At 33.9% G+C, this 51,536-nt stretch overlaps 2 protein-coding genes across 5 annotated transcripts; one reads left to right on the forward strand and one right to left on the reverse strand.

Moving 5' to 3' along the window:
* Positions 1-22,482: 22,482 nt before the first annotated feature.
* LOC107843541 (glutathione S-transferase L3) lies at positions 22,483-26,529 on the forward strand. Of its 4 annotated transcripts, none has more exons than XM_016687852.2 (10): positions 22,483-22,651; positions 23,583-23,657; positions 24,261-24,321; positions 24,413-24,499; positions 24,997-25,095; positions 25,226-25,328; positions 25,620-25,696; positions 25,846-25,953; positions 26,094-26,174; positions 26,258-26,529. In XM_016687852.2, the coding sequence occupies exons 1-10, from the start codon at positions 22,641-22,643 to the stop codon at positions 26,261-26,263; spliced, it is 708 nt and encodes a 235-aa protein (XP_016543338.1). In that variant the 5' UTR covers positions 22,483-22,640; the 3' UTR covers positions 26,264-26,529. The 4 variants fall into 4 exon arrangements, with proteins under 4 accessions (XP_016543338.1, XP_047253150.1, XP_047253151.1 ...); XM_047397196.1 differs by having other exon boundaries at positions 22,507-22,651; positions 23,586-23,657; XM_047397194.1 differs by lacking the exon at positions 26,258-26,529 and having other exon boundaries at positions 26,094-26,251.
* A 3,046-nt stretch (positions 26,530-29,575) lies between these two features.
* On the reverse strand, positions 29,576-38,857 carry LOC124887864. The gene is made up of 2 exons (XM_047397784.1): positions 38,490-38,857; positions 29,576-30,119 (listed from the first exon to the last, which is right to left on the reverse strand). The coding sequence occupies exons 1-2, from the start codon at positions 38,855-38,857 to the stop codon at positions 29,576-29,578; spliced, it is 912 nt and encodes a 303-aa protein (XP_047253740.1).
* Positions 38,858-51,536: the final 12,679 nt, after the last annotated feature.

A 51,536-nucleotide genomic window follows, 5' to 3' on the forward strand; every position in this document is an offset into this window, starting at 1 on the left:
GTTGGGTTCTATATTTGACAGCGACCGCTTGCACTTTCTAACGAGAGTTGTAATTTGGGCGTATCAGGGTCCCCTTTGTGATGCCGACCTATTTTCTATGCCAAAAAATCACCCCCAACTCATTCCATAACACCTAGACATGGTTTACCATCGATATAGGGGTCCTATGGATTATTTTTAAGGAATTACTAGAGCGTTAAAAGAACGGGGTGTTACATTATCTCCCCCATGGAATTATTCATCATCGAATGATGGGTAGGAACATGTTGAAGCTCTAAAGGTATGGAATAAAGAATGTAACCTCGGATTGGACATTTTTTTCTCAACAAAATATGCAAAGGCATAAAAAGATCTTCATGACAACCATTAGTAATTCGTTTATGAATGAGCGCGAGATAATGAGAATTGACATAGAGATGAACTTGCACATGAGTTCTAGGGATCATAATCATCACCACATAAGGCATGAGTTTATTTTACGATCATAGGTATTGATTTGCGTTGATACTCAACTTAAAATAAGGTTTGGCTAAAGATAGGACTAGAGGCATTCTCCACCTTACGTGATATAATGCATAGACCTTAAACTTAGATACACTACTCGACTATGCCGCAAATAATACATAATATACTTCATCATTTTCAACTTGTAATTCTCCCATAACACACCTAACCACAAGAGTTTGAGTCCCACCGTATAGTTCTTCCATGTTGAAGCCTAACCCAGAGTTAAAATATGCTAACTTAAGCTACGGGACCCAGTACTCTACATCCCATTAAGAGTATCACCTCATCACTATAATCTAACAATATGAAGTCTTAATTCAAGGAGTACCCATTACATAGAACATTGGTTTGTGTTTTCATCAAATACAACGTTCAAGTCTATCTTTACTATACACATTTTAAGGATCTCCAACAAAAAAAAACAGCAACTTCAATCACTCTCGCAAAGATTTTCATCACATACCTCTTTCCTAACTATTTCACATAATGAAAGTTTATTCATTTCTTCCCTCTTCAAATATAACCTTAGCTCGAGTAGTCACACAAAATTTAACATCATAAGAAACATCCACTTTCTTATCTAAAACGTTACTACGCTTTCATAACCACTATCATACTAATATTCAGAGTGTCACTGAGAGACCTGATCATAAGCATCATGAATGAAAGTAACATTATTCTTTTATAACTTATACTTATTGCACTACTCAAGGTGGGACACGAGATGTAGATACGATACAATAGGCACAAAGTGCTTCATATGTCAAATGTGTAGATCATGAGTGAAGAGTCATTCGGGTATAAACATAATACAACATGAGTTCTTAGGACTGGGTACAGTGAGAAATATGAGTGCATATATCAAGAGTTATACAACATAAAGTCGGAACTCATATAGTCAACAACTGAGACAGGGATTTCCACTTGGAGTTGTTGCTTCCCATTTTCAGAGTGAGATAGTCAAGAGTTTGCACAACCTTATCACTTTGGCTAATCCCGATGTAAAATGAATTGGTAACGTATAGAAACATAGTTCCTTAAAACTAGGCATGGCATGAAACATGGAGTTATGGATCATGAAAAATCATAACATAGATCTTCAATACTTGAAAGCTTGGATTGATAAGGCACATTTTTGCTTTTATCTTGGAGGATGGAACATGGACATAAGTTGCATAGATAATTCAAACCTTAGGCATAGGCATAACTTTAATACATAAGGCATTGGTATAATGACCTCTTAAACTAAAGTTGGAGGAGCTTGCTTAAATAGGAATATATTTATCATGACTATTCCCTGAAACTTGACACCACGAGAAAATTTAGGAACTGCCTCAATTCACCATCTTCCTCTTAGATCAAAGTCATAATCCTAGACTTGAGGACATAGACTAGGTGTACATGGCACTCATAACTCAAAACCGAGTACACAGTATTCTTATAACTCAAGGCTCTTATCCATCTAACGATTTATCCCCTATTTCTATTTTAACACTAGATCTAATATATATATATATATATATATATATATATATCATAATTACATACTCTAACATCTTATAAGTCATCCACCTAAGATGTTTCACACATCATATCAAGCCTACTAATTCATTGCCACAAATCATGCATCATTAATCTTAAGTTACTATTATTACCACCACAATCCACATCTATAGTTAAAACCTATAGTCTAGAATCAAACATGTACCACCAACGAAACTTGCCACATACTAAACTAGTTGATCACATTAAGAAATCAATATAAATTACTCATTTCACTTAACTATGACCTGAAAACACAACCCCTCCATGACTTTATTACTACACCTCAGGATCTACTACATACCTCCTCACAATATATCTACCTACACATGCGTACATCTCAACTACCTACAAGATTCTATAACCACTAGTGAGGATCTATTTATAACTTATTAGGTAATCTATCCCCTTTGTAATCACAACATATAAATGATTTCTACAACCATCATAACAATCCATTCTTAGCTCCTTCCCTATTTTAAGTAAATGATGATCATAGTCAATTACTTCCTCCACAGACTATCATACCATCTACAAGTCTTGCTACAACATTAGTTAATCACTATAAAAGGGAAACCACCCCTCAGTTAAGGGTTATACAACTAAAACTAACTGCCACATTAGAGGTCACATAAGATAAAGTAAACCCCGGATCAAGTAACATAGACCCATCATGGGAGAAAATCTTTAACATACCCGTAACAATATCAGATGAAGCTTCTGAGTCCTGATAAGTGGACAAAGAATACAATCGGTTATAATTCCCACCTTTCCTAGGATCATTTCCTTTAACAACTGGGATAGAATATGTAGAAATTGGTCCCTCACTACCCCCAAATGGATCCTTCCCTGAGGTGCAATCCCTATAAAAGTGACCCGGCTGACCACAAGTGTAGCACAATTGACTACCCGATTGACACCTTCCCAGGTACTCCTCCTGTATTTACTGCAACATGGGTACAACCTAAAGTTCTGGGCCGCACTTCCCTGAGGCTGGGTATCCTGCATTGTCTACCCCCTGTTAGAATGGGTGTTGTGAAATCGTTGATTTTCTATGGGTCTGGGTGCCGAGGTGCTAGCTGAAGACTAAGCATTGCTCTAAAATTTTATATTATACCACTAATTATCCCATTTTCCACATTATTGCTAACTGACATTCTGGTCTGCGGGCTTAGCCCTCGTAGCATGCCTTTCTTTTTCTTGTAGTTCTGCCTACGTCTTTTTCTCTTCTTCTACCTTCTAAATAAACACTATTATCCTGGAGAGATCCATGTTTTTGTTTAACATTGCCCCTTATATTCCAACACTAGATCATCTGAGAGGCTGGATGTGAACTTTCTTATATAATCCCTCATATTACCCACTAACTCTAGAGCATAACGGGACAACTGGGTAAATTTCATCGGATAAAATTTGATGCTCATCTTCTCCCACTTTAAATTAATAAATTCCTCAACCTTGGCCTCCCTCAATTCCTAGGGGAGGACATGATCTGGAAAAGTCTTTTACTCCTCCCATACAACAGGTGTAGCACCCTTACCCCTCAACCATTCCCATTCCTCGTACCACTAGTTGGCTACATCCTTCAATTGATAGGCCTACATCATTCAAGTAACACTAGCATGCATGACTCTAAATATTTTCTCTATTTCATCAATGAATCCTTGATGGTCCTTCTCAACCTTGGTACCCATAAAAGTGGGTGGGTTCAGCCTTATGAACTGGCCATCCCGAGTGATTTCAGAGAAACCAGGCACTAAACTCATATCTCCAGATCATCGGGATTAAGAATCCATAAGTTGAGCAATCATATAGATGGACTGGCAGAACTCGGTATTTGAGATCTCTCTCTGAGGAGACTGGGTATGATTAACAATAGATCGAGGGATAGAGGTGGGATAGTCTGGACTAGAGGAACTCTTGAAGGAGCAGTAAATTCTAGGGTATGGCCTTTGTAACGGTTTTGTATCCTATAGTAGGGTGGACATCAAAAACATTGGTCCCAACAGGGGCGGAGACCCTGGCAGAGGCGTTCTTCTTATTGGATCTACGGGGAGGTATGATCAACTCTAAAACATAAAAATCTAGAATTTAGGAAAACATTCAAACTCTATAGCAAGAACTAAAACATGAAGAAAAGAGAACCATTCCTAAATGCCTCGTAGCTTCCTCCTTATAAGTGTGCGCTCTACACATCCATAAAAAAGAGTCTACTTGACACGCCTTCGTAGGTACCCTGGGACCATGAATCGAGCTCTGGTATCAATTTTGTCATGACCCAAACCAAGACCCTGGCCACGATGGGCATCCCAAACTATGAAGGCTTGAGAGACCCCTTAGCATGTAATCATAAGATTAACTCATATGTTATGAAAGTGCGAAAGATAAACTGAAAACATGGAAGTCCCATAATCAAACTTAAAACTTATATACTTGTATCAAAGTGAAAACCAATCCAATCCAAAACAATTTATGAAGCCTCTACTGAACTTAAAATAATAGTCTTTCTAAACTGGGACAAGGCCCCTGGTCGGACCATAAAACTTAAAAGAAACTAACACATGGGAAAGATGTCTTCCAAAGTAAGGGAGACTTACCAACTCTGAATGTCTGGAAATAATCTACTAGTTTGAAGGACCACAAGATTGGGCCTCAAAACTTGAATATAAAGGGCAAATACTCAAAAGTACTGGTATGTAGAACAATCCAAAAATATAACATATATTTTTATAACAATGAGAGCCTTTCCAAAGAAATTTAGCATAAGGTGAATGAAAACACATGGGCATAATTTGATGAGCATCAACCATTTTTTTAAAACACTAAGTCAACTCTTTGTATTACTTTTTGAGATAGATGGTACAGCCTATAATTCTACAATCCCACGGGCTATATAAAATCCGCCTTCAACTCGATGGCTAAGCCCCTAACCTAAGTTTACCGAAAGGGATGGGGTTTCTGATTATGATATGAAAAGGGAACAAGGCCAGTGTAAAATCCCCCTCTTTTAGGGCATATCCTCTCTTTCAGGGCACATCCCCTCTTTCAGGGCACATTAATCTCGTATCGGCAAAATATGATTTTGGGCAGTGAGTTATCTGAACTCGTGCCTACTTGGAGTAACCATTAAACTCTCTTCAAGCCCAATTTTAACCTTTTAAAACCATGCTTCATGCTTATAACATTATTTACTTCCATGCTAAGGGCATTTCCTGATAGGTATCGTCATACTAAGACTTGCAAGTCATATCATATTCATAGCCCTTTTCATTCAAAAGCATATAAATGACCACCCAAAAGATTTAAACATCACAAGAGATTTCTTATTTCGAAAGCACATGAAACTTATGCAAACACACTCTCCTTTCAAGACTTAAACATACGGTGGCCAATTCAATCATTTAATGTATGCATTATCTCCATTAGGACATAAGAGCCTTTAGAATAAGAATCGCCTCCTTAAAAACAAATGAAATAACAAAGTATAATTAACCAAGAGGCATTTATGACTCGAGAAAAATCATCATTCATAAAGCAGTCCCGACATAAATTATATATAAGTTCCATGATCAAAAAAAGAGACTTATAATTCATGCTCTCCAACCCATTAAACTATTCATAACATGGTAATATCATAAAATTCATCATGGAAGAGGGATTTTCCTCCAAATCATGCTCATAAAATGCTTTTTGAAAACTCATACCATGAATGCACATGATTATAACACTAGTTTTTGAAAAAACACAATAATAAACACCTATTTAATTCAAAAATGGGTTCATGATGCATGATCTTCAAACGATTTCTAAAATTCTCTTCATATGCATACATATATATCTTTAAAATTTTTAAAAACATAAATTTATGCCCATAAGATTTAGCATAGTCCCACAAACCTTGATAACGACGAAAATGTTGAGAAAATTGACCCTTGAAGCTTAAATCCTCAAACCCTAGTTAGTCTCTCCTCTCTTGCTTATGGAAAGATGATTTGAGGATTTTGAGAATTGAAATAACGTATTTTAAGACCCTAATTTCATCTATATATAATTGGAAATAGTTATAGGGTATGAAAAGACCTTCATGCCCTTAAATTAGAACAAAATGGAGCAACTTATGATGCTTGGCTTTTGCCATGCGGTGCACAGCCAAAGCCAACCTTAGGGTTGGCGGCACACAACCAAACCCAACCTTAGGGTTGGCATCACACAACCAAAGACAACCTTAGGGTTGGCAGCGCACGCCAAAATCCAACCCCATCTAGTGTGTGTTGGCAACCCCTTCGAGGCACGAAGCCTTTTCGGAGGGTCCTCTTTGTGACGTTGACCTATTTTCTATGCCAAAAAGCACCCCCAAATCATCCCATAACACCTATACATGGTTTACCATCGATATAAGGATCCTATAGATTAATTTTAAAGTATTACTAGAGCGTTAAAAACACGGGGTGTTACACTGGAGGAATTTGAGAATTTTTTGTCATCACAAGAGTTACTAGCCAAACAATTAGCTAGTGAATTTGTCAATGGAAGGGAATAAAATTCTCCTTTATCTGACAAGATGAACATTAAAGAAAAAGCAAGAGATATGCCTCACTCTCGATTCGCATGTGGTTCAAGCTCGCCTAAAAAGAAGTAAAAGTCTTAACAATAATAAAAAGCCTCTCAGATATTATCGGTGTGGTAAAGTAGGGAATATAAGAAGATATTGTCGAGCCACATAGAGCAACATGGCTCATACTGAAAAAGTTTTTAAAGAAGAATAAGGCTAGGAAAGATGCTTAGAAGCTGAGAGTCTAGCAATAAATGCCTTGGCTTCTATAAATTTGGAAAGAGATTTGATTGGATATAACATAACCAATCATGTGGAGTAGGAAGACACCGATATGAAGCATAATGATATTGAAGATGTTCAGATTTATAACGTGGTAGCAGCTATCAAGGAAATCATAGAAGCGAATCTTAAAAATGACAATAAAATTCTGTATGTGGAGGATATTAAAGTAGATTATGAGCAAACAGTGTCTGAAACTCAATATTCCAATGATGAATTTATTGGAGAAACTATTAAGAAAGATGTAGCAGAAGTTGAACTCTCTGATCAATCATCTATGTATTAAGTTCAATCATTGGATCAGAGCAAATATTAGAAGTTGATAAAGAAGCTAACGATTCAACGAATGACGAAGTTGAAAGAGAAGTCTCAATTTTAGATGAAAAGAGATATAGATTGAGGAACTAGATAGAGAATCTAGTAGTGGATCTTATTATGGTGTTGAGACTTCATGGGAAATTGATGGTCAGATCATCACCAACTCAAATGAAGTAGCTAATATTGATGAAACTTCCTCATATCATCATAGAGTTATGGTGAAAGGAGATAACACAAAAATTAAATCTTAGAGTTCCTAACTTTCCTATCATAGGTGTTTCTCCGAATAATATAGTTGTCGAGGAGATTTTTTTTATTTAACAATTAAATATTTTATTAAGTTTGGTAGTGACAATTTACGAATTTTCATAATAAACAATATTTTCTTACTTGTGGTGTTGAAGGGATGGTACACACCAACATAGGTTGTGGTGCAGTGGATGGGGCTGCTCCACTCTTAATCAGAGGTCATAGTTCAATCCTGGGTATGGAGAAAACTCTGTTGGGAGTGCTGCCACCTTAATGGGCCCTGCAACGCGCGATCCGGATTAGTCGGGGCTCCAATGCAGGACCGAATACCGGATAGGAAACCAAAAAAAGAAGGGAAGGTAAACATTGATTAGATTTTTTAAAAAAAATTTATAGAACTCACCATAAGTTATAATTTTCTAATTACATTTTGTTTGAATTAAAAAAGCCGAGTTGCATACTCAAATTTTTTGTTTTTTTGTTATAGATTTCTCCTTTTTGGTCAACAGTATTTGACCAAGACTTTGAATAACATAAAATTTATTTTTATTCGATAATTGATTATTATTTATGAACAAAAAACTTTGTAAATCCAAATGAATTAGTTCAAAATAGATTCAACTAACTGAATGTGCATCTTAAGTCGATGTTCATCACTAATAATAAATTTAAGATATAATATATCAAAATCCTCCTGAACTTGTCCCGACAACTTAGTTTAGCACTTAAACTTTACTAATAATTATTTACCCCCCTTAACATCTTTATAGTGAATTAATTTCCCCCCTTATGCTAACGTGGCATTTATTTTAAAAAAAAAAAAGAAAAAAAATGTGTGAACAGTATTTTTTTTAAATACTAATATATATATATATATATATATATATATATATATATAAAGAAAAAAAATTCCTCCTCTTCTTCACCCATCCCCCCATGCCCGCCAACTTTCCCCCCTCACACACACATCACCACTCCTCTTTAGCCAAATCCACCACCAAATCTGCCAGCAGCCCCACCCCACTTCTCCTCTAATCATGAATGTTGTCACCCCCCACCTTTAATTTATCCTCCTTCAACCTCTTAGATTAATAAAAAAAATGAAATTAAATTTAAAAATTAAAAAATCTATGTAATTTGAATGTTTGGTTGTTGATTTTAGAGAATTTGGTGTTGATTTGATTGAAGTTTTCATGTGGGTTAAGTTTTTTATCACTATTTTATGATATTTTTCGATGGTGGTAATTGAATTTTTAAAGTGGGTTGAGTTTTCCGGCAAAAATTCCCTGGAATTTTCATCGAAAAACCTGGTAGGTGTGGTTATGTAGGGGTGGACGATGGTGGATGGGGGAATGTTTAGGTGTGGTAGTGTAAGGGTGGGTGGGGCATGTGTGCAGGTGTGGGGGTAGACGGTAGGGGCGGGAGAGGGGAAGGAGGGGTGGGTGGTTGTGAAGAAGATGGAAAATGAGGGGTGGGGTATTTTTTAAATTTAAATTATTTTATATATTTTAAAATATATATATATATATATATAAATAATAATTATATATATTTTTTATAGATATTTTATATATTTATATATAAAAATATTTAAAAAATACTTTATTTACGTGGTTATGATGTGGCTGTGATGTGGCGCTGATGTGGCAGCGAGTGTGATGCACTCTCTCTTATGAGAGTGGTGTTATATATTAAAGGTGGAATTAATTCAGTTGAAAGATATTAAGGGAGGTAAATAATTATTTGTAAAGGTTAAGTGCTAAACTAAGTTGTCGGAACAAGTTCGGGGAGGGGGGGGGGGGGGTTTTGATGTATTATCTCTAAATTTAAATAAAAAACAATAACATCTGTAATCTTTAAATTCCGGATTCACCTCTAACTACGCGAGGTTACTCTTTCTATTACTCTTTATGTTGTGTTATTTTTCCTTTTGTTACTCTATCTGTCTCAATTTATCTGAAGGAGTTTGTTCGAATGTGAAGTCGGATACAAAATTTTCATCTTTTTTTGAATTCTCTTTAGACTGCGTACACTCTATTCTTTTCAGACCTCACTTATGGGACTACATTGAATATGTTGTATCTTCGCCTGAACTTTTCCAATAACCTACCATATATATGTGAAATGGGCATAATCATGATGTTATTATGCAAGGAAAAAAGGATATGTTTTCTTGTTTATTGATTACTCTTAGGAGTCTTTGGTAAAGTGTATAATAACAATGCAGAATGTGTATTAGTAATGCTTGCATTAGTAATACTTACATAACTTAGTAATACTTGTATTAGTTATACTTGTATTAGTTATGTATGTATAATTTCCTATGCATTGTTTGGTTTGATGTATAAGAAATAATACATCTTACATAATTTCTATAAAAGAAATGTTTGTATACAAAAATACCCTTCTTTGATTTTGTACACTTTTTTGCAACAAAATTATTTTGCCATCTCAAACATAATTAGTATTGTTGAACTAGTATATAAAGGTTTAGGATTAATTGCAAGACCTTTTTTTTCACACAAAAATGTTACGCCGACAGATTAATATAGTCGAAACAAAAATAAAATACATGACATAAAATTAAGAAATAGTCTCAATTTTTTTTTAACCTTTTTAAAAACCCTTGAAGCAAAGAAAAAATATGTTATAGTTATTTAAATCAACTATTCATAGTTGCAAATTAAAATGGTAGGAAAAGAAATTGTGAAATGTTTTGAAAATTTCACTATTGCAAATTAAAATGGCGGGAAAAGGAATGGTGAAATATTTTGTGAGGAAAATTGAGGGATATTAAGGTCATTTAATAAGTTAATGCATGTGTTTGAAGTCTTTATATTACTAATACATAGGAAATAGAGTGTATTACTAATACACACTTTAATACACAATAGAGTATATAACTAATATTTGCATTAGTTATACATAGTTAAAAAGACGTACCAAACAAGGTACTAGTAATACCCATTAAGTAATGCATGCATTATATTTTACAATACACTCTACCAAACAAACCCCTTAGTTTTCTTTAAGTAAACCCAAAAAGGACTGGCATGGTGACTAGTACTACGAGAAAGTAAAATGTCATAAGACGGGTTTTGAGCTTACCAACTACTCCCAACGTTTCAAAATAATTAAATTGTTGAGTATGATACATCTCTTAAGACAAATCTTTTAAAATATAAATTGTAGGTTACTTTCAACAATTACCCTTTTAATTATTTTTAAAATACTCTCCTAAAAAATGTGAAGTACTTAAGAATTTCATTAAATGAAAATGTAAAATTGAAAGAAATATTCACTATATCTCTAGAAAAATGAACAATTCATTTTATTTGAATATTAAAAAATAGTTCAACAATTCATTTATTTTAAAATATAGAGAGTAACTCACAACTCAATAGTTATAAAAAGACAAAAATATATTAGCAGCTCCCTGGACGTGCTAGTTTTTTTTTCTTATTGACATCTTAATAAGTTTATGTTACTATTGAACCGCTGAACCTCAATAAAGTGTCTATTAAACATATATACCCGTCTGACCTGAAACATATCTTTGAGCCTCAATGTCCTTATTGTCTTGTTTCATTTCTTTGTAGTTTTAGGGTTAAAATGTGTTGTTCCATCACTGTTTTGGATTGATGGTTACTTCCTGAGTAGCGAAAATAACCTAGATACAAACATTTGATAAGACATTTTGTTGCACTGTGCAGAACGCAGAGTGCTCATTCAAAGGGCAGAAACTGTGACAGAAATTGTGAATTTTTTGGGGTTCCCAAAAAACATTAGGTACAAATTGGTGCAATCTTATGAAAAAAAATAAAGTCAAAGAAGCACCAGTAGTAAAAGTTCAAAAAAATAAAATACTACAAATATGTATTAACTAGTTTTATTTAAATTCATAAAATTTAAATTCTGAACTCCCCTCGATTTGACATAGAGCAAACTACATGAGAAAATTGAAGGAAAGGTGTCTTTTAAGTCTTGAATGAAGGATTGGTGACATTGACTAATTTAATGGGTCAAACATAATTAAAAAACTTGATTAGGTTAATTGTGGACTTGATTAATATTTTCTAAACTTTTTAATCTTTTGACAAATACAAATTAACCCACACCCACAAAACCTACCTCCCTCTGCAAATCAATCTCTCTCTCTTCTCTCTTTCTCTCGATAGTTTCTCTCTCTAACTTCTCCCAACCAACAACTTTTCAAATTTCTCCCTTTAATCTTATGCAACTTCAACCTCTGGCAATAAATAGTTTTGAGTTCTAGCCCGTTCCTTTTTGACTTCAACTGTCAGTCGATGTGACAACATTCTCCGGCGACAACAACTTTGAGTTCTTCATCGTTTCTTTTCGATTTTCACAATTTAAAAATTAGTGCTTTTAAGTTATGACGAAAATGAGGAACTTGATTTGTTGGTGTTTGTTATTTTTTTAGTTTTTTGTTATTTTTGTTAATGCTTGTTGTTTTTAGTTTAATTTCTCATCTGGATGTATCTGCTACTGCTATTTTTTAATAATGGATAAAACATATAACGTGAATCCAATAGATGAGTATTTGTTGCAACATAAATGACTAATATGTTGCGCAGATTAGTAATCTGTTGCAACATATATGACTAATTTATTGCATAGATTAGTAATATGTTGCAACATATATGACTAATCTGTTGCAACATATATGACCAATCTATTGCAATATATATGACTAATTTGTTGCAACAAATGAGTAGTCTATTGCAACATATATGACTAATCTGTTGCAACATATATGACTAATTTGTTGCAACAAATGAGTAATCTGTTGCAACAGATATGACTAATCTGTTGCAATAGATTACTCATCTGTTGGATTCGTTTTATAGTGTTGTAATATGAATCCAACATACGAGTCATCTGTTGCAACAGATTAGTCATATATTGCAACTGATTACTCACTTATTGCAATAGATGACTCATATGTTGGATTCATGTTGCAAGTTCTATCCATTGTAGCAGTAGTAGGTACACCAAATAAGAAATTCAACAAAAATTATAATTTTACTTACAAAATAAGCTATAAAGTAATGTCCAAGTGATATACGAACAAAATTTAACCTAAAAAATTTTTTAAAAATTTCAACAAGGGCACAACGAATAAGTAAAACACATGAAAAAATTCATGAAACAGGTAAAGAAGACAAAATAATATATCATACATCAAATGCAAAAGAATCAAGGGAACAAACATTTGAGTTCTCCTAAAAATGTTTAAGTTCCCTAATATTTTAATTTCTTTCCAATAGTTGACCCATATGTTACAACAAATTTTCTATCTGTTGAATCATCTGATGCAACATGCTAGTCATCTATTGATTCAAATTAAGTAATTATTAGTAATAACTAAATCGATTTAGCTAAAATTAAAGACGTCTCTACGATAATGGGACAAACATTTGTGTTCTCCTAAAAATATTTGAGTTCCCTAGTATTTTAATTATTTTTCAACAGATTATCTATTTGTTGCAACTAGTCATCTATTGCAACAGATGTTTATAATAGGTTAGTCATTTGTTTATTCAAATTAAGCAATTATTAATAATAACTAAATTAATTTAATTAAAATTTAAGACAAGTCTTTAATACAAGACCTTAGACAAACGGATAAATGTTTGAGTTCTCCTAAAAACATTTGACCTTTAGTATTTTAAATTTCTTTTCAACATATATCGAACTCGAAACCAAAATGAGCCACGGAATTAAAAAAGTGACCAAAATAAGCCACCGATTTAAAAAGTTACCAAAATAGGTTAAACGTAATAATTTATTACGTTTTCTACTTTTTTTCTTAACGGTCAACTAACGGAGTTGACTTTTACTAAAACGTAAGAATTTCTTACGTTTTACATTTTTTTTGTAAAACATAAAAAATTCTTATGTTTTATTAAAAAAAATATAAAATTTAAGAATTTCTTACGTTTTACACGATAACCGAGGAAAAGATACAATGAATTGTCAAATCAATTAAAAGGGTACTAACAAAAAAGAGTTGTTCAACATAATAAAAAGTTATTTATTAATTTTTTTACAGCAGCGGTCCCCCACCCTCAATTCCTTTTTCCACAAATGTTCCATCACTTCTACTTTTTTCTCTTTTTACATATGATAATTATGAATTTTTTTATTAGTTAAATTTATTTATATTTTACATGTAGTTCAAATAATTTATTTTTTCTAGTAAATTTTTACGTTTTACATAAAAAAAATTAAAAAGAAAGTATGAGTTACCTCATTAACTTAACAATTTTCTTATATTTATTCTATATAAAAAAATAATCACTTCTATCCTAATTATCCGATTTCTCTTTAAAAAAATTATAATTTTGAGTTTTCCTCTACTCCCAAATAGTGAAATGTTGAATTATCGTCGATTCAATATGCTACTATATACAAAAATTATATTTTTTTAGGAGCGTTCTTAAAAAAATATATTTTCTTATATTAATTTAGAAGTGTTCCTAAATTAAATTGTGATTTTTTACTCCATTAATTATAATATGAAATGTATTTGTGCATGTGAGTCTCCTCAATATCCTAATCGAAACATTAATTGAAAGCTACGGTGAATCACTATCCAGAAAAATTAATTTCATATTTTTAACACATCAAAAAATATAATTCTTGTAAATAGTAGCATATTTGATCAACGATAATTCAACATTTCACTATTTTGGAGTAGAGGAAAACTCAAAACTATAATTTTTTTAGAGAGAAATCGGATAATTAAGGATAGAAATAGTTATTTTTTGATATAGAATAAATATAAGAAAACTGTTAAGTTAATGAGGTAATTGATACTTCTATTTTAAAAAAATTTTATGTAAAGCGTAAAAATTCATTACATAGAGGAAAAATTAAATTATTTGAACTACATGTAAAATATAAATAAATTTAACTAATCAAAAAATTTATAATTATCATATGTTAAAAGAGGAAAAAGTAAAAGTTATGGGACATTTGTGGAAAAAGAAATTATGGTGGGGCACCACTGCTATAAAAAAGTTAAGAACGTAACTTTTTGTTATGTTGAACAACTCATTTTTTGGTATATTTTTAATTAATTTGATAATTCACTGCATTTTTTTCCTCGGTCATCGTGAAAAACGTAAGAAATTCTTACGTTTTATATTTCTTTTTATAAAACGTAAAAATTTCTTACGTTTTATAAAAAAATTGTAAAACGTAAGAAATTCTCACGTTCTTGTAAAAGTCAACTCTGTTAGTTTCCCTTTAAGAAAAAAAATAGAAAATGTAATAAATTATTATATTTATCCTATTTTGGTAACTTTTTAAATAGGTGACCTCTTTTGGTCACTTTTTAAATTTTGTGGCTCATTTTGTTTCTGAGGTCACATATATCTTGTTTATTTAATAATTTCCAATAGATGAGTCATATGTTGTAATAATTTAGTCATCTATTGCAACAGATGTCTATATTTGTTGGATAATTTTCAATAGATGAGTTAGCTATTGCAATAGGTTAGTCATCTGTTGCAACAGTTGTCTATATATGTTTGGTTATTTTCAACAAATGTCTTTAACTGTTTGGTCTTTTCCAACAGATTACTCATCTATTGCAACATGTTAATTGAAATCATAATTGAACTTATCAATTCATATTTAATTTTAGTTAAATCAATGTTGTTATTACTAATAATGTCTTAATTTGAATCATTTCAAATAAAATTGGTCAATTAACATTTTACTCAAGACGAATACTCTTAGATGATCATGTAATTACTATAGGTTTAATTGAAATCGTAATTAAATTATCAATTCATCTTTAATTTTAGTTAAATCAATTTAGTTATTGCTAATAATTACTTAATTTTAATTATTTCAAATCAAATTGCTCAATTGATCATTCTACTTAAGTTGAAACACTTAGTTGATCATGTAATTACTATAAAATTAATTAAAATTGTAAGTGAACTTACTAATTCTTCTTTAATTTTAGTTAAATCAATATAGTTATTTCTAATTATGGCTTGGTTTGAATCATTTCAAATAAAATTGGTCAATTTATCACTCTACTCAGGACGAACACACTTAGTTGATTATGTAATTACCTTGAGATTAATTGAAACAGTAATTGAACTTATTAATACTAGTTAAATCAATTTAGTTATTACTAATATAATGGCTTAATATAAATCAATAAATAACTAAGATATTGCAAAAGATGAGTAATCTGTTGAAAATGACCAAACAGATAAAGACATCTGTTGCAACAGATTAGTCACTTATTACAACAGATTGGTAATCTGTTGGAAATAACAAACAGATAAAGTCATATGTTGCAACAGATTGGTCATTTGTTGGAAATGACCAACAAATAAAGATATTTGTTACAATAGATGACTAATCTATTGCAATATATGTGTATATCTGTTTGATAATTTTCATAAAATGACTCATTTGTTGCAACAGATTAAATCTGTTGCAATAGGTTATACACTTAAATGATCATGTAATTATTATGATATTAATTGAAATTGTAATTATTAAATCAATTTGGCTATTACTAATAATGGCTTAATTTGAATTATTTCAGATAAAATTAGTCAATTGATCACTCTACTTAGAACGAACACACTAAGATGATCGTGTAATTAATATGAGAATAATTGAAATCATAATTGAATTCATCAATTCATCTTTAATTTTAGTTATATCAATGTAGTTATTACTAATAATATCTTAATTTGAATCATTTCAAATAAAATTGGTCAATTAACATTTTACTCAAGACGAATACACTTAGATGATCATGTAATTACTATGAGATTAATTGAAATCGTAATTCAAATTATCAATTCATCTTTAATTTTAGTTCAATTAATTTAATTATTACTAATAATTGCTTGATTTTAATTATTTCAAATAAAATTGGTCAATTGATCATTCTACTTAAGACGAAAAATTAGTTGATCATGTAATTACTATAAAATTAATTGAAATTGTAAGTCAACTTACTAATTCATCTTTAATTTTATTTAAATCAATATAGTTATTTCTAATTATGCTTTGGTTTGAATCATTTCAAATAAAAATGGTCAATTTATCACTCTATTCAGGACGAACACATTTAGTTGATAGTGTAATTACTATGAGATCAATTGAAACTGTAATTGAACTTATTAATTCCTGTTTAATTCTAGTTAAATAAATTTAGTTATTACTAATATAATGGCTTAATATGAATCAATATATGACTAACATGTTGCAAAAGATGAGTAATTTGTTGAAAATCACTAAACATATAAAGACATCTGTTGGAAATGATCAAACAGATAAAGACATCTGTTGAAAATGACCAAACAAATATAGACATATGTTAAAACAGATGACTAACCTGTTGCAATAAATGATTCATCTATTGAAAATTATCAAACAGATATAGATATCTGTTGTAACAGATGACTAAGTTGTTGCAACATATGACTCATCTGTTGAAAATTACTAAATAGATAAAATATGTGTTGAAAAGCAATTTAAAATACTAAAGCTCAAATGTTTTTTAGGAGAACTCAAACGTTTCCCCCCTTGTCTAAGGTTTTGTCTTCAATTTTAGTTAAATCAATTTAATTATTACTAATAACTGCTTAATTTGAATCATTTTAAATAAAATTTAACAATTGATCATGCTATTAAGGACGAATACATTAATTGAAATTGTAAGTGGACTTATCAATTCATCACTAATTTAGTCAAAATTAATTTATTTATTACTAATAATGACTTAATTTGAATCATTTAAAATAAAATTGATCAATTGATCACTCTCCTCGAGACGAATACACATAGTTGATCATGTAATTACTTTGAGATTAATTGCAATTGTAAGTGAACTTATCAATTCATCTTTAATTTTAGTTATATCAATTTATTTATTACGAATAATGGCTTAATTTGATTCATTTCAAATAAAATTGGTCAATTGATCACTCTAATCATGACGAATACACTTAGTTGATTATTTAATTACTATGAGATTAATTGAAATTGTAAGATTATCTTTAATTTTAGTTAAATCAATTTAGTTATTACTAATAATATCTTAATTTAAATTATTTCAAATAAAATTGGTCGATTGATCACTCTACTCGGGACTAATACACTTAGTTAATCATATAATTAGGATACGATTAATTGAAATTGTAAGTGAACTAATTAATTCATGTTTAATTTTAGATAAATCAACATAGTTATTACTAATAATGGCTTAATTTGAATCATTTAAAATAAAATTGATCAATTAATTATTCTACAAAGGATGAAACACTTAATTGATCATTTAATTACTAAGATTAATTGAAATCGTAATTGAACTTAGTAATTCATCTTTAATTTTAATGTAGTTATTTCTAATAATGGTTTTATTTAAATTATTTCACATAAAATTTGTCAATTAATCATTCTACTCAGTATGAAACACTTAATTGATCATGTAATTACTATGAAATTAATTGAAATTACTAATTCATCTTTAGTTTTAGTTACATCAATATAGTTATTTCTAATGATGACTTAGTTTGAATCATTTCAAATAAAATTGGTCAATTGATCACTCTACTCAAGAAGAACATACTTAGTTGATCGTGTAATTACCGTGAAATTAATTGAAAATGTAACTGACCTTATTAATTCATATTTTATTTTAGTAATCAATTTAGTTATTACTAATAATGAGTTAATGTGAATCAATAGATGACTAACATATTACAACAGATGAGTAATCTGTTGGAAATGACCAAACAAATAAAAACAACTATTGAAAATGACCAAACAGATATAGACATCTGTTGCAACAAATGACTCACTTGTTGCAACAACTAATTCATCTATTGAAAATTATCAAACAGATATAGACATCTGTTGTAACAGATGACTAAGTTGTTGCAACATATGACTCATCTGTTGGAAATTACTAAATAGATAAAATATGTGTTGAAAAACAATTTAAAATACTAAAGCTCAAATGTTTTTTAGGAGAACTCAAACGTTTCCCCCCTTGTCTAAGGTCTGTTCTTCAATTTTAGTTAAATAAATTTAATTATTACTAATAACTGCTTAATTTGAATCATTTTAAATAAAATTTAACAATTGATCATGCTATTAAGGACGAATACATTAATTGAAATTGTAAGTGGGCTTATCAATTCATCATTAATTTAGTCAAAATCAATTTATTTATTACTAATAATGTCTTATTTTGAATCATTTAAAATAAAATTGATCAATTGATCACTCTCCTCTAGACGAATACACATAGTTGATCATGTAATTACTTTGAGATTAATTGAAATTGTAAGTGAACTTATCAATTCATCTTTAATTTTAGTTATATCAATTTATTTATTATGGATAATGGCTTAATTTGATTCATTTCAAATAAAATTGGTCAATTGATCACTCTAATCATGACGAATATACTTAGTTGATTATTTAATTACTATGAGATTAATTAAAATTGTAAGCTTATCTTTAATTTTAGGTAAATCAATTTAGTTATTACTAATAATATCTTAATTTAAATTATTTCAAATAAAATTGGTCGATTGATCACTCTACTCGGGACTAATACACTTAGTTAATCATGTAATTAGGATGAGATTAATTGAAATTGTAAGTGAACTCATTAATTCATGTTTAATTTTAGTTAAATCAACATAGTTATTACTAATAATGACTTAATTTGAATCATTTAAAATAAAATTGATCAATTAATTATTCTACTAAGGATGAAACACTTAATTGATCATTTAATTACTAAGATTAATTGAAATCGTAATTGAACATACTAATTCATCTTTAATTTTAGTTAAATCAATGTAGTTATTTCTAATAATGGTTTAATTTAAATTATTTCACATAAAATTTGTCAATTAATCATTCTACTCAATATGAAACACTTAATTGATCATGTAATTACTATGAAATTAATTGAAATCGTAATTGAACTTACTAATTCATCTTTACTTTTAGTTAAATAAATATAGTTATTTCTAATGATGACTTAGTTTGAATCATTTCAAATAAAATTGGTCAATTGATCACTCTACTCAGGAAGAACATACTTAGTTGATCGTGTAACTACCATGAAATTAATTGAAAATGTAATTGACCTTATTAATTCATATTTTATTTTAGTAATCAATTTAGTTATTACTAATAATGAGTTAATGTGAATCAATAGATGACTAACATGTTACAACAGATGAGTAATCTGTTGGAAATGACCAAACAAATAAAAACTACTGTTGAAAATGACCAAACAGATATAGACATCTATTGCAATAAATGACTCACTTGTTGCAACAACTAATTCATCTATTGAAAATTATCAAACAGATATAGACATCTGTTGCAACAGATAAGTAAGTTGTTGCAACATATGACTCATCTGTTGGAAATCATTAAATAGATAAAATATGTGTTGAAAAGCAATTTAAAATACTAAAGCTCAAATGTTTTTTAGGCGAGCTCAAACGTTTTCCTCCTTGTCTAAGGTCTTGTCTTCAATTTTAGTTAAATCAATTTAATTATTATTAATAATTGCTTAATTTAAATCAACAAATGACTAACCTGTTATAAATATTTATTGCAACAGATGACTAACTTGTTTCAACAAGGTGATCTGTTGGAAAATAATTAAAATACTAGGGAACTCAAACATTTTTAGGATAACTCAAATGTTTGTCCCATTGTCTTAAAGACTTGTCTTTAATTTTAGCTAAATCAATTTAGTTATTACTAATAATTGCTTAATTTGAATCAACAGATGACTAACATATTGCAACAGATGATTCATCTGTTGGAAATTTTCAAACAGATAGAAAATCTATTATAATAGAGGGGTTATCTATTAGAAAGAAATTAAAATACTAGGGAACTTAAATATTTTTAGGAGAATTCAAACGTTTGTCCCCTCGATCCTTTTGCATTTGATGTATGATACACTATATTTGTATTCTTTACCTGTTTTATGAAATTTTTCATGTGTTTCACTTAGTTGTTGTGTCCTTGTTTAAATTTTTAGAATTTTTTTAGGTCAAATTTTGTTCGTATATCACTTTGACATTATTTCATAGGTGATTTTGTAAGTATAATTATGATTTTTGTTGAATTTTTATTTGGTATATTTGCTACTGCTACAATGAATAGAACTTGTAACACGAATGCAATATATGAGTCATTTATTGCAACAAGTAAGTAATCTGTTGTAACATATGACCCATATGTTGGATTCATGTTACAACACTATAATACAAATCCAACAGATAAGTAATCTGTTGCAACAGATTAGTCATATATGTTGTAACAGATACTTATATATTGCAACAGATTAGTCAATATGTTGCAACAGACTACTCATCTGGGCAACAGATTACTCATCTGTTGGATTCACATTACATATTTTATCTATTGTTGAAAAATCAGCAGTAGCAGATACACTCAGATGAGAAATTTAACTAAAAATTATAATTTTACTTACTAAAATCACCTATAAGTAATTCCCAAGTGATATAAGAGTAAAATTTGACCTAAAAAAATTTGATCAAGTAGCAATAGTAGCGGTAACAACTATATTCAACAACAACAAGATGAAGATGATGAACAAGAAGAGATGATAATGAACAACAAAATGATGATAATGAAGAAGAAGATGATAATAAAGTAGCAACAATAATGAACATCAAAAATCACGAAGAGAGAGAAAACTTCAATAAATGAGAAGAGAGATAAACGTGTCTTTTTTCCCACTATTTCTAGTAATATTAAATTTTACATTGGATCAAACTGTAAATTAAAAAATTTGTGGGTTATTTTCAAACTTTTCTTACTTTCTTAATCCTTAATAAAATAATTATCACCTCCACTCAATTATTAAAAGGGAAAAGGACAAAAATAACACCTAAAACTAAAATAATTCTACAAAACTAGCACCTAAATTTTAAATCTCGGTAAATAGCCACTCGACGAAACTAATTCCAACAGAATGGCCATTTAGCGTGTGTGAAGAGTGGCATTTGGGAGTGGGCATCATTAGTAATGCTAATTACTTTCCCCAATTGTAATAGATACTCATATTATTTGAATAAAAAGCCATTACACGACAAACTTAACAAATAACAACAAGAAAAATCAATTACTATTTAATTTTTTTCAGATTATTTTGCATTCACCAATATTATTAAAATAACATACTAATTATTTTGTTTAGTTTTACTTATTTATACAATAAAATACAATATCATATACTTTTAATATACTATAATTGTTAAAGATATATATTTATATATAATAATGATATAATTTCTATACATATACATATTCTATATAACAATTATAGCATTTTTATACACATTCTATACAATTTTTAACTACAATTATTATTTAGATATATATTTTATACGATTCTATATAATTTCTACATGCATTCTAAAAATGTATCAATCTAGTATAAGAGAGTATCAATTGAGTATATGGACACTGTAAGTGTATCAACATAGTATAAAACTGTATTAATGTGATATAAAAGAGTATCAATTGGATATAAGGACTGCATGTGCTTGCATAAAATTTCCTTTCTCTTTTTTTAAAAAGTGTATCAATATAATATAAAAGTGTATCAATTTGTTATAAAAATATATCAATTAGGTATACAGACTTCATGTGCCCAATTGGGCCAAATAGCTAAAAAAGGTATTAAATTGGGCCGACTGGCCAAGGTTGTCCAACTTTATCAATTATGGGCCTTTTTTTCTAAATATAATCATGTCATATTTTTTTTTATTAAAACTTATGTCACTCACACCTCATTTTAAAACTCTTTTAGCGCTAGAGCCCAAAGCTCAAGCTACATGAGCATGTCTTGTCTTACTCTTCGAGAAAGTCCACTTGAAAATAGTAATGGAGGTCAAATGAGAGAAACAACTTGTGTTTACATAATAACAGGTCAGCAATGACGCACCTTTTGCCCACTTTCCTAAATTCCTCAGTGCTTTGCTCACACCAAAACCCACTCATCATTTGCTATAAAAGCTTCAATTTCCCTTTCCATTTGATCATCAATATTTCACCCAAAATATTTGTTTCTTTTGGTAGCTGCAATTACAGTCAAAGTAAATCAGCAACATTAATGGCTACTCCGTAAGTCTCATCTACCTAGCTTCCTCCTTTTCTTCTTTTTTTGCTTTCTTGAATTTTTCTATAAGTGTACACATAGTGAAATTTGATTTATTGTACCGTCGCCATTTAACCAACCGTTATTATCTTAGAAAATAGTTTCTTTAAGTCAAAAATTTTAAAATATAAAAGAAAAATTGCTTTTATGAGATATCTTTTGATTTAATTTGTTTTCTTGGTTATTGATTTGTCAAGAAATTTAGGAAGGTAAGAACATTCTTGAATCTTGTGATTTTAAATTAAAGACATATTGAATGTATCAAATAACTTTTAAATTCTAGTAGTTTTAAAATGTCAAATAGAAAGTTGAAATCAAAGGAAAAATGAGATTCTTTTTGAAACAGTCTAATCAAAAGACAAACAAATTGAGCGGACTAATAACTATTAGTTGAAACAGCGTCTGACAGAAATGCAATTGCGAGATAAGTTTGCATAGACCCCTGTGGTCCAGCGTTGTCCGGAACCACTGCTCAAATTTAAGAAAGTAAAAAATACTTTTGAATCTTTGTCATATTAATTAAGTTAAAGATATATTGAATGTATTAAGATATTTTTAAAATTTTGTAGTTTTATAAATATGACATGCAGAAAGTTGTTTCTTTTGTTTTTTTTTTTAAAAAGACATTCTTCTTAAACAGACCAAAAAATAGTATTGAGTGAAGTAATAACTATTAGTTGAAACTATTTGAAGTAAAAATGCGAGGTAAGGCTGCGTACAATAGACTCTTGTGTTCTCTCCTTTCCTGGAGACTGACTCCATGCATTGCGGGAGCTGTCGTACATCCAACTGCCTTAATAACTATTAGCTGAATGACCACTTAGAGTGATATTGATAAGTTTGATTTTGCACTTCTCTTTTTGAAGAATGTTGATGAGGTTTCTTTGGTTTATGCAGAAGTGCACAAGAAATTCGTCCTCCATCTCTCATTTCTTCTTCTGAACCCCCGTCCCTGTTCGATGGAACCACCAGGTTATCCTTTCTCCTACTCTCTCTGTTGTGTTATATTTTTGTTTGTTACTCCTTTTTTCCGAATTTATGTCCTCTCGTGAGAGTTTTTGGGGTTGAGTTATGCCCTTATCAGGCCAATCCCAATCCCCCCACGGCCCGACATCTCACATTCCAATTCATTGTTTTTGATATCGGGCCACACCGTCTCACATCACACTCTCCAAATGTCCCGTCCTGAGCGTGCGGGGGGTGTTGGTATTCCACATCGGGTAAGAGACGGTCTCTCTTCATGTGCAAGCTTTTGGATTGAGTTGGATTCAATGCCCTTTTTTAAAATCAGTGATTGCGTTCGGTGTATGAGTGTCAAAACATGAACTTTGACTATGAATGCGAATTGCAGATTTTCTAAAATAAAATTTACGTATTTCAAAACTACACAAAAAGTAGGACCAGTCAATATGGCTATGGATTAAAAATATTTGGAAAACGTTTGAGAAAGCTATAGTTGAAAGGAAAAATAATTTGACTCTCCAAACAATAACACCTCCCCGTGAAATGGGATGGAGAGAGTATTTCTCTTATTTGATAGATTGTGAACTGTGTTTTTCTTTTCTTGTTTTGAAGGTTGTATATCAGTTATATTTGCCCATTTGCTCAGCGTGCGTGGATTACCAGAAATGTCAAGGTTCCTTAACTGCAAATTCATTTCCGTATTTTTTCATTCTTGTTAATAATTTTGTAATATAAATAAATTTTAGAGTCATTGACAATTGCAGGGTTTACAAGATAAGATTGAATTAGTTCCAATTGATCTTCAGAACAGGCCTGCTTGGTACAAGGAAAAAGTTTACGCTCAAAACAAGGTAATTTCTATATAAGCAAAAGTGAATAATGTTATTATATCAAGGCAAAAGACTTAAGCCTTATATTGTGAAAAGTAAATGGAACTGGCCTAATGTTGTCAGTGGATCTACCATTTAAGTTACGATTAGACAGAACTCAGTAGCTTTGGCTCGAACTCTGTGTTTGTGTTAAGAAATTCACTTAATATGTATGAAAAATCTATCCAGAATGTTGTAATCAAAAGGGGGTGTGGTGCAGGACTCCTAACTTAAAATCTGAATCCGACTCTTAGTGTCGTGATATATGCCAGTTATAAATGCTAGCAAATCTCGTAATTATGAGGAAGCTTGCTTGCGACTTTTAAAAATACTAATCTTTTTCCTTCAAATTCAAGGTTTTTTGCTGAACCTGATACATGAATGAGGGATTTTCTCCCCTCTCCCCCAAACATTAGGTTGAAAATCGAAGAGCATAATCTTTGTGTCCAGTTATGTATTTTTGTTCTATTCTATCGTAGGTTCCCGCTCTGGAACACAACAACAAAGTGATTGGAGAAAGTCTCGATCTGATTAAATATATCGACAGCAACTTTGAGGGGCCATCCCTTCTACCTGATGTAAGCTGCAAACTCATTCTTGACCTAAACAGACTTCTTGTGTTCCAACCCTCCCCAATTGGCACCAAAACATTGAAAAAGAAAAGGAAGCAGAAGTTTAAATTTGATGTGATTCTGTAAAATGATTTAGGACCCTGAAAAACAGAAGTTTGCTGAAGAGTTGGTAACTTACACCGATACATTCCTGAAAGAAATATATGGTAGCTTTAAAGGAGATGTTGAGAAGCAGGCTGGTAAGGTTCTTGAAGATTATTACCACTATGAATTAGAAGGGCATTCAGGTGCACAAAACATCTCGTGTTCGTGCAGGGTCCTAAGAAGGGTCCACTAAGGGGTATGATGGAGACAGCCTACTCTAATGCAAACATTAGCGACTGCTTCCATAGCTCGAAGCTGTGACGTATCAGTCACATGGAGGCAACTTTTCCTGTTTGTCACTGCTGCAAGGCTCCCCTTCTTTACTACTATGTATTATAATTTGCAACTCATGAGAAAATGTTGACAATAGCTTACACTTGCAACAGGACCTCATTTTGACTACTTAGAAAAAGCTCTCGAGAAATTTAACAATGGACCTTTCTTCCTGGGTCAATTCAGTCAGGTCAGTTACATATATACTTCGTTGAGGTATTTCCCTCTCAATGGTGTACACTATAAGATGGTAGCTTTACTAAAGCATGCTTAATATAAGATATTAGCTCTCTGATTTTGAAATTTCATCATATTGAAGTTGAAATTGTGATGCATTAGGCCGACATTGCGTATGCTTCCTTCATTGAGAGGTTCCAAATCTTCTTACAAGAGGTGTTCAACTATGATATCACATCTTGGAGGCCAAAACTAGCAAAATGGATAGAGGTATGATTACTCTGTATTAACTTTGAAAATTGTTTGAAAGTACCTGGCTGGCCCATAAGCTGCTTATGATTGCCGAACTGGTTTAGGACTGATTAGTTGATCGTTTGGTTGTGTACTTGTGTTGGACGATTTCTTTGCAGGAATTGAACAAGATTGATGGCTACATTCAGACAAAAGCCGATCCCAAGAAAGTGGTCGAGATATATAAGAGCCGCTTTATGGTAGTTACTCATACGTAAAGAACTTGAAATTTTAACTGCTTGGCGTGAACATTCTGTGGTAATTCTTCGTCATCTCATTGCAGGCATAAAAATGAATAACGCTCAATCCATCAAAGTTGTTAAATTACGAATAACTGGTGTTCCGTGCTTCGTTCATGTCAAGGACTTGGAGATTATGTATTAGTAATACATAAAGTGATTCTATGTTTGTTTGCTATATGTGTAGATTGTATTGAGACCTGTTGCTTGTGCTGGAAACTTGTTTCAGCATAGTAATAGCTGTTAAATCGTCTCATGTAATAGAATTCTGTTGTGTGTGGATCAAGCCACTTAAATGAAATATTATTGTTCATAATTCTGTATTGCCTCATGGGTTGATTGTTTTGGCATTGAGCCACTTATGTACAAGGAAAAGAATAAGTAACTCATTGGCATTTGTTTCATAGTTGTATTTTTGGGCACAGGATAAATACAGTTTTTTCTATCGATATCTTTGTCTAAGCTAGGGGTAAGACTGTGTAGACATCACTCTTTTTGTCAAAAGAAGGGAAAGAAATTGAAAAACAAGTTGAAACAGTGAAAATGATGCAGCTGTAAATTGCTACAAAAATGACTGCATGAAAAAAAAGAGAAGCTGAAACTTTTATAGAGTGTTTTCAATTTTTTTCTGGATGGTTACAAATGCACAATGTGCCTCCTATTCCAAAAAATATCTAATATCTAGGAGTTTCTACTAAAAAAAATTCTTCTAACTAGGAGTTTCTAGATAAATTTTAATTTCCTAACACTCCTTAAGATTTTTCATTGAAACTCCCTGCAATGACCTTTGAAACTCAAAACTTATTTGTGGGAAGAGCCTTGGTTAGAATATCGGCTTGTTGTTCTTCACTTCTGCAATGCACCAGCTTAACTTTGCCATTCTTCTCGGCATTTTCTAAAGCATGAAATCTGATGTTGATATGCTTCGTCCTTCTATGTTGCATTGGATTTTCAGCCATAGCAATGGCTGATTTATTGTCCACATAGATCACTGTTGGTTCTTCTGGCAAAAGATCTAATTCAAACAAGATTTTCCTCAATCAAATTCCTTGCTTGATTTGTAGCAGATGCAGCAGCCACATACTCGGCTTCAACTAAAGATTGAGCTCTGATATCCTGCTTCTTTGTGCTCCAAGTAAAAATGCCTAAACCAAATGAAAAAGAATAACCAGATGTGCTTTTATAATCATCCAAACATCTACCCTAATTACTATCTGAATAACCAATAAGAATTTCATTCTCCACACTTTTGTACTAAATGCCATGATCAGTTGTCCCTTTAATATACCTCAACACCCTTTTAGCAGCTTCAAGATGCTTGGTGCTGGGACATTGCATATATCGGGACAGTAGACTAACTGGAAACATCTTATCTGACCTAGTAGCAGTCAGATACAACAAGCTTCCAATAAGGCTCCTATAAAGTTTTGAATCTACCCGCTCTTCTCAATCACCCTTCATTAACTTTTCATTCACAACAAGTAGAGTTGCATCAGGTTTTCACTTATCAAGCTTGAACCTTTTTAAGAGATTCAGGACATACCTCTTTTGGGACAAGAAAATTCCTTCAGAAGATTGAGAAATTTCCATTCCCAGGAAGAACTTTATCTCCCCTAGATCAGGCATTTCAAAAACTTTTAGCATCGCATTTTTGACTTCTTGAACTGCAATAGAATCTCCATCTGTGATCATAAAATCATCAACATAAACATATATCATAATTAACTTCCCATCAGCTTGCCTTTTGAAGTATAAAGTAGGCTTATTTAGGCTTCGGTTGAAGCCTTGAGATAGCAAATGAGTATCCAGCCTACTATACCAAGCTCTCGGAGCTTGTTTAAGGACATAGAAAGTATTTTTAAGCTTATACACCTTGTCTTATTCACCTACAACTATAAAACCTTCAGGTTGTTCAACATAAATATCTTCTTCAAGAAATCTATTTAGAAATGCAGATTTGACATCTAAATGGTAAATTTTCCATTTGTATGGTGTTGTAAGAGCGACTAGAAATATTATTGTTTCATGCCTCGCAACAAGAGCAAACGTATCTCTAAAGTCCACTCCAAGTTGCTGGGAATAACCTTTAACTATGAGTCTGGCTTTATCTTTGAAGATGGAGCCATTTGGATTGAACTTCGTTTTATAGACCCATTTGACATCAATGACGTTCTTTTGGTTAGGCCCATTAACCAGCTCCTAAGTATCATTTTTATTAATCATGGCAAGCTCCTCCTCCATTGCAAAAATCCAAGATTTATGACCTACTGCTTCTTCGAAGGAAGATGGTTCGACGAGAGCAAAATTCCATTGCTCATAAACTTCAGCTAGTGATCTGGTCTTCAAAACTTGAGAATCAGTTGTCAATTCAATATGTGAAAGGTGTCCTGCTCCAGTAATAGGACTGGAAGAAATATCAATTGCCTGTAGATTTTGAGCTACAACTGAAGTACTCCCATCTTAGTTCTTTACAATAATATCTCGATCCCAATCATAGTGGCTAGACTTGTCCACTGCAAGATCTCTACTATAAGCACCTTCTTCGTACGAACATTATACACTTTGTACCCTTTTGCAGCTATGCTATAGCCCAACAAAATACAGAGTTCTGTATTGTTATGCAATTTGCCTCTTTTAGCATCTGGAACATATGTATAGCTGACTGAACCAAAGGCTTTTAAGCGTCTCGCAGACAGCTTTATACCTTTTCATGCTTCAAATGGCGTCATGTCTTGGAGTGCTCTATTTGGTAATCTGTTCAGCAAATAGACGACAGTATCGACTGCCTCAGCCTAAAAATATTTAGGCATCTTCTTTTTTGCCAACATGCATCTTGCCATCTCCATCACTGTTCTGTTTTGCCTCTCAGAAATCTCGTTCTGTTCTAGAGTGTAGCTAATAGTGAATTGTTGTTGAATACCCATATCCTTACAATACTTGCTGAACTGATGTGAAGTATATTCAGTTCCATTATCTGACCTGATATACTTCAACCGATAGCCAGTCTCCCTTTCTGCCATATCCTTGAATTCTTAGAAAATAGAGAACACCTGAACTTTGCTACTTAGAAAATAGACCCATGTCATTAGAGTTAGATCATCTATAAAGTGAGTAAAATATTTATTTCCACTCAAAGAAGCCATCCTCATTGGTCCACATATATCTGTATGAACCAACTATAACTTTTCCTTTGCCTTCCAAAGACTTTCTTTAGGAAAGGACTGTCTATACAATTTACCAAATTGACATGACTCACAAACATCTCGGCACATGTCAATTTTGGGTACATCAAGCACCATACCATTGGATTGCATATACACTAATGAACTAAGGTTGTAATGACCGAATCTTTTGTGCCAAAGCTAAGTATCACTCATTTCAACATTGAAAGAGCAACTTTCAGCAGAATAGCATGAAATTGGAAACGAATTACCAATCATGCTAGTTTTAGCTACTTCACAACCTTTAAGATCATAAATGACACATTTTTTATTCTTAAAAGTAAGTGAATAATATTGTGAAGCAACTGAGCAACACTCAACAAGTTTTGAGTTAGTCTTGGCACATAAAGAACATCGTTTATGATTTTCATACCTTCGTTCGTACGGAATTTCACTGATCGCCTTCCTTGACACTAGTGCACCATCTTCAAGCTTCGCTTTGGTCCTATTAGACCTGTCTAGGCTAACAAACACATTTTCATCAATCGCCATATGCCTTGTGCACGCACTATCGACATGCCAATTATATCGATCAACATGTGATATGTGTGAAGCCATGAATACCTTCTCCTCTATTTTTTCAACTTGGTGATCTTTCACAAAATTTACTCGTTGGGAAGACTGACCCCTTTGAGTTTGCTTTTTCCTGCAATACTTCTCAATGTGCTCATATTTCTTGCAGTATCTGCATTGAATAGGAGACCTCTTGGACTTCTGCCAACAATTCTTCTCCAAGTGATTTGTCTTCTTACAAATATTACAAGGTGAAAATTTTCCTCTCCTCGATAATTCACCTTGGTATCCACTAGATTTCACCTCTCCAGAGTGATATTCACCCGTCGCTCTTGGATTTGCAATTTAGAGATCAGCTCAACTATTGAAAGAGTAGTCAAGTAACAAGACTCTTTAATAGTTGAGATTTTTTATTCAAACTTGTACGGAAGGCTGACCATGATTTTCTCAACAACCTTCTGATATGGAAAGTTTTCACCAAGTATCCTTATTTGGTTCACAATGTCCATCAGCTTGGAAAACTATTCTTTCACACTATCCAAATCCTTCATCTTCATGAGCTCAAACTGTAATACCCCATAAAATCCTAAGTCTACAGTGCAGCTCATTAAGCTTTCCAATCTCCATGAAATATCCCAAGACTTAGAAATTTTGCTAAGTTTTCAAGATTCAACGCTAAGTCTCATTTTAGACCTCCAAACTTTGAGGATTTATTTAACTACCTTCCCGACCTTCCTTTTTGGATTTTCAAGTTGCGTTGCGATAGGGCAAGGTCGTAGTACATCTCGGGTAAGTTTTAAAATTTTTTGGACAGTGTAAGGGCATGATTGGATTTCCAAAATAATAGCTCAGGGCGATAAGCCCGCGTTTCCCTAGCTAGAGCACTGCTCTAAGGTAGGCGCCGCCCAGGATAGTCCACCGGGATAGCCAGGCGTCGCCCTGCAAGTCCCCCGGGATATCCAGGTGCCGCCCTGAATGTCCAGTTCTTGCCCAGTTTTCAGCATTCCACTTCCGTGCTCTTAGGGGTATTTTGGTCATTTTGCCTTTATATATATACTCAATAAGACGGGATTAAGGCTCAAAAACACCAAAATATATCCATTCTTCTCAGAATCCTCTCAAGAACACATTAGGGTTTTTTTTGTAGAAGATTCAAGTTCAAGCAATTCTCTCCATCAATCTTCATGTAATCAAGAGATAAGGTATGTTCATCCATGGATCTCAAGAATCATATTTTAAATTATAAATTATGATTTTCTTGTTGTGTTATGGCTATATTCATGTTGATGATTGTTGTTTAAGTTCAAGGTTGCATCTTGATATGTTTTCATGAAGCATATGAGTAGGATAGTTGGAAACCATGAATTTTGAATGGATTAAGATTGTTATGCTGATAAATATACCTATGCCAAAATTGTGCATGTAAGGTGCTTGACGAAATGCCTAAGAAACTAGATATAATGCTATATAGCTAAATTGTGACTAAGTGAAGGACTCATGATATGCCCCTATGTTCTAATGATTTTCATGTTGATATTGTGTTTTGTAAATATTGTTGGATTGTTCATGAACTAGTCTTACAAGATTATGCTATACTTACTTGCAAAAATCCTACTTATGTAAAGATGTATGATAACCATGTACCTAATGAAATTCCCCGAGTTATGATATTACGGATTGTTTGATATTGGTCATGCATTTAAGTAAGTCATGTGTGTTAGTCTTCTTCCATCGAGTCCTAGGGGTACTCGTACCTGAAAAATATTGTTGTGTGCCTAGAGCCATGTCATGTTTTCATGATACTCTTAGTCCAGCCATGTTCCATAGAATTCAATTAGTCATGTAACTCAGGAAAGTTCAGTAACTCAGAAACCTCAGTAAGTCTCAATAGTTCAGTAATCTCAGTGATCTCAGTACTCAGTGATATCGGAAACTTTAGTAATTCTAGTGATCTTAGTAACTTCAGTACTCTCAATCAGTCCTCAAAACTCTGTACATTCTGTCAGTATCGGAATCCAATAAACTTAGTTTAGCTCCGCTAAACAATCCCACTAACATCAATTCAGTAAATCAGTTCAGTTCAGTCAATTAGTTCATCTCATCTAATCAGTTCAGTGTCTTTTAGTTGGGAGTAGGATTCAACACCGAGTGAACCCAAGGATGTAGACTCACCTGTTACAGTCAGAGGGTGTGATTCCTAAAAGCAATCCTTGTGTTCCAGAACTATGTAGCCACGTAGGTTGAGATGTCCTTTCCCATAGGGCAAATGAATCTCCTTTGAGTTTACCTAATAGCAGGGCAGACAGAATGAGCTCCCAAACAGAATAGGGTTTACTTAAATGTTGTCTCTACCCGTGGCACAGTATTGACACCCTTCCAGCTGGGGTTATAGGTTGGACCCTACCAGTTCAATTCTGGGGCATGTCGATTAGATGATTACCACCCACAGTCTCAGTTTAAGTAATAGAACTCAGATAGCTCTTCAGAAATCAGGACTGTCAGATACAGTTAACTCAGATACAATATGAAACTCAGCTAGTTCCACCATATTCAGGACTGTAAGATACAACCACTCATGTTATCAGTTATACAGTTATCAGAACTTATATTACCAGTATTCACATTCATGATTGTCAGGTACGGTCAAACATATCAGTTTTTTTTATTCATGGCTGTCACATACAATCAATCAGATTTATTCTTTATAATTAGACTGGCAGATACAGTCAACCAGGCCAGTTTTTCATAATCAAAACTGTCAGCAATAGTTATTTATGTATTAGTAATATAGTTTAAATCCTTAAGTATTCAATAATACAGTATCAGTTCTTCACTTGTTAGTGATTCACATATTGATATCAATAAACTCAATTAATCAGTATCTCCGTATCAGTAAACTCATGTTATCAATATTTCAAACTCAGTAGCCAGTATCTCCATGAGTTTAGTTACAGTTACGTATGCATGTATGTTATCTCATGTTCATGATAGTCAATCAGCTAGTATTATTCATGCATATGAACCCTTTTGCATTTAACCTACCTCACTTGCATACCAGTACATTCAAAGTACTGACGCAATTGTACTATGGTGTCTTATGCCATAGGTTTAGAGGCACGAGCTCCAGATTAGCAGTAGATTCCAGTATCAGCAGTCAGAGTAGAAGTGAGTCCTCATCTTTCAAGGATATATTGATTTCATTACTATTTTATATTTTAGTTTATTTCAGTAGTTAGAGTTAGTTGAGGACATGTCCCATTAATTTTTTATTTAGACAGTTTGAGGCTTTCCAGACTATAGCATGTCAGACAGTTATTTCAGGTTTATTTTGGTATTGTTATACCATTTTCAGACATTGTTCTTGTCAGATATTTATTCAGATTTGAACCTTATGGCCTTTCAGTACATGTTTTCCGCATTTTTATGTTATATTGTATAGTATACAGGTACAGATATCAGTCATGGTTTAGCTTGTGGTCCTTCGGGGTCATGAGCACCGTGTAGTGTTCTGGTTCAGAAAATCAGGGTGTTACTAACTTAGTATCAGAGCCTAAGGTTCAATAGAGTCCTAGGAAGTCTGATAGCCGCATCTAGTAGAGCATTGTACATGCATATGTTGTGCACCACACTTATGTGTGGGAGGCTATGAGATATTTTAGGAACAGCTTTCCTTCTTTCAGTATTCATGTCGTGTCAGTGAGCAAAAGCTCTAATTAAACTCTCAATCTAATTCACTTCTCCCTTTTGTTTACAGAATATGTCTTCAGAAAAAACTAGTGAAAGAAGAACCAACAGTCAGTAAACACCTCATCCCGTCTAAGCATATTCCCTGGACGAGCAGATCTCTCATGTAGAATTTAGAACTGCATTCACTACTCTAGCCAGTTCAGTCATAGATCAGAACGAATGGCCAGCCGCTGTTCTGGCCGACCCAGAGGCCAATGTTGTTGCATCTAGGATTTGAGATTTTACCCGAATGAATCCTCCCCTATTTATCGGTTCCAAGTTCGAAGAGGATCCACAGGAGTTCCTCGATCAGGTTCAGAAAGTCACAGACATCATGGGAGTGACTTCCAGTGAGAGTGTAGAGTTAGCCGCCTATCAGCTACAAGACGTAGCCCATACATGATTTAAATAGTGAAAGGTAGACAGGGGTACAGATACAAATCCTATAGAGTAGAAAGAGTTCGCTACAGCTTTCTTAGATAGGTTCTTTCCTATAGAGCAAAAGGAGGCTAAAAGTGTTAAAGTTCATCAATCTCAGGAAGGGTACGATGAGCATAAAATAATACTCTCTTAAGTTCACCCAGTTAGCCAGGTACGCTTCCCAGGTAGTGGCAGACAGTAGGCCTAGAATGAATAGGTTTGTGTCTAGGGTATCAGGTAGAGTGGTTAAGGAGTGCTGGACTGCAACGTTGATTAGTGATGTGGACTTATCTAGGTTGATAGTCTATGCTCAAAATATTGAGGAGTATAAGCTTAAAAAAGAGAGGAAATAAGAGGGCTAGAAAAGGTAGTTACAGTCCTTCTCAGCTGAGTTTAGGGGGTAGTGAGAGTAAAGTTCTTACCCATCCTCTTTTTCAGACTTGTGGTAAGCATCATAAGCGTGTGTGTAGGGCAGGCAGTAATGTATGCTTGTGTTATGGCAAGCCAGGCCACAGGATGTGAGACTGTAGAGTTCTATCATAGAGGGGTAAAGAGTTGCGTTAGCAATGTACCAAGAGTGGTCAGCATCAGAATAGACTTTATGTACTCTAGAACTGTCATGATCCAGAAAGATTCCCTAACCTAGATTCGGGTACGTTGCACATTTTTCATGTTCATGGTATACATTGCTAGATCTCTTTCTCTCATTTGAGCTTATGTTTCAGCATGATTTAGTTAGTAAAGTCAACAAGTCAGTTTAGTAATCGAGCAGTCAGAATTGTATAGCTTGTTTTCTTATCCTTGCATCTATTCATGCTATCCAAAATCTTAGAGAATGTAACTACTCTAAGGTAGAACCTCCTAGTAGTTGCAAGTTCAGTTTAGCTCATGTATCATGTTCCAGACTCAATTATGTTCTTACATTTCTGCTCATGCATATTAAGTATTTAAACTTAGACACATCACTATTTTTAGTTCAGGATAACAGTCTTCCTTTCGCTTGCTCATTCTCATATTCCTTTACCATTGCATATTCAGTTGCATGTTACTGAGTCATTTCAGTCATGTATTCACGCATCAGATACGCGTGATCAGCTTTTCAGTACTTTCAGTCATGCATTCATGTATCATGTTAGTCATATAATCATGCATCAGAGTTGCATGGATTCAACTTATCAGTTATGCAGTAATGTGCATTCTTAGTTTGAGAAACTCAGTTCATCAGAAAAATCAGTCCTTCATTCATAAGCCAGTTACCCATGCATCAGATATGCATGTTCAGTACGATATTGTCAGTTTTTAGTCATGTCAGTCATAAACCCATGTTTTAGTAATGTATGTCTTGTACGTACTCCAGTTTACCATTTCTCCCCTCTCAGTCAGTCTCATTCGAGGACGAATATTCCCAAGGGGGAGATATTGTAATACCCCATAAAATCCTAAGTCTATAGTTTATCTCATTAAGCTTTCCAAGCTCCATGAAAGATCCCAAGACTTAAAAATTTTGCTAAGTGTTCAAGATTCAACACTTAGTCTCATTTTAGACCTCTAAACCTTGAAGATTTATTCGATAACCTTCCCTACCTTCGTTTTTAGATTTTCAAGTTGCATTTCGATAGGGCAAGGTCGTAGTACATCTTGGGTAAGTTTTGAAATTTTTCAAACAGCGTAAGGGCATATTTGGATTTCCAAAACAGTAGCTCAGAGCGATAAGCCCGTGTCGCCCCAACTAGAGCACTACTCTAAGGCAGGCGCCGCCCAGGATAGTCTACCGAGATAGCCAGGAGTCACTTTGCAAGTCCCTCGGGATAGCCAGGCATCGCCCTGCAAGTCCAGTGCTTGCCCAGTTTTCAGCATTTCACTTTTGTTCTCTTAGGGGTATTTTGGTCATTTTGCCTTCATAAATATACTCAATAACATGGGATTAAGGCTCAAAAACACCAAAATATACCCATTCTTCTCAGAGTCCTCTCAAGAACACATTAGGGTTTTTTCATAGAAGATTCAAGTTCAAGCAATTCTCTCCGTCAATCTTCATGTAATCAAGAGATAAGGTATGTGTAGTGTTCATCCATGGACCCCTTTCATCCATGGAGCTCAAGAATTATGTTTTAAATTATAAATTGTGATTTTATTGTTGTGTTATGTCTATATTCATGTAGATGATTGTTGTTTGAGTTCAAGGTTGCATCTTGATATGTTTTCATGAAGCATATAAGTAGGATAGTTGGAAACCATGAATTTTGGATGGATTAAGATTGCTATGTTGATAAATATACCTATACCCAAAATTGTGCATGTAAGGTGCTTGAAGAAATGCCTAAGAAACTAGATATCATGCAATATAGCTAAATTGTGACCAAGTGAAGGATTCATGATATGCCCCTATGTTCCAACGATTTTCATGTTGATATTGTATTTTGTAAATATTGTTGGATTGTTCATGAACTAGTCTTATAAGATTATGCTATACTTGCAAAAATCCTACTTATGTAAAGATGTATGATAACCATGTACTTAATGAAATTCCCCAAGTTATGATATTATGGATTGTTTGATGTTGGTCATGCATTTAAGTAAGTCATGTGTGTTAGTCTCCTTCCATCGAGTCCTGGGGGTACTTGTACCCGAAAAATATAGTTGTGTGCCTAGAGCCATGTCATGTTTTCACAATACTCTCAGTAAAGCCATGTTTCATAGAACTCAGGAAAGTTCAGTAACTCAGAAACCTCAGTAAGTCTTAATAGTTTAGTAATATCAGTGATCTCAGTACTCAGTGATATCGAAAACTTCAGTAATTCTAGTGCTCTCAATAACTTCAGTACTCTTAATCAGTCCTCAAAACTCAGTACATTCTGTCAGTCATCAGAATCCAGTAAACTCAATTTAGCTCCGCTGAACAACCCCACTAACATCAGTTCAGTTTAGTCAATCAGTTCAGTTCATCTAATCAGTTCAGCGTCTTTCAGTTGGGAGTAGGATTCAGTACCGAGTGAACCCAAGGATGGGGACTCACCTGTTGCAGTCAGAGGGTGTGATTCCTAGAAGCAATCCTTTCATTCCAAAACTACATAGACAACGTAGGTTGAGATGTCCATACCCATAGGGCCAATGCGTCTTCTTTGAGTTTACCTGATAGCAGGACAGACGAAATGAGCTCCCAAAAAGAATAGGGTTTACTCATATGTTGTCTGTACCCGTGGCATGGTATTGATACCCTTGCAGCTGGGGTTATGGGTTAGACCCCACTAGTTCAATTTTGGGGCATGTCAGTTAGATGATTACCTCCTAAAGTCTCAGTTTTAGTCTCAGTCTTAGTTTTAGTAATAAAGCTCAGATAGTTCTTTAGAAATCAGGACTGTAGATACAGTCAACTCAGATACAATACAAAACTTAGCTAGTTCCACCATATTCAGGACTGTCAAATACATTCACTCATGTTATCAGTTATACCGGTTATAAAAACTCATATTACCAATATTCACATTCATGACTGTCAAATACGGTCAATCATATTAGTTCTTTATATTCATGGCTGTCAAATACAGTCAATCAAATTTATTCTTTATAATTAGACTGCCAGCTACAGTCATCCAAGCTAGTTCTTCATAATCAGAACTGTCAGCAATAATTATTTATGTATCAGTAATATAGTTTAAATCCTTCAGTATTCAACATATAGTATCAGTTCCTCACTTATTAGTGATTCATATATTGATATCAGTAAACTCAATTAATCAGTACCTCCGTATCAGTAAACTCATGTTATCAGTATTTCAAACTCAGTAGCCAGTATCTCCACGAGTTTAGTTACAGTTATGTATGCATGGATGTATTCTCACATTCATGATAGTCTGTCATTTAGTATTATTCATGCATATGAACCCTTTTGCATTTAACCTACCTCACTTGCATACCATTACATTCAAAGTACTGACGTATTTACTCTTTGGTGTCTTATACCATAAGTTTAGAGGGACGAGCTCTAGATTAGCAGTAGATTCCAGTCTCAGCAGTCAGAGCAGAAGTGAGCCCTCATCTTTCGAGGATATATTGATTTCATTACTATTTTAGATTTTAGTTTATTTCAGTAGTTGGAGTTAGTTAAGGACATGTCCTATCAACTCCTTATTTAGACAGTTTAGAGGCTTTCCAGACTATAGCATGTCGGACAGTTATTTCAAATTTGTTTTGGTATTGCTATACCATTTTCAAACATTGTTCTTATAAGATGTTTATTCAGATTTGAACCTTATGGCCTTTCAGTATATGTTTTCCACATTTTCATATTATATTATGTAGTATGTAGGTACAGATATCAGTCATGGGTTAGCTTGTGGTCCTTCGGGGTCATGAGCACCGTGTAGCATTTCGGTTCAGAAAATTAGGGTGTTACATAAACTCCTTCTTCAAAGCTAAGACCTTAACAGACTGAACTCTGTTGTTGCCTTCAAACTCCTCCTTTATCTTATCCCAGGCTTCTTTGGTTGTCTCACAAGTCATAATCCTTGTAAACATCACTTTCGTAAGACTTGAATGTATGCAAGTGAGAGCTCTTGGAGATCTAATCACCAACTCATCGTGCTTTTGGATATCATTGAGAGTTCGGTTATCTCTCAATGGCTGGACAACATGTTCTCCTCTCTTAACAACATTCCATAAGTTGAGAGCCTTCAAATAAGCCTTCACTTTAATGGCCCAAATATGGTAATTCTCCCCTGAGAAAACCGGAGGACCTATTGTTGGTTGATTTTCTGGTGCCATGTTTTCCGCAAAGAGATCCAAGAAAAAAAAGCCAACCAATCACAAAAAAATAGATTCAAATCCCGTAAGAAAGGGGCCCTGATACCATGTCAAAAGAAGGGAAAGAAGGATTGAAAAAGAAAGTTGAAACAATGAAAATGATGCAGCTGTAAATTGCTACAAAAATGACTGTAATGAAAAAAAAAAGAAGCTGAAACTTTTATTGAGTGTTTTCAATTTTTTTTCTGGATGGTTACAAATGGACAACGTGCCTCTTATTTATACTAGTGTATAGATGATTCTAGATATCCTTCTAGATGCATCTACAAGAAAAATCTAGTGATCCTTATCTTCTACTACTCTAGAATATCTAGATAATTCTACAAGATATTTATTCAAGACGCTACACTAGGATATTCTAGAAGAACCTATTCCAAAAATTATCTAATATCTAGGAGTTTCTACTACAAAAAATATCTTCAAACTAGGAGTTTCTAGATAAATCTTAATTTCCTAACACTTTTCATACCTTACTTATGGAACTACACTAGATCTGTTGCATCTTCATTTGACCTTTTCTTATAACCTACCATAGAATTTTGATATGGGTATATACTTATGACATTCTTAAGATAGAAAAAAGAATATGATTTCTTGTTTATTGGTTACTCATTCTTTAAGAGAATTCAAGACTGAGACAGTGCCTAGTACTATGAAAAAGTAAGATGCCATAGACTGGTTTTAAGCGTACTAACTCAATCTTCAGTTGGAAACAAAAAACCAAGCTAAAGGAGAAATTGGATAGAAAATAGAGCAAAAGAGATGAAAAATATTATAGTGATCTTTTATTTCCGATTGCATTATGAAAGTAAAGAGAGCTACCTTTAAATAGGCTCACAATCAAACTGAAAACTCTAAAATTTAGGTCTACTAACCCACTGATTTACTGACTAGCTACTAATCTGCAACACTATCTAAACTTGCTAGAATAAAGGAAACTAACAGCTAACTTCCTAAAGACTTGGTCAAGCATCTTTTTGAATCATTTCTCAACACTTTCCCTTGATTCAAAACTGCAAACTCCAAGTTGACCTTTAAAGAACTCGTGCTTTGCTTGCGGAAGTGACTTGGTGAAGATGTCTACTGCTTGCTCATTTGTATCACGAGCCTTTAAAGTAATTTCTCCAGTAGAAACAAGATTTCGAATATAGTGAAAATGAACATCTATGTGCTTTGTTCTACTGTGGAAAGCTGGCTTCTTCTTCATCGCAATAGCAAATCTATTATCGCAAAAATGTTCAATCGCACTAGCTAGTTTCTGATTAAAATATGCAATGTCTCCTTAACCAAATTGCTTGACAAGCTGTTGAAGTTGCTACAATATACTCAGCCTCGGAAGTTGATAAGTCCACCACCTCCTGCTTCTTTGAACTCCATGAAATTGCTTCGAATCAGAGATTAAATAAAAAATCACATGTGCTTTTTTTGTCATCATTGTTGCCTGCATAGACACTATCAGTAAAACCAGTTAATGTGAAATTTGTTACCATAGAATACCAAATTTCATGTTCTGATGTCCCTGCGATATATCTCAATATTCTCTTTACATCTCCAAGATGAAACTTGCTTAGATTGTGCATAATCTAGATACAACACCGATAGAGAAAGCAATATCTGGTCTTGTATGAGATAAGTAGTTCAAACCACAAACTATACTTTCAAAATAAGTTGCATTTGCCATTTCAGAACCATCATTACGACATAATTTATCATTGATATTCATTGGAGGAGCAGCAACATTACAATTTACCATATTGAACCTTTTCAAAATATCAATTGCATGCTTTCTTTGTGAAAGAAATATGCCATCAACATCCTATTTCACCTCAAGACAAAGAAAGTAATGCGACATTCCCAAATCAGACATCTGATAACGCTCAAATTACACTCTTGAATGGTGTAAGCGATCGCTGTCAATATAAAACCCAACTAGGTTGGGGTCAAATCCCACAGGGAATAGGGTATAAACTTCAATTTGTTTACGAAATGCTTTACTGGTAGTTTAATGTTTCCGATAATGGGGGTTTAAGTTTAATAATGAATGAATTTTCACTTTCAATATTTTATTTTTTGTAATCAATCTAAATGGAAAACCATAGTTATGTTCACCATGGGTTTCGGGAATTGACAAATACTAGGTAATACTTGAGATTCTCAAAGTAAGTAGGAACAACAGAATATCCCTGACGACTATACTATCTGACTTATCTCTCGACCTTGCCATACAATTTATTATCTAATTCTCTCGAACTTAGATAACTTATCTATTTCCAATAGGATGTTATCTCAGGTAGATTAATCCAGTTATGGAATCAATCATTAAACAGAAGGTTGGTAGCTTCCGAGTCCCTGTTGATAATTTACGATCTCTAGTTTATTTCTCCATTAGAAGTAAATAAAACCTAAGGCATAATATAATGTTTGCAACCACTAGATTTCAGTTAAAACAACATAATTTCAAGATGTTCTACTACTCTTTGAATCTGTTAAACACCTAGCATTATGTCAAACCCTAATCCATGGATCCCATAACTCCAGCTAATGAAATTAGCCGCTCATGATTTGATGAACAAAATAACAGGTTGAATTCAAGATGATAAGGATAAACTTATGAATAGATGAAAAACAACAAGTAGTTTCTTCAATTTAATCACAAGGTAGAAACTCAAAAATAGTTGATAAGAAACTAGAAGAATATTTGATGAAAGAGAGCAATGTACGTGTCTCTCTTCTTAGAGTTAATGTTTGATATATAATGACCGATTTTCTCTAAAAACCCTAAAAGATTCTATTTATACTAAAGCCTAATTAAGGAAATAAACTAACAAAATTAATAAAATTATCGGAGTAGGTGACGTCCAAGCTGATGCCGCGTTAAGAGTCTGACGCCCTATCACGGATGGCATCAGATTAGATCCAATTGTCTTTAAGTTCTGCCTTCGGCTGACTATGACTCTGACGCTGCGTCAAGGATCTGATGGCGTATCACTAACGTCGTCAGATATCTTCTTCTATCACTGATTTTCTACTTAAGGCTGACACCATTCTTGATGCCTTATCACCCACCTGATGCCATGTCACAGACGTCGTCAAAACTGCTTCTTATCTCCAACTCTCTGGTTAAGGTTGACGCTGCTTTTGATAGGCTATCACAAGGCTGATGACTTACCACAGAGGTCGTCAACCATGTTTTCTTTTCTTTTGCTCAGATTTTCAACTCTTTTGCTCCATTGTCATTTATTTCATTTCTTCAGCCTTTTACTGCAATATCATGAGCAAACACATCAAAACAACAAGAGTTGCTTCAGAATTCACAATTATTTTGAGCTAAAAAACATTGAATGTGTTAGCTTTTGCTCACACATCAACACCCTCAACTTAAAACAATTGCTTGTCCTCAAGCAACAAACTAACTAAGAGAATACAAAGATCATTCAACAATCAATAACCATTTTAGCTCAAAACTCAATTACCACCTTCAAGGTCAACCAATTTAAACTACTGTGTATCTTATTGAAAAGAAGCAATGTAACACAAAGGATTCCAGCCATGGCATCAACGAAGTACCAACAATCATACTTATATCAATATGACACTACCCAAATAAGTAAGTTACCTAGCAACATACTAGTGTGCCCTCACAACAAAGAAATTCCCCTTTTTCTTTCATGAAAAGTCAAAATATACGCACGGGGATAATCACAAATGCACTCACTCTCAGATTGAAGTTCAACCAGTGTATGACAAATGCCATATGCTTTCCCTTATCGTCATTATCAAAGTGTCCGAACTGGTAAGCTAGGATCACTATAGGTCTTTCTTTGGCTTGTAACATAGGCTAGGGGCTGGTATGATATTAGATGGCATTTAGAGTGACTAACCACCTTGGTACTACCTTAACTTGTGGGGTCCACTTATTAACCTCTTTTTCTCTTTTTTTCTTTTTTTTTTCTCTTTATCACACATTCACAATAGGTGTGGTTTTTTTGGTCAAACAAACTTCTTTTCTTGCTCTTTTTCACCAATACCTAATTTTCTATTTCTTTTTCACTTATTTTTTTCTTTTACTCTACCCTTCTTCATACACAATTTACATCACGCACCTCTATGATAGCCACCCTCAACTTAGGGTATTTGCCTAAGTCAAGGTGCACAGTTTCCAAGGAAGACCAGGGCCAAAACAGGTTCATTATGATCTAAAAGAGAAGGTGATAGGTATCATAGAAAGAAAATAGTTAGTTAAGGCTCAAACAGGGATCAAGGGAGGCTAATAGTGACTGAAATTCAAAAATGGCCTATGATTTTTCCTAACCCCTATCTTTCAACTACGGTAAGACAAACCGGGCGAGTTCTAGATTCGGCAATACAAAAAGAGAACTCGGTATAGTCTCATACGCATATGGCATACAAGCAATATCACTAGCTACTACCTATCTGGTTCATGCAATTGTTCAACAGTGATGATCAAGCAACTAAACTAATGCCATGACGAGATGCACAGTGATCACATTAAGATACAATTCGCACAGCCATGCAAAACAAACCTTTGGAGAGGTGTTCAAAATCACAAAATTAGTTAACTGCCTATAGAACTTACATTACTCCTAGTTATTTATAGAATATGCTACAACAACATGCTACCCTACACCCTCAACTTAAAATCAAAACAAAATAAAACTAAGGGTTAGGGAATACCTGGACAGGGTTGTTCTCAGGAATCATGGGTTACCTTTCATGCAACACTTGATTTAATGTTGCGGCATGACGCAGGTGTCTCGATTACCTCAGACTCATTGAGACAAATAATGGTGATGCTTTTCACTGATTCTTCCGGTCCAATGTAAATCTTTACCCATTGCCCATTTACCTTGAATGTACTGCCATCTTCATTTTTGAGCTTCACTACTCCAGATGAGTGGGCTTGATTACCTTAAAAGGACCTGACCACTTAGATCTGAGCTTTCCTGGGAACAATTTGAGTCTGGAATTAAACAGAAGCACCAAGTCCCCTTTTTTGAACGCTCGTTTCTCTATTTTCTAGTCATGGTACTTTTTCATCTTTTCTTTATACAAATCCACTCGTTCATATGACCTAAGACGAAATTCATCCATCTCATTCAGTTTCCCTAATCTCATCTCTGTTGCTTTCTTCCAATTCAAATTCAACCTCTTGAGTGCCCATAAAGCCTTATGTTCTAGCTCTATTGGCAAATGGCATGCTTTTCCATAAACTAGTTAAAATGGTGACATGCCAATAGGTGTTTTAAAAGAAGTTCGATATCCCCACAAGGCATCATCAAGTCTCGCGACCAGTCTTTTTGGCTAGTATTCACCATCTTGGATAGGATGGCCTTAACTTCATGATTCGATACCTCCACTTGCTCACTAGTTTGAGGGTGGTATGAAGTAGCCACTCTGTGTTGTTTCACTCCATATTTTACCAGAGCTGCTCAAAATAATTTGTTGCAAAAGTGAGATCCTCCATCGCTTATGATAGTGTGCGGCACTCCAAAGCGAGAGAAGGTGTTTTTTTTTAGAAAAACAATGACTCTCTTTCCCTCATTGTTAGTCAAAGAAACCACTTCGACCCATTTAGAAACATAGTCAACAACAACCAAAATATACTTCATTCCGTAAGAACTTACAAACGGACCCATGAAGTCAATGCCTCATACATCAAACAACTCTACTTCAATCATCTTAGTCAAGGGCATTTCATACAGTTTAGATATTTACCCCTGCCTCTAACATTGGTCACATTTTTGCACAAACTCGTGGGCATCTTTAAATAATGTTGGCCAATAATAGTCACTCTACAACACCATCCTGGCTGTTCGGTTACCTGCATGGTGACCCCTAACTGGGGAAGCATGACATGCTTCCAGTATACACCGTACATCTACTTCAGGTATGGATCTCTATATAATATTGTCTGTACATCGCCTGAAAAGATAAGGCTCACCCCAGAAGTAATGTGTTACATCATGCAAGAACTACTTCATTTGGTGGAACAAAAGATTTTCTGGGAGGAGCTCACTCATAACGTAATTTGCATAATCAGCGTACCAGGGCAATATTTCCAAAGCAGTTTCTAGGATCTCCTCATTAGGAAATGCATCATTTATCTTTGTTTCATCACTAGCTTCTTGTCCACCTTCCATTCTAAATAGATGATCTGCAACCTGGTTTTTACAACCTTTCCTATCTTTGACTTCGAAATCAAACTCTTACAGTAGAAACACCCATCTGATAAGCCTTGGTTTAGCATCCTTTTTGGCCATCAAGTACCGCAATGCTGCATGGTCAGTATGGACTACCACTTTAGTCCCAAGCAGATAAGATCTGAATTTCTCGAAAGCATACACTACAGCTAGCAACTCCTATTCAGTTACTATGTAATTCTTTTGTGCTCCATTCAGTGCTTTGCTGGCATAATATATTGGGTGAAACAATTTATCCCTCTTTTGTCCCAATAAAGCTCCCAGTGCAACTCCACTTGCAACACACATTATTTCAAATGGTTTTGCCCAGTCAGGTGCAATAACAATAGGGGCCTCAATCAGCTTCTTTTTAAGGCACTCAAATGCCTTCAAGTATTCATCATTGAAGAGGAATTTCACTTCCTTCTCCAATATCTTGGAAAGTGGATTTACAACTTTAGAGAAGTCTATTATGAATCTCTAATAGAATCCTGTATGACCAAGAAAACTACACACTTCCTTTACTGAAATGGGTGGTGGTAATTTATCGATAACTTCTACCTTTGATCGATCAACTTCAATCCCTTTTTCTAAAATTGTGTGACCCAGTACTATACCCTTCTTTACCATAAAATAACATTTTTCCCAGTTAAGAACTAGATTAAATTCAAAACATTTTTGCAAGGCTACATTCAGATTCTCCAGACACATTTCGAATAAATCACCTACCATAGAATCATCCATCAATACCTCTATAGTGTCTTCCACCATGTCAGAGAAGATAGACATCATACACCGTTGAAAAGTGGCTGGTGCATTACATAGCCTAAATGGCACCCTCTTAAATGTAAATGTGCCATATGGGCATGTAAATGTCGTCTTCTCTTAATCTTCCGGAGTAATGCAGATTTAGTTATATCCAGAATAACCATCCAAGAAGCAATACCACCCCCACCAGCTAATCGGTCAAGTATTTGGTCCATAAAGAGCATTGGAAAGTGGTCCTTCAGAGTCCAAGAGGTTAGCTTGTGGTAATCCATGCAGACTCTCCATCCTGTTACTAGTCTGAGTGGAATCAACTCGTTCTTTTTATTTGCAACCACTATCATACCCCCTTTCTTGGGCATGCATTGAACTGGACTTACCCATTTCCTATCAGAAATAGGGTAAACTACTCCCACATCCAACCACTTAGTAATCTTCTTTTTAACCACCTCCTGCATTGGTGGATTCAAACTGAACTGATGCTCAATGGTAAGAGTACAATTTTCTTCTAGTTGGATTTTATATGTATAGATGCTAGGGGAAATACCAATAATATCTGCGATGGTCCATCCGATTGCTCTCTTGTGCCTCTGAAGTACTGAAACAAGTGCATTTACCTGTTGTTCATCCAAATCAGCTACAATAATAACAGGTAGCGTACTTTCTTTCCCCAAAAACATATATCGTAAGTGACCAGGCAGCTCCTTTAACTCTGATACCAGAGGTTCTTCAATAGATGGCTTGGATGGTAGTGTTGGTCGATTAGAAAAATCAAGGTCGATCTTTTTAGGACCATAAGAATACGAGCCCAGGCCATCCAGGGCACAAGCTATCTCTTCATACTCCTCAATGCCTTCGCTATCAAAGTTCATCACAACTGCGGCTAAGGGCTCAATAACCAGCTGTTCATTTCTGACCACATTCTGTTCATCCTCAAAATACACATCAACCATTGAGAACACACTCATTTCCTTATGCTACTTCATTTATTTGCCCACATCAAACCATACCTCTTCATCGTTTACCTTGAATAAGAGCTCATTCGCTCTCAAATCAATCAACACACTTCTAGTTGCGAGGAAAGGTTGACCCAAGATTATGGGCACCTCAAAGTCCACCTCGTAATCCAGAATGACAAAGTCTATAGGGAATATGAAATTTGAGACCTTTACCAACACATCATACAGAATGCCAACAGGTTGCTTTACTGATCTGTCAGCCATCACCAGCCTCATGTTAGTAGGTGTGGGATTCCCCAGGCCCAACTTTTTATAAATAGTCAACGGCATTAGGTTAACGCTTGCCCCCAAATCACATAGTGCTTTAGTGAATTCCATGGTTCTAATTGTGCAAGGAATAGTGACTGCACCTAGATTTGACTTTTTCTGCATCAAGGTCCTTATGGAAATAACACTGCAATGGTGGAGATCTGCTTCTAGTTCGCAACTCACTGCTCGTTTCTTGGTAACAAGGTCTTTCATGAATTTTGCATATCCTGGCATTTGCTCAAGTGCTTCGATCAAAGGCACATTTATAGTCAACTGCTTGAGCATTGCTAAAAACTTGCTAAATTTTACATCTTCCGCCTTCTTTCTCAACCATTGAGGAAAGGGAGGTGGTGGCCTTGGGATGGGTTTCACCACCACTTTCTCTTCCTTCTCCTTGTTCGACATATCAATAGAACTATTTGGCTTCTCAGACTCCTCTGGGTATTATTCTGCTGATTCCTCTGGAACTTACTCAATATTCACAGATTTGCCCATAGAAGGGCCAGATAACATCTTACCACTCCTAGTAATAATTGCCATACATGAACCGTCTGTCTTCTGATCCTAAACCGTTTGAGTAAGTAAAGTACCACTTCTTCCTTGGTTTAGTGTTGATGAAAGTTGGTTCATCTGTTGCTCTAACTACTGGATTGAAGTTGAATGTGAACTAACCAACTGACTTATAGTGGAAAATTCACTCCTCATACTAGTCACTTCTGCGTTGGTAGCCTCTACTCTTTTTAACAGTTCTTTCATCATATCCTCCATAGATCACTTTCCCGAGCTAGTTATAGTAGCTTCTTGATTTCCAGTATGAACATATAACCCATTTCTGTCATTATTGCTTCTCCAGTTTTCTTGCTCCCTGTCTCTGTGATTAAGATTGTCGTACCCATTACGACCTTGATTCCCTTGGATAATGCCTCAGAAACCCCCCTAATTAGTAACATAGTTGGCTTCTTCTTCAGGTTCCATATCAACATGGTCCCGAATTATTACAGTTTTTACCTTTTTTGTCCTTCTTGACAATAAGTGCTTGGTGAGCAGTTCTATTTGAGTCTTTAGATGGGCTATATCTTGATCCTTCTCCTCCTCTCTTTCACATTGTTCATCATTCATTCCAATAGGAATAGTTAGACTTGCCACCACAAAATCTCTGGTGTACCAAGACCTACTTAGTTTGGTCATTCTATTCAACATATCAGCGACATCTTGAAATGACAGAGCAACAAATGACCCACCAGCAGCATTATCTACCATTGTCTTTGTCACAGAGTTAAAGTCTCTATGCAAAGTCTCCATCAAATGTATGTCCGTTATGTTATGGTTCGAACACTGTGTCAGCTTCTTCTTGAACCTTTCCCAAGTTTCATGTAAAGCCTCATTCGGGATCTGTCTAAAATTGTTGATCTCATCCCTCAACTGTACCCTCCTGGATGGCAGAAAAAGCCTTTCTAGGAAAGCTCCTCTCAACTAACTCCAGTTGGCTATAGAATCAGGTGTCAACTCATTTAGCCACAATGTTGCCTCTCCAGACAGGGACAACAGAAACAGCCTCAAACGGATAACACTCTGGCTTACCCTTGAGTTATCAAAGGACTTGCAAATGGTGAAAAAATTCATAAGATGCAGGTTGGAGTCATCTCCAGGAAGGCCTCCAAACAACCCTTTCAGATTTAAGAGCTGGATCATCGTGCTTGTAATGTTGAAATTTGCTCCAGGTGCTAATGGAGGGGGAATAATCACACCCGTTGCACCGCTCTATCCACATTATCATCATCATCACCCTCATACCGCAGCGGTTGTTCTGCCATTCTGCTTATACGATGGGGTTCTGGATCGAGTAGTGCTTAGTGTAACCTATAGAGATCCTGCAAATAAACAAAAACAACAACCGAATGTAACTCTTAAAAACTTAGCTATCAGCAAATTTTCGCGCACAAAATTTTTAGTCTACAACTGCATTCCTCGGTAATGATGCCACTTTTGATAACGCTCAAATTACACTCTTGAATAAGTGTAAGCGATCGTTGTCAACATAAAACCCAACTAGGTTGGGGTCAAATCCCAAAGGGAATAGGGTGTGAACTTCAATTTATTTACGAAATGCTTTACTGGTAGTTGAATGTTTCCGAAAATAGGGGCTTAAGTTTAACAATGAATGAATTTTCACTTTCAGTATTTTATTGTTTGTAATCAATCTAAATGGAAAACCAGAGTTATGTTCACCATGGGTTTCAGGAATTGACAAATACTAGGTAATACTTGAGATTCTCGGAATAAGTAGGAACAATAGAATATTCCTAACGACTATACTATTTGACTTATCTCTCAACCTCACCAAATAATTTATTATCTAATTCTCTGGAAATTAAATAAATTATGTATTTCCAATAGGATGTTATCTCAGGTAGATTAATCCAGTTATGGCATCAATAATTAAACAGAAGGTTGATAGCTTTCGAGTCCCTATTGATAATTCACGATCTCTAGTTGATTTCTCCGTTTGAAGCAAATAAAACCTAAGGCATAATCTAATGTTTGCAACCACTAGATTTCAGTTAAAACAACATAATTTCAAGATGTTCTACTACTCTTTGAATCCGTTAAACACCTAGCATTATGTCAAACCCTAATTCATGGATCCCATAACTCCGGCTAATGAAATTAGCCGCTCATGATTTGATGAACAAAATAACAAGTTGAATTCATGATGATAAGGATAAACTTATGAATGGATGAAAAACAAAAAGTAGTTTCTTCAATTTAATCACAAGGTAGAAACTCAAAAATAGTTGATAAAAAACCAGAAGAATATTTGATGAAAGAGAGCAATGTACGTGTCTCTCTTCTTAGAGTTAATGTCTGATAGATAATGACCGATTCTTCTATAAAAACCCTAAAAGATGCTATTTATACTAAAGACTAATTAAGGAAATAAACTAACAAAATAAATAAAATTCTCAGAATAGGTGATGCCTAAGATGACATCGTGTCAAGAGTCTGATGCCCTATCACGGATGGCATCAGATTAGCTCCAATGATCTTTAAGTTCTGCCTATAGCTGATGATGACTCTAACATCGCGTCAAGGATCTGATGATGTATCATCAACGTCGTCAGATATCTTCTTCTATCGCTAATTTTCTGCTTAAGGCTGATGCCATTTTTGATGCCTTATCACCCACCTGATACCACATCACTGACATCGTCAAAATTGCTTCTTAGATCTAACTCTCTGGTTAAGGTTGGCGCTACTTCTGGTAGGCTATCACAAGGCTGACGACTTATTACAGAGGTCGTCGGCCATGTTTTCTTCTCTTTTGCTCAGATTTTCAACTCTTTTGCTTCATTGTCATTTATTTTCATTCCTTCAGCCTTTTACTGCAATATCATGAGCAAACACATCAAAACAACAAGAGTTGCTTCAGAATTCACAATTATTTTGAGCTAAAAAGCATTAAATGTGTTAGCTTTTACTCACACATCAACATCTTAAAATTCTTCATCATGCAATCTTTAAATTCAGTGACAATAGAATCAATCAAACCCATATATATCATATCGTCAACATAAAGACATACAGCTAGAAAATCATTTTTACCTCCTATTAAAGGGCAGTCTCATTGTTACTCCTTTCAAAGCCACTTTCCTAGAAATAAGAATTAATTTTGAAGTACCATGCTCGCGGTTCTTGCTTTAAGCCATAGAGTGCCTTTTTAACCGGTAAACCTTATCTTCTTTACCATTAACTAAAAAACCTTTAGGTTGTGAGCCATAAACTTTCTCTTCCAAATCATCATTTAAAAAATGGATTTAACATCAAATTGGTACACTGGCCAATTTAATTTTATGGCCAAGACTAAAAAGGTTCTCACAGTTTCAAAGCGGGCAATAGGATAAAAAGTTTCTTAGAAGTCGATACCTTGTTGTTGACAATAACCCTTTGCAACGAGCCTTGCCTTGTGTTTTTGAATGTTGTTATCTACATGATATTTAGTTCTAAAAACCCATTTGATCCCAATAGCTTTATTTCCTTCTGGAAAATTTACCAAGTCCTAAGTTTGATTCTTCTGAATAACTAACAGCTCCTCTTCCATAGCTTTGCACCATTTATCCTCTCTTTCAGCATCTTTAAGAAAATCGGATCTGAAATAAGTAAAGCAAAAATACAAGATGTACTGTCAGCATATCTGGGACTTGGTTTTCTATCCCTTGTTGATCTTTTTAATGAAGTTGGCTCAGCTGAAGGTTCTTCTAATATTGCAGACGTTGCTGGTGCAACTGATGAGGTTGTCGATGGACCTGCCAAACTAGGATCTGCTACGTACACTTGATCAACAATATCGTCATAAGGCAACAATTGAATATTTGAACTTTCATTTTCAGAATTAAAGTTCCATCTTAC

The sequence above is a fragment of the Capsicum annuum genome, chromosome 10, assembly GCF_002878395.1.
Source record: "Capsicum annuum cultivar UCD-10X-F1 chromosome 10, UCD10Xv1.1, whole genome shotgun sequence".
NCBI lineage: Eukaryota > Viridiplantae > Streptophyta > Magnoliopsida > Solanales > Solanaceae > Capsicum > Capsicum annuum.

What these genes read in the sequence shown, in the direction of transcription:
- LOC107843541 (XM_047397194.1), top strand. An exon ending in CTGTTCGATGGAACCACCAG is followed by an intron (nt 23,658 to 24,260) that starts GTTATCCTTTCT and finishes CTTGTTTTGAAG; the next exon opens with GTTGTATATCAGTTATATTT. An exon ending in GGCCATCCCTTCTACCTGAT is followed by an intron (nt 25,096 to 25,225) that starts GTAAGCTGCAAA and finishes AAAATGATTTAG; the next exon opens with GACCCTGAAAAACAGAAGTT.
- LOC124887864 (XM_047397784.1), bottom strand. Translation starts at nt 38,857, where the DNA reads ATGGCACCAGAAAATCAACCAACAATAGGTCCTCCGGTTTTCTCAGGG. An exon ending in GCTTTGAAGAAGGAGTTTAT is followed by an intron (nt 30,120 to 38,489) that starts GTAACACCCTAA and finishes TATTCAATGCAG; the next exon opens with ATACTGCAAGAAATATGAGC.